This window comes from Leopardus geoffroyi, chromosome C2, assembly GCF_018350155.1.
Source record: "Leopardus geoffroyi isolate Oge1 chromosome C2, O.geoffroyi_Oge1_pat1.0, whole genome shotgun sequence".
Taxonomy (NCBI): domain Eukaryota; kingdom Metazoa; phylum Chordata; class Mammalia; order Carnivora; family Felidae; genus Leopardus; species Leopardus geoffroyi.
The window spans coordinates 80,266,014-80,337,416 of NC_059333.1; the positions used below are offsets into that span (position 1 = coordinate 80,266,014).

At 45.0% G+C, this 71,403-nt stretch overlaps 2 protein-coding genes across 2 annotated transcripts; both read left to right on the forward strand.

The window, feature by feature from the left end:
• Positions 1–3,739: 3,739 nt before the first annotated feature.
• On the forward strand, positions 3,740–7,589 carry RTP2 (receptor transporter protein 2). Its single transcript, XM_045437109.1, has 2 exons — positions 3,740–3,906; positions 6,530–7,589. Exons 1-2 carry the CDS (start codon positions 3,740–3,742, stop codon positions 7,044–7,046), a joined length of 684 nt encoding a protein of 227 aa, XP_045293065.1. The 3' UTR covers positions 7,047–7,589.
• A 19,876-nt stretch (positions 7,590–27,465) lies between these two features.
• On the forward strand, positions 27,466–28,967 carry SST (somatostatin). The gene is made up of 2 exons (XM_045437110.1): positions 27,466–27,723; positions 28,602–28,967. The coding sequence occupies exons 1-2, from the start codon at positions 27,586–27,588 to the stop codon at positions 28,812–28,814; spliced, it is 351 nt and encodes a 116-aa protein (XP_045293066.1). The 5' UTR covers positions 27,466–27,585; the 3' UTR covers positions 28,815–28,967.
• Positions 28,968–71,403: the final 42,436 nt, after the last annotated feature.

Genomic DNA, 71,403 nt, shown 5'->3' on the forward strand with positions numbered 1-71,403 from the left:
ACGAACCGTGTGATCATGACCTGAGCCGAAGTCAGATGCTCAACCAACTGAGCCACCCAGGCACCTTGCAAAAAGTATTTGTTAATATGTATTGACTCACATTCCAAGTTGAAGAGGATACTGGTTCTTTTATCCCTCTCCCCTTGGCCAATTTTGTTTGCAGAATACAGGTGCATAGTAATTTATTTTATAAAGGAATAAAAATTCCTTTATAAAAATTATTCTCTAAATTAAAAATACAGCAGTAACGTATAATGAAACTGCCAGTGCGTGATGTGGCCACAGCTGTACACATTTTTACATTAGTGAGCTCTTAATTTGTGGCTTCTGGAGCAAACCAGAGCCATTTGCAGAAAATTGAGGTAATATCTGTGTTCATTGGTTGTATCTCAAGCACGGTTTTTTTTCTTGAGAGAAAACAGGGCTGTGTATAGAAAGATGAATTATATTGGTCTCTGCCTAGAGGGCTCCCATTCTAAATTAAACCTGATGCTAGGCCTAAGGGGATTGCATCATTTGGGTAAAAACATACAGATGAACCTGGACAAGTCTCACCCTCTATCTTTTTGGTTTTCCTTCTTTGTCATTTGTTCTGGCAACAATGGCACAATATTTTTCAGATTCATTCCTGGCAGGTGGCTCCAGGCTGGGCCATAAGCTCCTCAGTTCATTCAATTCCTGGGAACTCACCGGTCCTCTGACCTGTCTCACCTCCACTGGCAGCTGGCCCTGAGGAGGTGTGAGCGGCCCTACTAAAGCTTCGGCCAGGTCATTTCCCATTTCTGAGCTTCAGATATCTTACTTCAATGTCAAGAGATAAAGAGCTCAATGAAGAAATCAGATTTTTAAGAATAGTCCCTTCGAGGGGTATGTGGGTGGCTCAGTTGGTTAAGCATCTGACTTCAGCTCAGGTCATGATATCCCAGTTCATGGGTTCGAGCCCCACCTCGGGTTCTGTGCTGACAGCTCAGAGCTTGGAGCCTGCTTTGGATTCTGTGTGTGTCTCTCTCTCTCTCTGCCCCTCCCCCACTCATGCTCGCTCTCTCTCTCTCTCTCTCAAAAATAAATAAACATTAAAAAAAAAGAATAGTCTCTTCTAGAGCTCCTGGTCAAGTAATTTTGCCCTTTCTGAGATCTCTAGCACAAAGCTGGTAGAGGGACACTTTCCCATTCCAAGATATGACCCAAGGGTGTTGTCCCAGACCTCATCCAACGCAAAAACCACTTGGAGACAAGTGTCAAGACTGGAACTCAGCACTGAAAAGTCTCTTCCAGTTCCCAGAAATGTTTCCAATGCTGTATTCCCTGTCTGTGCCTCTAATGAGGTTTTGGGGTGATGGCGGGGTCCAGAGCCGGTGGCCAAGAAAGAGTTCTTGAAGACCTCTTTGGTGCAAAATAGGTGCTTTAATAAAAGCACCCGGGAACAGGACCCTGAGGCAGAAAGAGCTGCACTGGGGTTGTGAAGACTGACAGGTTATATACTTTGGAGCTGGGGAGGTAAAGTCAAAAGGGAGGCTTCCAGAAGGACTTTGATATGCAAAAGATACTTGAGGCCTTGCTATTGTCAAGCTAAGGTTGTTTTCCCTCTAGTAAGGCGTTGATAGTAGGACAGTAGGAGGTTCCTAGAGAAATGTTCTACTCTGTATTTGCCTCAAGTGTTTGTCAGCAGGCTGCAGGTTATAAGGAAATTTAATTTTACTTGCCATTGCCTTCTTGCCTTTGTTCCCCGTATCACGATAAAGGCATGATGTTGGGGTTCCAGGAAACTGAGTCTATGGGTTTCTGGAGATTAGGCTATTGATAAGTTTGTCTTTTTCTTGTGATTTACTAAGACATTTGTAAATTGATGGAGACTCTATGATCTCTATGAGTTAAACATTTGTTTTCTTTCCTTTCTTTGCTCTTGGGCAGCCAGGAGTGCCTGAGGAATATCACACACATCTCACCTGCGGCGGAGGGTGTGTGCTAACTTGCACTTTGTCCTCAGCCTGCCTTCTGCTCTCTCATCACCTCCACATTCCCAGGGATCCGATTTCCAGGTTAAAGAATCATGATGGGGCGCCTGGGTGGCTCAGTAGTCGGTTGAGCGTCCGATTTCAGCTTAGGTCATGATCTCACAGTCTGTGAGTTTGAGCCCTGCATCGGGCTCTGTGCTGACAGCTCAGAGCCCAGACCCTACTTCGGAATCTGTGTCTCCCTGTCTCTCTGCACCACCCCCCCACTCATGCTCTCTCTCTCTCTCTGTCAAAAATAAATAAACATTAAAAAAAAAATCATGAGCTGGGGCACCTGGGTGGCTCAGTTCGTTGAGCATCCGACCCTTAATTTCAGCTCAGGTCATGATCTCACAGTTGGTGAGTTCAAGCCCCACATCGGGCTCTGTCTGTGCTGATGGCACAGAGCCTGCTTGGGATTCTCCGTCTCCCTTTCTCTCTGCCTCTACCCTGCTCGCTCTTGCTCCCTCTCTCTCTCTCCCCTCCAAATAAATAAACAAACTTAAAAAAATTAAAAATAAAAAGAATGAGCTGATTACTTCTGGAAGAGGCCCTAGATGCTATCTAGCCGGCCTCTCCTGTGCAGGTGGGTAGACAGAAGTCCATTGAGGGAAACTCTTGGATTCTGAGGCCGAGCAGACACAAGGCAGAGCCAGGACAAGCTGCCCAACCACCTGGTCTTTTCCCTGCCAGGGCTGCTTCCCCCAGGTGTCTGTGTCTTCATCTGGATTATGCAAATTTGGAGTCAAGTTCCCTCCTAATCTCTGAAGTACTTAAATTGGGCCTGAGGGAGCTGTGGGTACCCTATTGCCTGGCCTCTTTCAGTAGCAGCTGATGCAGCAGCAGCTTGCAGCACAGAACAACCTTTTTCCTCCAGAAGCTTCTTAGTGCAGCTTGGGACCAGGAGCCAAATATGTGCTTTAACAATTCTATGACTCTATGCATCTGGACTGTTATTCTTGTGCTTTTTTACAGCCTGCTAAACTGCATTCTATCTCACAACTGGCTTGAGATCTTTCTGAGCAAAGGGCATCCTACTTCTGTCCCCACCCCTATGTGTCAGGAGCTCAAGAGTACTGCATTGAGCAGTATGCATTTGAGCAAATGAGCTTGGCATTGGAAAGGCTGGATGTGAATGTAGAATGAGGCCGCTGGGAGCTGTGTAAACCTCGGTTTCCTGATCTGGCTGAAGGGGGAACGAATTCCCACCTTGGCCAGCACACAGGTCAAGCAGTTGGTGCTTGGCGCACGGTGAATGATGGTTCCCACACATCAGGGGTGTACGACCTGCAGGCTTTGCACCCCCCCATCCCTTGTTTCTCTTTGGCTCCCTAGGGGGTCACAGTTACCATAGCACATGCTGTGCAGAATGCCTGGGAGAGCAGTAGGTGAAGCAGGAGGGTGGAGATCCTGGAAGGCCTGGATAGGTCTGACCCGGGCCTGAGCCTCCCAGCCTGCTCCTTCCACTCGGTGTCACTACCCAGCCCTGCCTCCCAAGCCCAGCTCAGGGCCCTGGAACTCTCTTGTGGGACTTCCCTCCTCCCCAGCCCTGGCTCTTGGCTCCCTGCTCAGCTGCCATGGTAACCACTTCCAGGGTGACAAAGGAGGTTGCTGGGTCCTGTTCCCTCTGGTCCGGTTGATGAGGATTTTCAGACGGCAGAGACGGAACTGCTCTGCACCTACCTGGGCTCCTTCTGTGTTCTCGCGCAGGCTGAACGGAAACTTCCATCCCTGCCGACAGGACCATGTGTACCACCAGCCTGACCACTTGCGAGTGGAAGAAAGTCTTCTATGAGAAGATGGAGGTGGCCAAGCCGGCCGACAGCTGGGAACTCATCATGGATCCCAACCTCAAGCTCAACGAGCTGGCCCCTGGCTGGAAGCAGTACCTGGAACAGCATGCCTCGGGCAGGTGAGCAGCCCAGGGAGGAGGGGCCTGTAGGCAGCCCTGGGGGCACCTTCCAAGTGGAGATGCAGAGATCAAATGGAGCCTGGTCCTGGGGTCAGCTCAGGTGAGGGGGCAGAGAAGGACTTCCAGGTGGGTCAGAGAGGCCTGGGTTCTAATCCCAGCTGTACCATTCCCTCCCTGGGTGACCTTAACAAGTTGTGTTCTGTCTTTGGGTCTTGGTTTTCTATAATAAACGAAGAGCTACAATGGCCCTGCAATCTTTGACATTTTAGATGTTTGCACATTTCGTAGTCTCTTACAGAATGGTGGGGACTGAGAGAGGAGGCCATGAGGTCCGCTGAGAAAACTTTAGCTTAGGATTGGGGCTTGTGCTCCGGTCCTAAGTCTAGTTAGTCAACTCAGTCCAATTTGATCTGAATACCGGAAGTTGGCCAATCAAGACCCTTCCAGCTCTATTGTCTATGGGCCAGCGGCCAAAGGACTTAGCTTTGGGCATGATTTCCCTTAAGACCTTAGAGCCCAGTGTCCTATGCTTTATAGGACCCTCATAACTTCCACAGTGCAAGGAGTTCCATAGGCTCAGGGGACATGTCCATCTGAAACGCACATGCCTCTCCTTCTAGGGTGTGATTTGGAATCAAGACCACAGAATGCCCTGCCCAAGCTGCCTCAAGCTCATCTTCAGGGTCTGTGCAGGCCTCTTCCCTGGGTCCACTGATTCAAGGACAGATAATGCCCCTAGACCCCCAGGGAGGCCGACAAGTGGCTGTATTTTGGGGGTGTGGACACACACACCGGGTTGTTCATGCATGTTTGTATGTGTAACGCCTCAGGTGCAGCATGCCGGTGAAGGTGGAATCAGGAGGCAGGCTGTGGGTAGGGAGCTGTCCGTGGGGAGCTAAGACCTGTAAATATGAGACCAGGTCCTGACTCTGTCTCTGACTAGCTGTGTGCACATGGATGGCTCTCTTTCTCTCTGCTTCTGTTTTCATCTCAATAAAATGAAAGGTTGACTAGATGATCCTTATGGTCCCCTTGCGCTAGGTCTGATATTTTGAAATTTAAGGTCTGAGGTGTAGCTTGAGGGAGAGGAAACAGCTCTGGATTGGTTTGATTAAAAAGGTAGAGAAGGAGATGGAAAACATGAAGCTCCTGAGGTGGCCGTTGGGAGGAGTGCAAAGGCCTGGAAACTTGGGTCACGGGCCCAGGGGATTAGGGGCTGAGCTGTATGGGCCTGTGGCTCCTCCTTGCCTCAGGTCTCAACTGGTCCTATCCTGGCTGGTGACCTGTGGCTCCCAGGTGGCCTCAGGCAGGCCTTCAGAACTGCCACTCCTGTGCTTATTATGTGCACAGGCTCACTCTCCCTGTAAGCCTTGAGATGCATTAATCCTGGTGCCCCACAACTCTGGCCCAGCAGGGTGGGGCCCCCGTTCTGGGGGTCAGGCTGCTCTGTGGGCCAATCCTGCCTTGAGCTATGCCGGGTACTATTCTGGGCTTGTGTTGTCAGTGGGCTCCAGGCCTCGGGGGCAAGCTTGGCCTCATCTCTACCCCCCAGCCTGGACTATGTGATGCTTGGCATAAAGTAGGGGCTAGGTGGTATCTATTGGACTGAATTTGAGTTCCTTGTCAGAGGTCCTTCAGAGCCATTATACAGGGGACCCAGAAAGGGTCAGCAGTAAGGACAGTCAGGGGTCCACGGGGCCCCTGACTACAAAGCTGATGTAACAGGGTCCTCCTGGAAGAGGTTCATCTCAAGGTTGAAAGAAACTGTCCTGGAGGTAATGATGTTCCATTACTGAAGGTGTGCAAGCACTGGGTGGGGGCTGAGGGAGTGGGGCTTGGCTAGATGAGTCCCAGACCACTTCCTTCCACAATCTCTGAGGCTGGGACTCTAGGGGGTCCAAGTTTGATGGAGTGGCCTGAATGTAAATGTGCATATGTGTAGAGGGGGATGCCGACTACGGCCTGCTTTTCCAGTGTCTGTTGCAGGGCTGTTACTCGTCAAGGCGTAAGAGAATGTTCTTTGTGACGGTACAGGGACCAAAGTCTCTGAGTCCTCCCCTGCTGCCCCATCACCCATCCAGCAGTCCATCTGCTGGATTCTTGGTGGTTTTTCTCCCAAGTATTCTTGGTGGTCTATGGTTGGTAGTTAGAAGCATCTCCTTTTCTCTCCACCGCAGGCGAGAGGCATGAGCGAGCCATCTCCGAGTCAGGGGACGTCTGAATGAAAAGAGCCTTATTGGACACCATTACTCTGCAATGCACGCTTGAAAAATAAGGCCCAGATTGGGGGGGGGGGTGAGCCCTGTGCAGCGCACAGGTGCATGTCCAGAGTGCAATGGGTTACGTGGAGCTGAGGCCACAGAAGGGCGTGCAGGAGGCAGGCAGGAGAGCCCGCTGGAAGCCAGATAGCTCCAGTGCCAGATTTCTGAAGACACTGCTCCAGGCCCAGCGGGGTTCAGTGGGAGGAGGCAGAGCCTGCCGAGAGCTAAGGAGCCCAGGGGGCAGTGAACAAGCCACCTCTATCTCTAGGCACAGGCACACAGGGCCCTTCCATTCCGGGCTCCTCCAGGCTGTCACCGGGAGGGAGGCCCACCTTCTGCATCCTTCCCTCCCCTCCCCGCAGGTTCCACTGCTCCTGGTGCTGGCACACCTGGCAGTCGACCCACGTGGTCATCCTCTTCCACATGTACCTGGACCGCGAGCAGCGGACGGGCTCGGTGCGCATGCGCGTCTTCAAGCAGCTGTGCCACGAATGCGGCACGGCGCGGCTGGACGAGTCGAGCATGCTGGAGGAGAACATCGAGAGCCTGGTGGACAACCTCATCACCAGCCTGCGCGAGCAGTGCTACGAGGAAGACGGCGGCCAGTACCGCATCCACGTGGCCAGCCGCCCGGACGCGGGCCCGCACCGCAGCGAGTTCTGCGAGGCCTGCCAGGAGGGCGTCGTGCACTGGAAGCCCAGCGAGAAGCTGCTGGAGGAGGAGGCCACCACCTGCACCTTCTCAGGGCCCTCCAAGCCAAGCGCCCAGGAGGGTTCCGGCTACAGCTTCTTCCTGCTTCGCTGGTGCCTCTTCGGGGCCGCCCTCTGCCTGCTCATTGTCTACCTGCAGTTCTCCTTCCGCAGCTCTGCCTTCCTTTAGTGGAGCTACGCCCGTGGGGTAGGAAGGTTCTGGCTGCAGTTCTTCTGCAGAGTCAACAGGACTCTGGACAGCTAGCTCTGGCCCTCAGTTTATTCCTCCATGGAATGGGAGGTTTGCTCTGGGAGATACTTAATGGTCTTGCCATTAAAATGTATAGCGATGGGGCAGGGGGAGAGGGTCTGGGGAGGATTTAGGCCTGGTGGTAGTAAATAAACCCACAGGGAGGTATCTTCTCCCTCCACTTCCTCCACATCCATCCCGACCCCTCCTTTTGCTTCATTTCCATATCCCACATCCCATTAGGACCCCATTAGGTCCTGTCTTGCCCTGGCTTCATCTCAAGGCCGTCTTCAGCTGCCTCTGACCATCCTGCCATGGTTCTCCTTGGAGAGGGCAGTGACCCCACCCTATGCGAGAATATTCAGTGCATTTTCATTCAGTCCCTCTCCTGGAGAGTCTGCTCCCACTCTTCTGAAAGTTTCAGATTGTTACTTTGGTGCTCAAGCCTGCTTGGCTGGAATCATTTAGAGCTGCACTGTCCAATATGGTGGCCAATATGTGGCTATTTGAATTTAAAATAATTAAAATGAAATGAAATTCAGAATTCAGTTCCTCAGTTGCACCAGCCACATAGCAAGTGCCCAATAGCCATATGTGGCTAGTGGCTACCATACTGTGCCGTGCAGATGTAGCACATCATCATAAAAATTTCTAGACTAGAGCTTGAAGTTACTAGTTAAACGTATGTGGACTCCTAAAAATAAGAGAGGGACACAGGTTTAAAGGTGCAGCAGGAAGCCTTCGGGGGGCAGGGACAGGTAGGCGTGTGGTGTGTTAGAGATACACAAATAAATCTGTAAGCTCTGTGTTGCTGTCAGTTGATTGGAATTTGTGGGTCCCGGTGTTGTCTAAGCTTATTTCCTGGGAGGGAGGACCTGTTGAAATTCACTGCAAGGTGATGGGACGCTCTCTTGGTCTTCTTGCTCTTGCTGTGTGTGTGTGTGTGTGTGTGTGTGTGTGTGTGTGTGTGTGTGTCAGTTTGGGGCTTCCAGAATACATTTCTGTGTTTTGAAGGAACGTATGAGCTATGGCACCAGTAATTACCCATAATGGAGGGAGATGTTCCTCTGTCATCCTGAATGAAAATACCTTTGTAGGCAATTCTATGGTTCTCCCAGTTACTGTGGATGGGGAGAGAAGGGGTGTATTAGGCAGATCTGTGGATGTAGATCATTCAGGTGTTGGTGGGGCTGTGTGTCTCCATTCAGGGGAGGTGACAAGCAAGGGGAAGCATGAGCAGTGGAGGCAGACAGTAACTGCACGGTTATTGGTTGGCAGCCTGTGGACTCCCTGATGAAGAATACAGTCAGATGTGCAAAGGAATGCTATGCCAAGACTTAAGATCTGGATACCAGTTCGAAGATACAGTGGAATGAGTCAGTAAAAACCCATTACCACCCCTGGGGGAAACAATGGCATGAAGTATATTCTGTGGTTAAAAGCTGTATTCTGTCCATTTGCATCCATAAGTCAACATTCATTTACTCTAGCCTATTTGATTAGCCTGTCCTAAGTTCCAGGATCACAAAGGTAATCAGGCACAATGCCTGACCTGCAGGGCCCGTGTTGCGTGCTAGTCAATGCTGTGCTAGAAAGGGGACAACCTAATCATACCTCAGGAGTGGTTTCTTGGAAAAGGAGTCGTTCACCCATGATGTCTTGAAGGATATATGGAAGTGGTCGGGAGGTCAAGGTTAGGGCTGGCAGGCAGCTCAGTTCATCCCAGTTGGAGTGAAAATGGAAGTCCCCAGATGCAAAGCTCATTTCATGTTCACGAAGCAGGAAGCGACCAAGTACCAGAAGAAGCCAGGAGGATAGAGCACGAGAGGAACCTGGGAGCAGGGGCCAGGAATAGGCGGAAAAGCAAAGTAGGCTGGACTTGGGTGAAGGTGGTTTTCTCGGCTCAGGTAAGGAGTGAGGCAGGAGCATTTTGATTTATGGTGAATATTTTATTGTCAGTTTCAAAACTTGTCTTTGAAAGAGAGCAAAAAGGTAATGGTGAACAGCAATCCTACTCCTAGTGCCTTCTAGAAACCTTTGAATGCCTGCAGATGTTGTAGCTCGCAACACCTGTGTATGAGAGGAAGCGTTCAGTCTTCCCTCACTCTAGTGTTCATCCAGCCTTCTCTCTTGCCTCAGCAGCTGAGAATAGTCTCAGCTTTCACTTCAGGGATCAGAATGGATGATCTCTTCAAGTGTTCTGCGGGCAATGAGAATCTGGGCTGCAAATCACAAAACTATTAACTTCAGTCAAGGAACACAGAAAGCTTTGTTTATTCAATACCGAAATAAGGTCAACTAACTATTTTAATAATCCCTGAAAGTAGGCAACCTGTTTCTGGTCCCAATTGTTCACGTACGTTGAATTCAACTGAGGGCAGTTACAGTGCAAATGATTTTCCTTTTTTGCTTTTTTGTTCCTTTTTATTTCTGCAATCAAATACATCACTTCTTTAAAGATTTAAATATACATCTGTCCATATCCATTACATATCGTAGATGCATGATGTAAGAATAAATGCGTCAAATAGAATAAAATACGTAAAACTTTTCATGGTGCGTGTGTGTTCATATATCAAAGTGCTTATATAAAGGATGAGAAAGAGAAGAGCAGTCACGGACATCTGAGGGCTGGTCTGGCTGCCACAGTTACATTGTGGTGGTCAATTCACATACCAACCTCAGACCAGACCCCTCTGGGACGATGCTGGATCCAGGCAAGCACAGGACCACTCCATAATCGTCTCCGACTACAAATGGAAGCATGAACATTGTCCAAACCACACAACATCACCAAAATGGCCCCTATTGTGACCAATATGAGTGGTTGCTACTTCTTTGCCAGTCATACCTTCTGTCCTTCCAGATAAGACTAAAGGCACTCCATCATAGAATTATCCCCACTTTCTGATAATATCCACTCCAGAGCACAGCCCATTTACATGAACCTTCCCCTCCCCGCCCTCCCCCGCCCACCCCCCTCGCCGAACATGTCCCAATGCTATAGTGTGTCTTTTCTAATACCCTCTTCCTGAGATTCCTCAGGGTTCCTAAGTGCATCCTCCTTCTTTGCAATGAGTCTAAACACCTAACTTTGTTCAGTAACACGAGTGTTCCTCGTGGTCTTTGGCTGAAGGAAACTGACAAGGAGGTTATATAGCCCTTCTTCCAGTGTCCATGAGGCTACCAGATGTCTCAGTGAACTACAAATAAATAAATAAATAAATGCAGAAAGATTTTCTCTGACTGTGAGATATTTAACTGAGAAAACCAAACAGTTGACCAAGTAAAATAAAAGTCAAGAATTATGAAATTTTAAAAGGGTGTTTCTAAATCTGAGGATAGAAATGAAATAAACATATTTGCAAAAATATGCAAAACGTAAAAATTATTTCTGTTTTAATGCTTTTTAATCCTTTAACGATTTATTTGATAGTATTGCTAGGTTTTTAAAAATCACTTTCCCATGAAAAGTTAAACAACAAATGTCTATCCTAGTACTCATTATCTTTGCGGTTTTAGAAAATGTATTTTTGCCCATATTCTTACATCTATTTCAGGGAAGTTACATAAGCCATTAATTCCTTTGGTAGAATGGGGAGAAATTTCACATACCCTCTTCCCTGCCAGCTTGGATTTTCAGTTTTGTTAGAATGAGCTAGTATTTTATAACTAAATTAAGAAAATGCTTTATGGCTTACATGGTTTCTTTAGAGAATTATATTAGACACATGCATTATGTTTCATAATATTAATTTAGGAATTGACTTTTACATTTTACAAATTTATTTCTCCCACCATCCTTATACCAGCCCACTCCACTTTAGAGGTCTTTATTTTGGTTTATTTTCTTCCTTTCATTTGAAGTGCTTTTGTGAGTAATATTTTCAGAGAAGGTCTGTGCTTGGTTTGGCTGTCTGAGATTTCTGTTGTTCTTATTTCCCCAAAATAGCTTGGCCAAATACTGTATTCTGTGATCACAATCCTTTTATTTTATTTTATTTTATTTTCCCCTCTCAAAACTTGGCAGGCATTACTGCAATGTCTTCTGGAATTTATTGGGACAAAAAAAAATTGTTATCAGCCTAATATTTCTTTTCTTTTAAATTGCCTGATATGATGTAAATGTGTATGTGTGTATATATGTACAATAGTTTCACAATTCTGGTAAAAATACAATCTAGAGAGTTTCTAAGGTTTTGCTTGTTTCATTTTGTCTACTTTTTTAAAAAAAAATTAAACATTTTTATTTATTTTTGAAAGACAGAGACAGAGCACAAGTGGGGGAGGGGCAGAGAGAGAGGGAGACACAGAATCCGAAGCAGGCTCCAGGCTCCGAGCTGTCAGCACAGAGCCCGACGTGGGGCTCGAACCCAGAAACTGTGAGATCATGACCTGAGCTGAAGTCAGACGCTCAACCGACTGAGCCGCCCAGGTACCCCCATTTTGTTTACTTTTTTTTACAAAAATGTTTTTAATGCTTATTTATTTTTGAGAGACGCAGGGTGCAAGCAGGCAAAGGGCAGAGAGAGGGAGACACAGAATCTGAGGTGCACTCCAGGCTGTGAGCTGTCAGCACAGAGCCTGACTCGGGGCTTGAACCCATGAACTGCGAGATATTACCTGAGCCAAAGTCAGACACATAACTGACTGAGCCACCCAGGCGCCCCTCTTTTGTTTTATTTCTTGCAGTAACGTTGTCCACAGAGGAGAGGGAGGCATTTATTCTAATTCTTTAGGTCGTCTTCATGTGTTTGAACTACAATTTTTCATACCCGTAATGACTTCTCTGCTGACGTTTACAGCGGGGGGATGGGGAGTGTTCTGTTAGAGATCGTGCCATGTCTCTTTGAATTATTTGGTCTCAGACAAAGGGAGAAGAAAAATACCTTATTTCACGCAAGTTTTGTTTACTAGAAGAGAGGTCTTGTTGCCAATCGGGTGGTGGGAGGGAGCCTCCCTCAGATGCAGCCTCCCCGCATGGCCCTAGGAGCATAGCAAAACAATTCTCTGCATTTTGTCGTAGATCAAGTCACAGGATCATTCTCTCTCTGGCTGGCATGAATACCTTATTAGCAGTTGACTTTATTAGGCAGTGTCCCCTTGCTTTACATTTCTGCAAATTCAGTACAAAATGAGTGCAGTGACCAGATGTTCCTGCGAAGGGAGCTGGTGTGTTTCCAGAGGTCAGGTGGAGATTTGCCCCCATCGACTGTCATCGCACGCCTTCATCTCTAGCCTTGCCTTCTCCAAGCCTGGCGGGATGAGTTCATGCTCTTCTCCTAAGGGAGGTGGTCTTTTCCTCTCATTCCTGAGGTGAACTTTGTTTGCATATGGAGATCCAGACTGGTCCACCTTCAATCTCATTGGGCTTGCCACCATATCATACATATATCTCTCAGCATGCTGGGAATGCAACATTTGTGGTTCCCAATAAACGCAGCTCTCTCCCTCCTTTGCATTAGATCATGCCAACAAGGAATTTGGAAAGTTAGGAAGGTTTGGAAAATAGGTGCGTTGGCTAAAGCACACCACTTTGAACCTGAAGCTACTACTTCTACCTTGCGTGTTAAAATCTACCCCTGTAAATTAACTTGAATCTTCACTAGATCACGATAGTTGTAAATAAAGAACCTATATAGATTTGGATATATATTAGGTGATATTTCAGGAATTATCATTTTTTTAATCAGTACATTGTATTCGTGTGTCTCCAGTCCTTCAAAGAGTTCCTTTCTTAGCTGTGGCTGTAGTTCTGTCCTAAAATCCTCTGTCCCCTTTTCCGCAGTAATAGGATCTTAGCGGGGCACACGTCTCACAGAGTACAGAGTGCTCACCAGAGACGCCTTTGCAGGTAAGTATGACTATGTCACTGAGTCCTGGCCAATTGGCTATAAGTTACACGGAAGTTACAGGCAAAAAGCTTTGTGGAAACTTCCTTAAAAGACAGTGTTTAGGTTCCTTCTGGCTACTTAACAGAACTTTGTGGCATAAAACCACAGTAACCATTTTGTTATCTTTCACTGGCTGCTGAGGGTTGGAAAGGACTCAACTGAGGACTTCGGATTCCTTGTGCTTTGTGTCTCCTGCGGTTGCAGTCGGTTGCTGGAGCTGAAGCATGTAGGTCTGGCTGGGTAACTTTTTTTTATATAGTCCTGGGTCTCCTCCATGCGGGCTATTGGGCTTTCTTGCAGCAGGGTCACCTCAGGAAGGGCCAGAGCAGACTGCCCTGATAGCTGAAGGCATCGAGAATGAGTATCCCAGGGGCGCCTGGGTGGTTCAGTCTATTAATCATGTGACTCTTGATTTCAGCTCAGGTCATGGTCTCACGGTTTGCGAGATCGAGCCCTACGTCTGGCTCAGAGCCTGCTTAGTATTCTCTCGCTCTCTCTCTCTCTCTCTCTGTCTGTCTCTCTCTGCCCCTCCCCGCCCCCACTTGCACTCACTCTTTCTCCTGAAATAAATAAATAAACTTAAAAACAAAAAGAACGGGTATCCCAGTGAAGAAAGCAAAAGTTAGAACTTCTTTTATGACTTCGCTCGGCAATCACACAGTATCAGTGCACCATATTCAAATGAGAACATTCACAAAATCTGCCCAGTTACAAAGAGATGGGGCAGGGACCTCACCTTTCAACAGGAGTTTGTCAAAGGCACATCTTAAAACATACAGAGAGGGAGCTATTGTTGGAGCCATCTTTGAGAACTGCAGTCTTTCACAGGCAATAACCGTGTGTCTCCTTTGCTCTCCTCATTTTATCCTTGTTTCAATCCTGCCGCCTCGACTCAGGTGCTGCCATCTTTGGTCGTGAGGCCCAAACCACACATGGCAGAGGGACAGATAGAAGTTACCCACTAGCTAATATCACCAAGTGCCTTATCAGCCATGGATCATCAACCTGGAATTTTATGCAAGAGAAAAAATAGATGTCTTAGTTCTGAAAGCCACCGGCTGCCATTTTGAGTGTTTGGTCACTGGAGCTGAGCCTGTCCACCATGAACACATCAGGCTGGCCTCCTGATTCATTGGTCGGTACATTGGAGCCTCAGTCACGTAGCACTAGGGGCTGTTCCCCAAACACACCGTGTATTTCTGCTGTCCCTGGTCTCCAGCACACTGATCTCCAAGACTTCAATTCTCTGGTGCTTATTTGTCCCCAATGGCTGGCTTATTCCCTTCAAGTCCAACAATAAGTGCCATCTCTGAAGACGCTGTCTCAGATGCCTAGAGACAAAATTAAGGACACCATCCAGCACATTCCCACAACGTGTTTCTTTTTTTTTTTTTTCTTTTAGAGAGAGAGAGAGAGAGTGAGAGAAAACAGGGGCAAGGGGCAGAGAGAGAAAGAGAACGAATCCCAAGCAGGCTCGATGTGAGCCTGGAGTCCGGCAACACAGGGCTCGATCCCACAACCCTGGGATCATGACCTGAGCCAAAATCAAGAGCAGGATACTGAACTGGCTGAGCCACCCAGGCACCCCCACAACCTGTTTCTTGAACCTATGCATAACAAATCCATACTATCTTGGATGACGGCTATTAGCATATCTCTGAATCGTCTGCTTCACTGTGAATTTCTTGAGCTTGAGAAGCGTTTTACCTTTATCTTTCTTGGTCCTCCTGTTTGGCCATTTTCCAGGGCACCAACCTCAGTGTCTCATTAAGTTTCGATAGTTTTGTTCTATGAATCCTTATTTACTATCTCCATGATGATAGGAAAGAATTTTGCATTCATAATTTTGTGTTTATTTTTTAAAGAGGCCTCTCCCTCTGGATTCACTTCTTTCTGTGAAATAAGAAGTTGGAAATGTTCCCTGAGGAGTGAGTAGACGGATAGAAGGAGATGTGCCCACATGTACTACAGACACATGGGACAGGATCAGCAGTCTGAGAGACACTAAAGAGTGTGGCCATCTTAGGGACTGGTAGGCACATGCATTTTCTGGAGGGTGAAGCATTCATGGAAACCAGACCTGAAGAAGTTGAAACCACATTCCTGAGAACCTCAAAAACATGCATAAGGAGTGTGGACTTTTTTCAGAAGGCAGTGATTTGCATTTGGAGTTTTGAAGGGAGAAAGTTAGATCATCAGATGTGTCTTTAGAAGTTGAATCAGGTGAAGTGTGTAGAATATATGTGAAGGAACTGGGTCGGGTTTTGGGAGAGAGAGTCAACAATGGAAGACCAGTCAGGAAGTTGTTAAAATAGTTCACAAGAGGCGTAATATGGTCTTGAATTAGAGTGATGACCCATTATGACAGCAGTGGTGAGAAACAGCAAAGAAAAACATATTAAAGATTTCACAAGATGTGATTAGTTAAATATATGCCATCAAAAAAGAAAAGGAGATGGGGCACCTGTGTGGCTCAGTCAGTTGAGAGTCTGACTCTTGGTCTTGGCTCAGGTGGTGATCTCACAGTTTGTGGGTTCAAGTCCTGTGTCGGGCTTTGCGATGACAGCACGGGGCCTGCTTGGGATTTTCTCTCCCTCTCTCTCTGGACGCCCCCCCCCCCTCAACTCATCCTCTCTCTCTCTTTCTCTTTCTCTCCCAATAAATAAATAAACTCTAAAAAAATCAATCAATTAGTCAATAAAGGAAAAGGAGAGAAACATGGTAAGAGAAGAAGTAAATTTAGACGTCATTAGTGTAAATATGATCATTGAAGACATTGATTGACACTCGGGTCAGCATCCATTCAATATCAGCTTTCCATGAGCATTGCATGTGTTCCAGACAATCTTCTAGGCAGACCAAGATGGGAGGGCATTGACTCTGCTGTTGAGGAAAACCCTTTTGCAAGGAGCCAGACATGCAAACAAAGCATTGCTAGACAATGAGGTAATTGCTACAGTGAAACAAAACAAAACAACACACAGATAGTTGTCTTGCCTCAGAATTATTTAGATGTAGGGGTCTGCCCCTTTGGGTTATGGGTTCTAGAAGGACCAGGGCATATGTGGTTTGCATCGGTCCCCTGGAACTGCCAAGAGTAAATCTGTGCAGAAATGCCCAATCTCTTTTAAAGAAGAAAACGGGACTTTGGAAGGATCTGGAAGACACAGTTTTAGATGGGCATGGAATCTGAAGACTAAAGGGGACGAGAAGGTTATAGTGTGCGCTCGTTGCTGGCTGCAGGAAGCTATCCCTACCAGAACTCATCCCATCTCTCCTTGGATCTAAGAACACAGCTTTCCTGCTACGCTAGTCCTCTTGTTAGGAACCCAAAGCTGACTGTGTTCCTCTGTGACCCCTGCTGTCACATGTTGCTCAGCCAAAGGGTTTATTTTTTGCCAAGGCATGGCCTTGGCTCATCAGTGTACCAGGAAGTTTTTATGACTAGGAAGTGCCGAGCCAGGGTAAGAGGGAGACAGCAAATGAAACAGATGGTGGTATAAACAGGTTGCAAGCTAAGTGGATTTCCCATAATGCTGTTGGAAGAAGGAAACCCTAAGACTCTTCACATTTACGTTTCAGCGTTCCGATAAATACCCACCTGCCACCAGTTCACTGTGTGGTTTGGCCAGATCGTTGCACTCCTCTGGGCTCCCATCAACACACTCACCTACCATGCCTACCGCCTTCCTAGGCCTGGTTTCCAGTCTCACCAACTGATACATGTGTGGGCATTGAGGAACTTACCAGCGAAAAAATTCCACTGTGTACGTAAGTGGGATTTAGTTGATCAAGATATGTCTGTCTGAAGGGGTCTTGCGGTAGCAACCAAATTGTAAGAGGGGATGCTGCAGCCCCTTGTAGAATCCACCCTTTGGAAGAAAACGTCTGGAAGGACAAGGCTGACTCTGTAATGCAGCCTGCGGTTTGGAGGGGGAGGGGCGGTCCAGGTCCAGAGAGTGGCTGTGAGTTGAATCCTGTTCTGTCTGGTTCCCTCAGAGCTGTGGGAAAGGAGAGCCTTGGTTAGTCTCTTAGTTCCCTGTGGCTGCTGGATCAAATTGCCCCAAGCTGGTGGCCTCAAACAGCAGAAATACCGTTCTGGAGGGCAGAGGTCTGGAAGCAAAGGGTCAGGCCACGATTCCTCCATAAGCTTGAGGGTCCCATTCTTTCTTGCCTCTTCCAGCTTCTGGTAGCTGAAGGTGCTCCTGACCTCGTGGCCCCATCCCTCCAGGCCCCATCCAGGGGCCCCTCCAGGCCCCATCTCTTTCACATGGCCTTCTTCCCTGTGTCTCCTCCTTTGTCTCTCACTGGCTTTGGATCTAGGGCCAGCCAGATAATCCAGGATGATCTTACATCGACATCCTTAATTACATCTGCAGAGATCCCTCCCCCCCCCCTTTTTTTTTCAAATAAGGTCACATTCACAGGTTTGGGGGCTTAGGATGTGGACATATTCTTGTAAGGGCTACCATTCAATCCCCTATGAACACTGCTGTTTCTACAGTCGGGGGCCAAGTTGTTTAATAGTGTAGACTCCTGGCTGCTAAAACAGCAGCGAGACCCTCTGAGAGGACGGAATACAGAGGAGAGAAAGGAGATGGGAGGGGAGCATTGGCTCCCTGGGGCAGCAAGGCCTCCTGTTTGGTGCTCCATGAGGCTGCGTGGCAGTGGGGAGAGCAGCAACCTGGAATTCCCAGGGGTCCAGGTGGAGTGCAACGCACGTGGGCCATGGTCCAAGGTAGCGCGTCTCAGACTGAGGTTTATGACTCAGAGTGAGTCACACAGTTTTAATGGGTCGTGACGAGCATCAAAGACAAAAGAGATAGAAAAGAAGGGAAAATGCCCGAGTTTATTACAAGTATTGAAGGGAAGTATTGTTTGGAGAAATGTGTTCGGGGGTATATGTATGCACTGGATTATGATGTAAAATGTTTTCCTTATGTTGGTTGCAGTCAAAAGTTTGAACGCCACTGGTGTAAGAGCCCTGGGCATGGCAGTTTGGGGCATCATGGAGGGAGCAGTGGTCCAGGGAAGTGTCCTTGGCTCTGGGCGTAACATTGGGAATGACGGGCACCGCAGTGAGTGATGGTGTGGATAGCCGCAAGAGGGAGCATTCAACACGTGTGAGATATCCCTGGGGGCCTCCCCCTTCTGGAGGGATCTTGCAAAGGAACTCACAAGTGGGTGAAAAGGCGATTATGAGACGGGCTATAACTGGGACATTAACTGCGAGGACAGTTCATGCGGCTGGAGGGCATTCAGATGACATATGGGAGGACGGTTGGTATTAGATCTGTGGTTTCCAAACTTCGTTTTCCCTTCAAGCCTTGTGTTGCTATAAAACTTTGTGGCCGAATCGTGTGCAATGGCACAGAATCCCCGCGACACGCCTTTCCCCTGTCCCGGCAGTCCCCAAGGCCCATGGACAGCCAGCCCTTGGCCTAATTTGGAAAGCTTGTAATGACTAACACTGGCTTGGAAGGCGCTTCTGGCCCCTTCTAGTGCAAATTCTTTTATTCTATGGCTCGGACAAAATTCTGTATCATTTACCAGATCGTGACTTCTTTTTGAAGCCAAGGATTGAATGTTGGTCATCTCTGAATCCCCCCCACAGTGCCTGGCACAAAGTGTTCAATTATAGAGTGTTTGAAGAAAGTGGTTCTTTTTTTCCTCCTACTTTGCAATTCTGGGACCCACACACAGTGCTCTCCGCAAAGTGGGTGCTCTTAAAACATTGGAGGACTAAATAAATAAAGGAATGAATAAAATCCTGTCCTGAAACTGTAGAGAAAGCTGTCGTGTACCAGTGGAGCCAGCAGAGAGCAGAAGAGCTCAGTTTAACGACAGCTTCCTCCCCCAGAGAGCTGAAGCAGCCAGGCGCAGCCAGGGCAGGGAGAAGCAGATCGGTTTGTTTTATGGGGATTAGGAAATGCACAACCAGAAAAGGATGGAGACCCAAAGCGTGAAGGCCTGATACATTAATCTCCAAAGCTTTCTCTATAGGGTAACAGTCTTATCAGGAAATGGGGTTTTGCTTCAGGCTAACTGCAGGTACGTGGAGAACAGGGCAGGAGTTGCCAATGCTTATAATATGACTTCAACCACGTAGGTGGAAGAGATTCAAGGAACTTCACAGTGCACTTGTATCATGGCAAGGAGACAGAACTAAGAATCAGGGGTTGTGACTCTGATACCACTTATGTGACCTTGAGAGAGACCCTTCTCCTGACTTCAGTTTTTCCATATGTCAGTGGAGGGGTAGGAGTGGATGATTTTGAGGACCCTGGTCTGTGGATGGGTCCAGTTCTGGCTCCAGTTCTGCTCCTGCCCTCAACTCTCGGGGTGATGTCGGGGGAAGCCAATGAAGCAGGTGCTTTAGCCCTGGGCAAGGCAAAGCCACACCCCCATGCCCAATGTGCTCAGGAGCTGCCCAGTCAAAGTGGGGTGGGGGGCAGTTGAAAAGGAGAGGTGGAGTTGACTGAGTAGAGAGGGTGCAAGCCAGAGAATAAATGAGAAGATGCGAGAGAAGGTACACAGGGGCGAGAGCAAGGAGAGGAGAAGAGAAAGTGAAGAAAACAGAGAAGGGACAGAGTGGAGTGAGATAAGGGAGGGACAAGTGGTGGGCAGTGGTTTACGATTCCATCATTTAATGGAATGAAGCTCTTAAAAGATGTAAGCCTATGCATCAGAACCTTTGCAATTGGGACCCCCGCACCTGTGCTTTTAAAATATGTCCTAGGCAGTCATGATGTGAATCCAGGGTTAAGAATCATCAGTCTCTACGAATACTTGTAATTTTGAATGTGAGAAAGCGGGAGCAGCTGTCCGCAGGGCATCTCTGTGTTTCTAGAGCCCCTACCACTCCGTTTCAAAGGTCTTAGGATCAACCTGCAGAGGAGCTTCTGTCTGTTCCGCTCTATTCCAGGGGACAGGGCTCTTGACTTCTCGCCTCACTCCTCAGACCAGGTCCTCTGCTGCTGATGGCACTGGGAAGGCTCACGGAAGATCCCAGACTTAACATCTTGCTTTTAGGAGGCAAGTAGGTAAAGAGAACTGAGACATGTCCCCTGGGTGGCACAGTGAGGCAGAGCTCAGTTCCATTTCATTTCAGTGGGGAGCCCAGAGCAGAAGTCATAGATCAACAAGTGGGATGCTTCTGGAGAGACTGATGGACCCACAAAGAGAAAGGGAAATTGAGAGGAGAATTAGGGGCCACGTTTCCTTATTTATCTCTAGTGGGAGAGGCAATGCTGGAGTGGCAGAAAGAGTTCTGACATCAGCCCAGCTCCACACTCCATAACCTGGGCCCTCCGTTCCCTTGTCCAGTTGATACTAATGCACTCAATCAAAAGTGGAACGCCACACAGACAGGAGCTGGCATTGTTATTTGCTTCTATTGTTGTACCACGGACATATGCCCACTTCAGTGGTTATGGATGTGTCCTCCCTAGGCCTTCCAAAAGAGGTAAAAGCTCTTAAATTCTCAGTGACCATATTAGCACTTTCACGTTATGACTTGAGTTAGTTCTTAGCATGTAGGAACAATTACACTGAGTGGTGTTTAAAGGTTTTCCTTTCTGAAGCTCCGAGATGACTAAGGGATCAATGGATGTGTGTCCTTGAGAGTACCCACAGTCTAGGGTTGGGGGGGGGGGTCATATGATACTGTCATCAGTTACGGGAGGTTCATGATGTTTGTCCTACCTGCAGGATCCACAGAGACCTCACACGGAAGGAGAGAGAAATTTGTCTTCAACCCAGCCATTATTTTTTATGGATTTCTCTGTGCTTCGCATTTTTATGGTCTCTGAGGAGGATACAAACGCAGCTGAGACAAAGTTTCTGCTCTTCTTAGGGACTTCCAAGGAAGAGAAACATAAAGTGACCTGTGAAGATCTCTTCTAGGAGCACAAAAGACACAGTTTGGGGCACAGGAGAAGGTGATATTGATTCTAAAAGACTCTTTTAAAAAATTTTTTTAAGTTTATTCATTTTTGAGCGAGAGACAGAGCGTGAGCAGGGGGAGGGGCAGAGACACACACACACGCACACACACACACTCACACACACACACACACACACAGAATGCAAAGCAGGCTCCAGGCTCTGAGCTGTCAGCACAGAGCCCGACGTGGGTCTCCAACTCACGAGCCGTGAGATCATGACCTGAACTGAAGTTGAACGCTTAACCGACTGAGCCACCCAGGTGCCCCTAAAAGACTCTTTTAACCATCTTAGAATAAGCTGTCTGATCTTAACCATCAGAGATGAATCAAAGGCGTTCCAGGTGGAGGGAGGGTCATGCACATAAAAATGGGTGCAGGAAGGAGCGCCTGGATGGCTCGGTCGGTTAAGTGTCTGACTTCGGCTCAGGTCATGATCTCTGATTCACGAGTTTGAAGCCCACATCAGGCTTTCTGCGGTCAGCACAAAGCCTACTTCGGATCCCCTGTCTCCCTCTCTCTCTGCCCATCCCCAACTCACTCATGTGTGCTCGCTCTCTCTCTCAAAAATAAACATTTTTTAAAAATGGGTACAGGAGACTGCAGGGTGTGTAAAATGACCCAGAGTGAGACTGACCAGGAAAGTCTCAGGAAAGCCCCTCAAGGGGCTGAGGAAACATGACTGTCAGGCTGATAGGCCATGCACATAAAAATGGGTGCAGGAAGGAGCACCTGGGTGGCTTAAGTGTCTGACTTCGGCTCAGGTCATGATCTCCGTTTCATGAGTTTGAAGCCCGCATCAGGCTTTCTGCAGTCATTTGGCAAGGAGTCTACATACTTACCATAGCCTCAAAACCATCCCCAAAATCACACACCAAGTCTGCTCTCTATTGGGTGCATCACTTACTCCAAATTGATCTCCTCCCAACTTAAGTCAAACCTTTAGCCTAAAAGACAATTTGATAAACGAATTCACACTAAAGTGTTAATAGCTACTGAGTTTTAATGTCTGTGTCCCCAAGGAAAAGTACACAAAAGAAAAGAGACTACTTTCTTTCTTTTTTTTTTTTAATATATATATATATTTTTTTAACATTGGTTCATTTTTGAAAGAGAGAGAGTGCGAATGGGGAAGGGGCAGAGAGAGAGAGGGAGACACAGAATTCGAAGCAGGCTCCAGGCTCCGAGCTGTCAGCACGGAGCCCCATGCAGGGCTCAAACTCACAAATTGCAAGATTGTGATCTGAGCCCAAGTCGGCCGCCCAACCGACTGAGCCACCCAGGCGCCCCAAAAACGAGACTACTTTCTAACAGATGGATTTCAGCACCCACCTACCGCATTTTTGTGGAAGAGATCTTCCGGGACCTTCAAATCACGCATCCTCAGTGTGAGGAAGGCCTCTCTCCTTTGTCAGATCAGAGGATCAGCAGGGATACTCGGGTCCCAAAGCCTGACTCCTTAATATCACCTCTTGGCGTAGGACTGGCTGTGTTCATCTGAGCAACAATAGCAAAAACAGGTCTTTATTTTTTATCATGTTTTATGGGTCACCAAGCACCTTCACTTACATTGTGTGAGCCGGTTCTCAGATCATATTTTAGCAAAAGCATGGATTATCAGGCCCATTTGAAGCAGGAGAAAACTGGGCACTTAAGTCTAGGGCCTCAGACATCTAAGCCAGCACTCTTTCTGCTATTCCATGTTGCTTCCTCCACTGCCTGAAATTCTCACTGTCTTCCGACTGGTAAATCAAATGGCTTCCATTTGCAAAACGTCCCAGAAGTCTTTGTCAGAAATCCACTTCCTGTAGTCTCAGGAATTTTGGGATTTTAAGGCATTTTAGGGAATGTCTGCATCAGTCTTTTGGAGTTACCAATTGTTCTTCCCATTTCCTTAACTCGATATCCAAACAAACCATCAGCTCTACTTCAGGATGGACTTCACACCTAATCAGTTCCCACTTCATGGCTACTCCCAGCCCAGCCCCAAACCCCGTCTTCTCTGGCCTGACTTAGTCTAGGGAATAAGGTCCCCAATAACAAACGCAAACCACCTTCTCTTCCATGGAGTAGTGGCTGGGTGCTGGCTGTAGGAGGCCTGGGAGGAATGAAATGCCTTTATACTAAGCCAGCCAGTTGGGCCGCTGGTGTTTAAGGGACAATGTGTCTCTTTCCTTCTGGCTCCTCTTTTTCTCTTAACTGGTTCTTAGACTCCTCACTTGCCTCTCTGCTTTCACTCTTGTCCTCCTACTGTTAATTTGCCACTTAGCAGAAGGCATTACTTTTAAAGTACCAAATCAGGCCAATCCCTTAGTCAGCCGTCCCCTTCCTAATCCCAGTGGTTTCTTTAATAGAGCCTTTAAGGCTGTAAGTGATCTGGGTCCTGCATGCCTTGCTGGCCTCATCTAGTCCTCTCTGGTTCACCTGCTCTGTTCTCGTTCGCTTGCCTTGTTGCTCACGTTTGAATGTACTAAGCATGCTTCTACCCCAGGGCCTTTCCACTGACTGTCCTTCCACCCGACAAGGAAATGTCTTTATGCAAATATTTGCATGGTTAGTTCCCTCACTTCCTTCCCATAGCTGCTTAAACAGTTCCTCCTCAGAAGGGTGGTCCCTAGCCATCATACTTTGCTTGAATCCTTATCAATTTGAACACACAATTAATTAATTAATTAATTAATTAATGTGGTTATGTTTTGTCTCCTGCAGTAGGACTTAGTCTATCTAGTTCACTGCTGAATCATTGGCCTCTCAAGCGGTGCAGATTCTCAGTACTTACTCGTAAAAAGAATCTGAGTGAATCAATTGTACAGGTGGAGAAACTGAGGTCCGGCGTGGGAAGGGCTGGTCAGTAGCAGAAGCACGACTGAAGAGCAATTTTTCTCTAACAGGCCTGTGAAATATCCATTGCACTGGCCTCCTTCTTCATATTACAAAAAAGCCCGATTCTTTTCCCCTATAAAGTCCTCATTTTCAGAAGGAAATAGCATTTTCATATTGCAAGTATAGTCTAGTTTGCCCCTCTACTTCCTCAAACTTAAACTCTTTGATTATCAGGGCTGGGTGGGAACCACAAAAGTTACCTATCAAGCCTTTTATCTTGCAGAAGAGAAAAGCCAAGACCAGAGAGGAAGCTGGATTGTGGTCGAAGGGGAATTAGAACCTAGGTCTCTCAACTGCCAGTACAGACGCTTTCTAATTCCCTCCAGTGCTCGGTGTTGAACATCTGTATCTGCTCACAATTTTACTTGTTCTCGTTAAGATGAGTCTCTACGCCTCATTTTGGCAGGTAATCACCCTCAAATGTACATTTCACAGGGTGGTGGGAATCCGTGTACCTAGCGCGTGAACGAGGCCCGGATGCCTTCTACAGACACCTGTATCCTGGCTGCAGGCTGCTCAACCAGATATCTCTGGCATCATAAGGATAGGGGGCGGGAGAGTGAAAATTTCTAACATGGAGTAGCACCGTCCCTCTGACCTTGCCACTTCCTGGCTGTGTGCCTTTGTGCAAGGCGCTTATGCTCTCAGGACTTCAGTATTCTTCCTTGGGAGATGAGGCTAGCCGGCCCTCAAGTGCAGATGAGGAAGTACTTTGTAAACCACAGAAGGCTGCATAAGGATGAGGGAGAGGTGATTCCTGGCGACCAAGGTCTGAAATAGCTCCCCACTGTAACCACAAACCTCTCCCGCTCCCAGCCTTTGGAACTTGGGAGAGAAGCCCTGGGGGGTTAGCTGCAGAGAGCTTAGGTTGGGGAGGTGTGAGGTACCTTTGTGCTAAATCAACCTTTATGCTAAACTTAGCCATGGGGGGTTTAAGGAAGAATTCCTCTGCCCTTTGGTCCTGCCTCGGCTTCTCCTATGGTTCTTAGATGCCTAACAATGCAAGGATTATAAAAACAAACCAAAACAAAAACAAACCCCAGAAGTCACCTCATTCACAGCCCCAGTACTTCAGGAGAGGTGTGAAGGAAGCAACCGAGACCTCACTATTCCCAAGTAAAGTACTTAAATAGCTAGAGATCTTGATTATTTGTCCTGAGAAGAAGCTAAGAAGGAGGGAGCCGCACAGGGAAGGAAAGACTAGAGCAGAGGCTGGGATGGAAGTTCCGCCAGGCCAGGTGGGGTAGGAAGGGAGGAAGTGCCACAAAAGAGAGAAGGAGCCAGATCAAACCAGGCTGAAGTCAGAAAACAACTGAGGAGAGGGAGGACCAACAAAGAGGAATGAAGAGAGGGGGTGCAGAGAGAAGGCAAAAAGATAGAATGAGAAAGATCCTGGAGGGAAATTCAGAGAAAAGTCAGGCAAAAGGAGAAGGAAGAGAGAGGAGTGTGGGTAAAGGAAGAGAATAAGGATAGGGGAGGGGAAGGGAGGAGCAGGGGTCTGGGGAGGGGAGGTCCAAGAGGCCCCAGAGCACAGAGCCAGGGAGTGGGACTGCTATTTGTTCTTGGGCTGGCTGTTCTTACAGGACAACTCTCCTTCTCTACTCAGTGGGGCCGCCAAGGGCCAAGTCTTGGCTGGAGGAGATGCGAGGTTCTTTCCTGAGAATGCCTGTGGATAGTTGGGCGGGTATAATTAGATTCTGAGTCTCCTGTCAGGGGCCAAGGAGGTTCCAGGATATATAGAGAAAATAACATGTAGTACTTAGGTTGGGTTCCTCTGGCCCAGATTCATTGTTCTCCCAGACTATTCCAACAAATGTGAGTGACTTTGTAATGCCCCATTTATGGTTAGCCTTGCCTGGACATGCCAAACCCGGAAGCTCTAACACTCCTTGCTGTGCATTCTCTCATAGCCTTGGTTAACAGACACAAAAGGAAATGGTGACAGTTCTCCAAGCCATTCAGGATACCTCTCGACCCCTCCTGCCTCTCAACATTGTAGTTATCGCCTAAGCATTGAGAATATATTCAAGATGCATGGCTGGTGACAGGATTGGCCAAGTTCTCTGCTTCACTTGGTTTCTGGAGACATGCAATATCTTTTAAGCTTTTTGTGAGCTTGAAGGCCATAAAATGCCAGTCCTTAAGGAGCCTGCAGAGATCATCTGGTCCATGCCAAGGCTTTAGCTTATCCTTCCTTGATAACACGTTATTTTATTTTATTTTATTTTATTTTATTTTATTTTATTTTATTTTTTAAAATATTTATGTATTTTTGAAAGAGAGAGAGAGACAGAGTTTGAGTGTAGGAGGAGCAGAGAGAGAGGGAGACACAGAATCTGAAGCGGGCTCCAGGCTCTAAGCTGGCGGCACAGAGCCGGACGCAGGGCTAACTCACGAACTAAAAGATCATGACCTGAGCAGAAGTAGGACGCTTGACCGACAGAACCACATAGGCACCCTGATAACACATTATTTTAGAAAAAAAAAAGAAACTGTTGCGACTCTGATTTGGACACCAAACATCTAACCAGACAACAGAATTCTAGGACAGCATTTCTTAACCTTCCTTTTTGTGTGTGGGGAGCAAGGGAGTACTGGATCTAACCAAGGGTCTGTTGATTCTTTGCTCAGATAGACAAACAATAATGGTAACATTTGTTCAGGTGGTTCTTGGACTTTTGCATGTCCAGACTGGGGGGTTCCTGACCTAAAACTGCTCCTACTGGCCAGGAATCTGACAGATGATTTAGAATTGAGTGAAAAGAACCCCAGTCTTGAGATGTGGAGGTCTTGCCCTGATCCAGTTGTGTAGTATATGGGCCAGTGCACTTTACTACCCATTATTAGGCTCAGTGGCTCAAGCTCTGAGCTTTAGTAAATGGTTTCTGAAATCACTTTCCAGCTCCAAGTTTCTAGGCACCAAAATGAAATCAGTTTCAGTTTTTTTTTTAATTTTTGGTACTTTTTGTCACAGTAGAAAGGCAAGTAGACCGGAAATCTCTCAGCTACTGAGAAAGAGGGACATGGAGGGTGAGGCTAAGGTATTTATCCTCCTCTAGTACAGGGATAAGTGAAGTGCTATTAGAACCCATCTCACCTTGACTGACAAGACTTTTTACAGAGATAATGGAGAAAGAAATGATTCACTCCTAATATCCACATTCCATTCGCAAATCTGCTTTTGGAAGAATGATTCTGAATCCCCACTTCTCACACACACATACTTTTGCATTTGTCTGGCCCTCTTAGAATGTTTGAGTATGGTGAGAGAGCTGTCTGGGTACACTCTGCAGCTGTGCATGATGGAGCATTTGTCTCCTCCAAGGCTGAGTGTTTGAGTGTGTGTGTGATTTAGTGTATACATGGGCATGTGTATGAGTGAAATCATGGAATGTGTATGTGAGCAGCAGTGACTGAATATAAAAGGTGGTATAGATAGTGTGGCAAGTGTAAAATCATGTGGGCCTGTGGGTGTGCAGGATTATTATTATTATTTTTGTAAGTAAGCCACTTTGGATTGTGTAGCCTCCTCTTACTTCTGTGATTGATTTCACGAGGGTAATGGTGCGTAAAAGCGCTGGTGAGATCTGGGGGCGCCTCCTAGTCTGACGTCAGAGAGAGAGTTTAAAAGGGGGGGAGCCGGTGGAGAGAACACAAGCCGCTTTAGGAGTCGCGGGTTTCAGAGCCATCGCTGCTGCCTGCGGATCCGCTCCTAGAGTTTGACCAACCGTCTGGCTCGGCTTCCCCAGCGCCGCTGAGATGCTGTCCTGCCGCCTCCAGTGCGCGCTGGCCGCGCTGTCCATCGTCCTGGCTCTGGGCGGTGTCACCGGCGCGCCCTCCGATCCTCGACTCCGTCAGTTTCTGCAGAAGTCCCTGGCTGCTGCCGCGGGGAAGCAGGTAAGGAGACTTCCTCGACGTCTTTTTTTCCCCCTCTTCTGAATCCCCCAGTCTTCTCTCAGGCTTTGCCTTTCCCCCCCTGGGGTGGATTTAAGAGGTGGCCCTGCCGAGTGTCGGTGCTTTTCTGGGTCCCTCCGCTCCCAAATCTCTCAGGAAAACTTTCAAAGTCCAGAATCTCCTCTTACCTCTTTTTTCCCCTCTGATCAGCGCAGTTGGCCACAGTTCAGGTAAGTTCTTTGGCATTAAAGAAAATTTCAAGACCTGGGTAGCTGAGCACTAAAGGAAGAGGCATCCCCCAGTGTTAAACGCGGAGGTGCTGGCCCAAGTGCTGAAAGCGCGGACCTCTGAAGCTACTACCTTCCTCAGCAGTGCCTCCTTCCCATGCTCCTAAAGGGCAGTCTACAGACAGAACACAGTATGTTTAAGATTCTGAAGGGTCTCCTTCCCCACAGTTAACTTAACAAAAACGGTAAGAACAAGTCCAGTTTGTAGCTCCTGAGCTGGAAATTGAAATTGAATGAAACAAACTGTTGGCACATGTTTTATCTTTGCAAAACTGTATTAACAATCTACCATTTCTGCGTGTGTGTGTGTGTGTGTGTGTGTGTTAAGCCTATAAAGGCAGAAAACTTGCAGAAACATTTGAGCTTTTCAAGCCTGTCTACTTGATGATTATAACATCTACCCTTATTTTTATATCCTTAGCTGATTTTAAGTGTGACAAAAGTGCACAGCTGTGAACAGTGGGTTTTGGGTGTAGCTGAATCTGCTTTCCAAATTAGGTTTTTTTCCATTTCTTTTTCTCCATCACCATCATCTTAATCCCTTATCTCTCCCTCTCTCTCTCTCTTTCTCTCTCTGTCTCTTACCCTATACAGGAACTGGCCAAGTACTTCTTGGCGGAGCTGCTGTCTGAACCCAACCAGACAGAGAACGATGCCCTGGAACCCGAAGACTTGTCCCAGGCGGCTGAGCAGGATGAAATGAGGCTGGAACTGCAGAGATCCACTAACTCAAACCCTGCCATGGCACCCCGAGAACGCAAAGCTGGCTGCAAGAATTTCTTCTGGAAGACTTTCACTTCCTGTTAGCTTTATTAATTATTGTTGTCCATATAAGACCTGGTTCCTTTCCTCCAAACCTCATCCCTCTTCCCTAACTCCCCAATCCTCAGCAAGACCCTTACATTAGAAATTGGAGACTGTAAATACAAAATAAAATTATGATGACATTATGAAACACAAGAATTTGTTTCTCATTGTGTATCTTTCTGCTCAATAATATGTGATTAGCAGTTGTGATTTCAGTCAAGTTACTTGAGGTATGCATGCCAAATCTCACAGACATATGATTTAAAATTTCCTGTGGTAATAAAGATTCTGTCCTAAATGGAAACTCTCATAGTTTGGGTTATTTCAAACAGAAATAATTTCAGATAACTCTATGAATTCTAACTTTAATCCAGTGGACGTTACTGGGAAAGGCTGCCACAAATATCAGTTACACATTACATACACTTAAAATTATATATTGATATGAGTATTTATGGGTAAGCAGACTGGAGTGTCCAACTATCCACCAGGCTAATCTGTAAAATATATGAAAAGTGGAAAGGAAAAATCATTTGGGAGTTGAAGGAAAGAAGCTGGCTTAAAAGCTAAAATGAAATTCTGAGCCTTTAAAATGTGTTTCTTGTTTGTGGACATTTATCTACAGAAATACTTTTGCTTTTATATCTTCTTTGACAACCCTCTCTGTAACTGAATGTGGCCAAAAGAGTGCCTATGTTTTAAAAGCAAGCTCCTAATTTTTTGTTTCTCAGGGGAAAAATATTACTTGTACCATAAGTTTCCAGGTGAGAGTAGTATGGGTTGCAAATAACATATGTTGGTTCGCCTCAGTGAATACTATCCAAATGAAGGTATCAGAGCACGATTTCGTAATTGCAGAATAAATGAAGGAGAGATCTCAAGCCTTCTTTTGATTTGATTAAAGCAAGCACCAGATAAAAATTCAAACTATAATAAAAACACTCAATACATGTTACTATTATTATTAGTATTATAATACATACTAAATAGTACCATTCAAGATAGAGATAAGAACGTTGCTGATGTAACTCAGAGACTCTAAATATATGCCCCGCTGGGGATGTATGTTCTAACTATCACTGGTATTTTTGAAGAGCTGCTAGAACAATAAACCCAATATAAGTACAAAAACTCAGTGCAAATCCCCACAGTGTGAGCTTACTGATAGCAGTATATAAAACATCTAACAGGAACTTCATCTTTTATAGAAAATATTTGCGTTAGATAATATACCTTTTAATCTGAACGTGGCTGAGTAGAATTTAATTCCTGAACAGCTGATCAAACAAGAGAAAATCCAAGCCACTTTACCAATCTCTGTGAAAACAGAAGATCCTTCGAGGTTCTGGTGCACCTTTTATTTATAAGACATTTATGAGGGAATTAATGTGTGTCCACTTAGGGGACCTGTCAGTGTTAAATGCCTTGTGGACATCTGGTAACCAATCAACTCAGTGAAGTAATAGAATCACATTATTATGATTAAAGTACAGAAGAGAACATAACTTAATTGTTTTCTGTGCGGTGCATAGATTGTATGAGTGCCTGGGGATCTTACCTTTTTAGTACCATCTTTAGTTGTCAGTCCCCAATAGCAGGATGAAAATAATTGGCAAGAATTATGTAGTCATGACTCCACATATATATTTATTCTTTACTTAAAGCCTAAATTGAATGGAGCATTTGGTCAAGGTTAATTATCCTTCAGCCTCAGTTTGCCCACCTTCATCAGTAGGGGGTTGTACTGGGAGGGAGAGTGATATCCCTTTCAGATCTGACTGACAATTTGCACTTCAACACTGACAAAGGTGACAGAGGAATGTTGATTTTTCACATTTTAATAAACGTATGGAGCATAGCTCTTTTCTAATGTATGGAAGGTATTATTTTTTACTTCCTGGTTAGTTCATCTGCGTTCTTCCTAAGTTTGATTCACGGAGTGTAGCATTCTAGCCTGTTTATCATCTAGCCAAAATTAACCGTGTAGATTATGTTTTCCTTCCTCCTTGCCACAACCACAGATGTCAGCAATCCTGAACAACCTGCTACTTCTTTTAATGGGAAGGCTTGAACAAGGAACTCCTCTTTTCTAGGCCTTAGTTTCCCCATCTAAAAATAGGCATACTAGGGCGCCTGGGTGGCTCAGCCGGTTAAGTGTCTGACTTCTGTTCAGGTCCTGATTTCACGGTTCTTGGGTTTGAGCCCCGCGTCGGGCTCTGAGCTGACAGCTCAGAGCTTGAAGCCTTCTTTGGATTCTGTCTGTCTCTCTGTGTCTCTGCCCCTTCCCTACTCATGCTCAGTCTCTCTCTCTCTCTCTCAAACATAAATAAACATTAAAAAATAAAATAAAATAAAATAAAATAAAATAAAATAAAATAAAATAAATAAAAATAGGCACACTAATGGAACCAAGCCCTTAATATTACGAGGCTTCAATAGACCATGTTTTGCAAGTTTTTAGTACGTGGTAAGTAGTTGGTAAGCTTTGAATGTTAGTGGTACTAATTTTCTTGTCACATATGCTGTGCTTTCTAGCCTCTCTTTCTTTTTTAAAAATGTATATTTATTTATTTTTCAGAGGGAGAGAGAGAGAGAGAGAGAAAGAGAGAGATAGCATGAGCAGGGGAGGGGCAGAGAGAGAGGGAGAGAAATAATCCCAAGCAGGCTCTGCCCTGCCAACACAGAGCCCGACATGGGGCTCGATCTCACAAACCATGATATCATGACCTAAGCTGAAATCAAGAGTTGGATGTTTAACCGACTGAGCCACTCAGGTGCCCCTCTAGCCTCTCTTTCTTTGCCTTTGCTATGTCTTGTCACTTCCACAGGTCCAAATCTAAACCAGCCTTCAAGAATTATTTTACATTCTCCTTGCTTCATAAAATTCTTTCTTTACACCCTCAATGGGAAGAGCTGTCTTCTCTGAGTACCTACTCTGCATTTTCTCCACGGTGCTTATTTACCACTCCCTAACATTTATTATAGCTATATAAATGTACGTAAGAGAGTATTTGCGTGTAAACTTCCAATGAGTAGATGTACGTCCGATTCATAGGTATAGTTCACTCAGCATGTCATGCAGCAGAGTAGGTTCTCAGTGCTCACTGAAGAATAAACGAATGGTCTGTGAGTAGTCTCAAATGGCACAAATCTCGATTTACTTGGTGACCACATTCTTTCTTAATGCCGCAGTTGACAGGGGAAAATGACATCAGTGGCCATTCTATGTTAGGTGTAGGTGACACCAGAAAGATACAGCACATGGTTTGGATTTTAATTGCCACGACAGCATGTGATGATCAGACTCACTTATACTGGAAGCTTCGATCATTTCAGTTTTCTTTATCCATCTTATGAAGTAAGCCCCAGTAGGGCTTGCTTTGCTATCCACCAACCACGGGGCTCACACTTACAGAGAAAAAGATTCACTAAGACTTCTTTCACATTTGTTTATTTCAAGATCATGCAAATTCACTCTTGATCCTAGTGCAGGACCATTGTTCTTGGCCTTGGCTCACGCTATTCTCAATGCACAGACAATTCTGTTTTACGGTGACGTAAAATATACTTTTAATTCCAAATATCAGACATGGAAGAGGGCTCAAAGATCATCTGGTCCTCATTATTCATTTTATTGAAGGCTGACATATGGAGAGGTGAAGCCATCTGCCCAAGACACCCAGTGAGTAGCAAAGACGCAGAGATGGGGCAGAGATGGGGCAAAGCCTAACTCCCCTCTCTTACCTCTTATTCTACGACACTGCCACAAGGAATCTGCTCTTCTAGATAACTGGTGTGTTTCATTAACCTGATGTGAATGTTAATTTTGTCCCTGAAATTTCTTCATGTTCCACTACACAACAGGTCTGCATCCGAGAGAGAACAAGACAATTGATACAACATAGCTTCCCATAATTATAGAAAGACAGGAAGAAGCAGTTAACGGTATTGATTATGAGGAAGAAAAAAAAACTCAGTGGAGATAGTCTTTCACTTAATTAGACCCAAGAAACAAAGAATGATTCAGTCTTGGAATGGAGGTGCTGGGGCTGTCCCCGCAAGCAGAGGGAATTTCACGCCAAGGAGATGGAACAGTAGTACCTGGAGAGATCGTTTTCAGAGAAATCAGGATACATACCCACAGGACGAGGCAGCAAATACATCAATGACCACCTGGAATTCTTTAGAAGTGAAAATGAGTGCTTTCATTTGAGAGTTCAGTTTTTTATTACCTAGAATGTGTTTCAGTGTCAAGGACTTGCTGGAGACTGGGAGAGAATTTGTATGACGAGGTTCCTGCTTTCAGGGAACTGAGTCTAGTAGATAAGACATATTCATTAAAAATCATCAAATGCTCTAACGGAGGTTTTTATAGACTACTAGGAAAGAAGAGAGGTGTCAGTAATTCCCTCTTTTTTTCTTTTCTTCTTTTCATTAGTATTTAAATTTGGCTTGTAAGCCTAAATTATTTTATTCTGGGTAGAACAAATAAATTATAGGTATAATGACATAGGATACATTTTTACAACATAATCTCAGTTAGCTTTGAAAGTGTTAATATCCTTTTACATATGAAGAGGCTGAGAATCAGAGAGATTAAATAACTTGCCCAAAGATGTCACCAGCCGGTGTGGTATTGGAAACAGGTCGTCTGATTTCCAATCTAGTTTTCTCCCCACTGTATCTTAGGGGAAAGAAGTGAATTAGAGGGAAATTGTGACTTGCTGGAAAATTAAGAGCAGATCAGCTCCAGACCATCTTAATTTAGCTCTTCTGTATATAACACACATGGGAATTACTTCTCTGTTATTGTCAGAGGAGAATTGGATTTAGGCTCTGGGGTTGAGATTTGGTTTTGTGACCTGATTAGGGGTACTATTTCCAAAGAACTGTTTGTAATCTTTCCTTTCACATACTTAATATAATCGTTTCAGTTTTTCTAAGTAAATGAATAAACAAATAAAATTCATAACCTCCGCTTTAAGCACCCCTTTCCCTACTTAATCTCTCATATCCAGGTTTCAGTACGACTCAGGCTTGGGCATTTTTAGCCTGAAGCAAATACAAGCTATTAGTCTCAGTCTTTATTCTACAGGCCATGGAATCTGCCTCACTTATGACTGGATAGTGGCCATATCTTCCTCCTCTCTGCTCTTATATGTATATCCTATGAAAAGTGGTCTTGAGGCTGGGATTTTCAGAACTGAGAAATTTCATTGAAAAGTATAAATGAGGTCAATTTTTGCTAAGTAGGCTTTTATGCCACTGAAGCTGATAGAGCTCTCAAGGTCTCAGGTAAATATTCTAGGTCACATAAGTAGTTCTCTTCTTCCCATGTTTCAGATGTCTCTGGAATAGGATCCATTAAGATGGTAAAATTGTTCTCCAGATATGAAACAGTTCTATTAAAATAAGAAATATTTCAAAGAAATTCAAGCTTTCAAAGTAGAGTTCAAATAGTTAAGAAAGATAATGCATTCTCAGTTAATTGCTGGTTAATTATATCTTTCTTGTATAAAAAATATAAAAGTACATTTTCAGCTCTAATGCTACATTAAGGTCAAATGGCACACTTTAGGAAGGAATACATTAAGCTACTCTAGAATTGCTATCCCTGGTAACAATTTATTTGACTATAAAATACACATTATGAAAGTCAAGATTTACTAATTTAACTAGAACATAGCTCTTTATTCCTTATTTTCCATCAAAATTCTCCCACTTACTCCCCAAACATAAAGACAAAAGGCAATGATTTTACCAGACTTCTCCCCAACCCATTTGTTTGTTATTATACACAGATTAACATGATGTACTCATAAGACCACTCAAGTCAACACCACCACAGTGTTTTCTGGAACCTCCTGGCTTTCATGCTTTTCTTCTCAGGTGATTTACTTATTTGTGATTGCAGTGGACAGATTTCTAATATTTTTCTGTGTCCTTCTCCTCCTTTCTCCTTTCTGCTCCCAGTCCTTCTCTGATACCTGTTACCTCCCTGACTGTGGCATTCTAAACTGTTTTGGTAAATTGCCCCCCCCCCCCGCCCCCCGTTCATTTTTAGCCGTGTTGTTGGACAAGATCAACTCACTTCCAGTCTGGTATTGATGCTAGAATGGATTAAGTCATTTGGAATGTACCATCCCTTGGTCCTAGGCATTGGTCTGTGGCTGGGCACAACCAATCACAGTAAACCCTAAGACTTTTTGGGGGCACTGCTGGGACATCTCTTTCTTGCTGATTATGGATAAAGAAGCATGAAAGCTTTTGTCAATCATATTGAGACTGGCAATGCAGTCTGAAGTCCTGTGCTGCAGAAGGCACAGTGGAGACACGTGACGACACTGGGTTATTAGTGGCTTTGTTGAACTGTAGTATTTAAACTTATCCCCAACAGCAATAAAAAACAACAACATTTTTACTTTGCTTTTCATATGTATGACCTAACACATTCTCTTAATTTTTAAAAAGTAGTTTCGGGCACCTGGGTGGCTTAGTTGGTTAAGGGTCTCACTTTGGCTCAGGTCATGATCTCGCGGTTGGTGAATTCGAGCCCTGCGCTGGGCTCTGTGCTGACAGCTGGGAGTCTAGAGCCTGCTTCTGTGTCTCCTTCTCTCGCTGCCCCTCCCTCGCTCGTACTCTGTCTCTCTCTCTGTCTCAAAAATAAATAAAACACTAAAAAAATTGTAAAACACTAATTTGGTTCTCCTGTACTTTAGCTAAAAGCTTTCTTATACACACATTAGGGCTACCTCGTACGTATTTATGTTTATCTTAACTTTCCAATTGAGATAAAAGTTCTGAGAAGAAAAAAAGTTAGACTTTACTGGACTGTGTCTTCTTGACACGTCATTATGTCACAGACTTATACCAGCTTCTTTATAAATACTGCTGATAATAAAGATGACAATTGCTTACATTTGTTTAATACTTTCTAATTTATTAAAAATACTCTATAAATGTTATCTTATTAAATATTCACTCATTTTATAATTCATAAACTTGGCATTAGGATGAAAATTTATACCTCTGCTTTTTTACAAATATAAAAACCGATGTTCAAAGTATTTGAGTAACTTGCCCAAAGCCACAGAGAGCTCACATGACAGAGCTTAAAATTAAGCCTCGCTCCTCGGAAGAATCAAGTAAAGCTGCCCGTCCATTTCAGTTTTAGGGACACTCTGATCAATTAAACAATGCTGAAAGTCTCTGTAGGTCAAACCCTCTTGATTTCTGCTTTCACTCTGCTGCTTGTTATGGTAAACACATCCAACTCATCTCTGGTGATTAAGTCCCACTGCTTGGCCTCTGATATCCCAGGATCCCATCCTACCCACTGGATCCAAGGAGTCCATTTTTATGGTAAGAGTCCTCACTGTCGTTCCTGGCCTACAGAGAAGAGCCCTCATAAGCTTCCCAGAGCTCTTTGTGAAGCTTCCCAGATCTTTGTGGATCTTCTCGGGGTGGGGCGGGGGGTGGGGGGAGGGAGTGAATGAGTAGGTATTCCATGATGAAATCAATCTAGTGTAGTATTCCAATCTAGTGTCTCTGTTTTTGTCCACTCTCTTGACTCTGGGCTTCCCTAGGAGCTCCTCAAGTCCTCTGACTTGAGAGGTACATCTTGATGGGGATGAGAATACTGTTGACCATATCTTGAAGCCATCCCCAAGGAGGATCTACCATCCTAGGTAACATTTTATTTGCTTTTCTAAAATTGCCGAGTTATTAACCATTAATGTATTATTTATTTTGCATACTCTTTTTTTTTTCAACTTCTTTTTTCTTCTTTTTTTTTTTATTTATTTTTGGGACAGAGAGAGACAGAGCATGAACGGGGGAGGGGCAGAGAGAGAGGGAGACACAGAATCGGAAACAGGCTCCAGGCTCTGAGCCATCAGCCCAGAGCCCGACGCGGGGCTCGAACTCGCGCACCGCGAGATCGTGACCTGGCTGAAGTCGGACGCTTAACAGACTGCGCCACCCAGGCCCCCCTATTTTGCATACTCTTGAGTGGCTATCATACTGCAGAATGTGTGTGTGTGTGTGTGTGTGTGTAGTTTTTGAAATGATGAGTTCTTTCAATTTACAAATAGGAATTGATGGTCTATTTGTTAGATGGAAGCTATAAAGATTCAGCTAAAATCTCCATCCTTAGGCAGTTCAAAGTTTGAATGCATAGTCACTAGTGAGTAACTATATTGCAAGACATTGGTTCTCAACATGTGACCCAACAACATTAAAACTACTTGGTAACTTGTTAGAAACACAAACTCTTGGGCTCAACCCTAGAATGACTGAGTCAGAAATTTTGGGAGTGGGTCCAAAAATCTGTGTTTAAGCAAGCCCTTCAAGTGATTCTGAAGCACACTAAATTTTGAGAACCAATAAAGCAAAAGGGACTTGACTGTATCAGGGAAGTCACCATGCTGAAGATATTTAATTTTTTAAAAAATATCATTCCAAAATTTTTATCAAATAAATTCATAAACAAAGTTGAATCTCCCCAGTTATGTTCCCTTTCCCCTCTCTCCTTGTGGAATTAAATACTATCATCAATTCAGTGTTTACTCTTCTTGTCCAAGGTTTTATGTTTTTACTATATATGTAGGCAATTATAAATTATATGTTATATTGCTTTGTGCTTTAGAAATCTTTATGAATAGTAGCTTACACATTTTTAAAGTATCGCCACTTACATTTTTCAATCATTTTAGTTTCTGCATAGAATTTCATTATACAAATACATAAGAATTATACATTTCTCTATTGCTAAAGATTTAGGTGTTTTACAACATTTACAGGAGAGGGAAGCTGTCTTTAGATCTTCCTCAGTGCTATGATACTCAATGATTTCTCTTTACCAAAGACAAAAGTCAGAAGCAAAATAATTCTGCCGGTCTCCTAGTCCCTTTCATTTAGCTATAGGAATTCCATGCTTCCAGGCAACTTTTACATTATAAATTGCTACATTTAAAAATTTGTATTATAATGAAGTCCATCAACTTATTGCCTCTCTGTTCTTACGCATCCCATCAAGATTTGGCCTCACTGAAATTGCTTCTTCAGAAATTGTCTATAAAGAGAATACGCTGCTGCATCTCAGCAGGTGTTTTAAACTCCCTTGATTCCTATCAGTGTAAGTTCCCATCAGGTAGTCTTAGGGAGATGGACAACTGAAAAATCAGACACTAGTTTTAAAAAACTGAAATATGCTATTTAATATTCCACCTGGAAGGAGCTGAATCAAGAGATTGACCTAGGGGATTAAATAGCAAAGGCTTTACCTGCCTGAGTATATCCAGTCACAAAGAAAATCCATTGCCCACTGGGGCTAGGCCATGGCCATTACAGCCCAAGGCTGTTTTATCTGCTCTCCCTCCTTAAGAGTGGGTAAACTCACATCTGGTGTATTTCATAACTGACACAATCCTGACTGCCTCCCAGTGGTTCAGCAATGCCCTCTGATCCCAGCTTGAGGGCTGCCCCAGAGCCACATGTGGTTAGGTCCTAGGGGAGAGAATCTTAGCATTCCCTGGCTGTGTGCTAATCCATTATTCAGAACTCGAACCTGTGCTAGAGGCTGTGTTTTAACCCATCATTCTATACTTGAACTTGTTCTACCATACCTCTCCAAGAGTCATCCATACTCTGCTTAAGTTCTTCTAGCGATGAAGGACTTATTGCCTCCCAAGGAACTTTGGGGCTAGAACAGAGCAAGTCTAATCACTGCTTCAAAGAAAGCCCTCTACAGTTTTGCAGAGAAACCCATGCTTTGGCTCCCTCATAGCACCCACATACTCTCTTTTCCCTCTAGCTATCTCATTTCTTCCTCCCACTTTTTTCTTTTTCACATGACACATATTCTAATTTTTTTACCCAGCTGTGCTTCTCTGCACAAACTTGAATGTGGTCTATTTTTTGTTTTTGTTTTCTGAAAGTAAGAAATTATTCTAACTTTCTTAGGATTTTAACTACAGGGATAAATGTATCAATTTATTTTGCTTTTTGAATGGACTCTGCCTCATGGCACATTGCCTACATTGATTAGCTGTTGGTTGAAATAAAGGGTAATCTACACTGGGTTTTTGGTTCTGTTTTTGTCACCAAGCCATGGAAGACAATTCCTCAAATACTGAGGACTCTTTTTTTTTTTTTTTTTCATAAGTGACAAAAGTGAGGTTTAGGAAGGAAAGGTGTCATATCCAATGTTACATTCAGTATTAAAGCTTAGTTCTCCTGATTTTCTTACCTATTCTGATCTAGAATTTTCCTTGGGCCTCAAAGTACAGTTCAGGCTGCTGCTTGTTCATACTTTTTTGGGGTGGTATCTGTAGGGAGACAAGTCTTTCTCTTAGATGGATGGAGGGTGAATGAGTTCTGTTTTGAGATGGCACATGAGAATTTTCCAATTTCTTTCTGAAACTAAGAAGCATTTTTAGGGGTGGAAACAAAGTTTTTTTTTGTTTTTGTTTTTGTTTTTTTGCCATACCTGATAACTCTAAAGTGAAAATAAAATGTTGAAGTAAGCTGTCAAAATATTTTGTGACAATTCAACCTTAAAGTGACCTCAAATAAAAGGCAGAGTGCTGTTTGGAAGGCTGATCTATTAGCATGTAGCCTTTTATTTCTCTAAATTGCTAGGTATATCAGTCTCCTTCCTCTCGCATTTGTCTTAATTTGTATGGAATGTTGATCATTTAATAATATATGAATATAAAATTCAGGACAAAGCATTAATCAGAATGTTAGGACTGAAGGCATGACCTCTGGGATCATCTAGTGATTAGATCAGAAGGAAGACCTTGGTTTTATTCAAGAAGAAAATAGCTGTCTTTTGAAATTTCCATCTAATAGTTGCAGAGACCTTAATCATTTTTTTTAACGTTTATTTATTTTTGAGACAGGGAGAGACAGCATGAACGGGGGAGGGTCAGAGAGAGAGGGAGACACAGAATCCGAAACAGGCTCCAGGCTCTGAGCTGTCAGCACAGAGCCTGATGCGGGGCTTGAACTCACGGACCGCGAGATCATGACCTGAGCCGGAGTCGGATGCCTAACCGACTGAGCCACCCAGGCGCCCCGAGACCTTAATCGTTTACAGGTACTTTTCATAAGTATCAGTTCACTCATTTAAGATAAATGTAGGAGTGTCTTCCATGTGTGAAGGCTCTCGCCTAGTGCCAGAGATATAAATATGAATATGACATAGTCCCTACCATCAGAAACTCGTGATCGTATGCGCAAAACTGTCTTAAAAACTTAGAAATGACTAGGTGTGATAGCCAATACAGGGACAGTTCACAGGCAGGAGTACATAAATTTGTCTGTAAGAGAGGGAGTATCGAAGACTTTGCAAAGGAGGCAATAGTTGAGCTAGGTCTTGAGGATGAGTGAAAACTCATAAGATGAAAAGTGTTGGAGAATGATTCAGTCAGAGGAAAAGTAGACGTTCCACACATTGATGAACGACCTACTCATTTGGTAACAAGTAAAAGAAACCCATTTCATCTTGCTAAGACAAAAGTGGAAATGGCTGATGGGCATCCCTCTTTGCCAAGGCAAGTTACTGCCAAGGCAAGTTACTGCCATGCCACATGAGGGAGTTGAATAAGAACAGAAAAGAAACCTGCTAAACCACAGGTATCTAATTTATAGCTCTGAGTCTAGATTTTAAATTCTTGGTGGGGAATACAAACCCAGCCAAGCTTCAGAATCGATGCCAGCCCTACCAACATGATCAGAGGGGAAAGATCAAGTGGCACACTAATGGCTTCCAAGGATCTCCACTATGGGTGAAAGCATCAAAGAAACGGGCTTGAAGAGTACAAAGATAATGCAGAAGGGGTCCGCTATATGCAGATGTGAGACCTCTAATGAGAATTAAGAACTTTGGTATAGTGCCAAAGAGTGGTATAAGGTGGTGGTGAGTGTGTGTGTGTGTGTGTGTGTGTGTGTGTGCGTGTGTGTGTATGTATTAATGGGGAGATAAAGGAGCTTGGAGAGTTGGCATGAGGAACATTGTGAAAGAGCTTTTACCCTTTTTTTAATTTTTTTTTTTAGATGATAAAGGACTTTTAAGCATTCTGAGAGTATGGTCAGATTTGTGTTTGGGGTAGTTAAGCGTAGAGCAGGCGCAGAAGATGAACTGGAAAGGGATAAACCGAGAGAAGAAAAGACAAGTTAAAGGTAGTGGAAATCGTCTGGGTCTGAGACAATCAGACCCTTGACTAGGCAATGACGATGGATAAAATGGTATGAAATGGAAAGAAATTCAGGAGAAGGAAATCAGAGAGTATCGCAGCCCATTCAAGGTGGCTGGGGATTTGGGGGGAAATTAACAGGATTTTCACTTTTTTGATGGGAGCAAGAGTAGCAGAGGGTGCCATTCACCAAGACAAGCAATAGAGGAAGAGAGATTTAGGGGACGCATAATAGGTTGTGGTTGGCATATTGAGTTAAGGCACTGGGGACCATGCAAGGGGGTATAGTGAATAAGAAGATAGACATTCCCCTCAGGAGTGAGCTCTGGGTTGGAGATAAGATCTGGGAATCATAACTCATGGATGATAATTGACTTAGAGCAAGGGGTGAAATTTCCAGGAAAAGTGTGCAGAACCAGCAGAGAAGTAGGGCCAGCCTAGCCAGGCTTCTGAGGGGAGCCCATATGAGGTGGTGTGTGAAAGGAAATAGCCTCAGAGGGGAGGTTGAAAGGAATGACCATGGAGGTGAAGGAAACCAGAAACGATGAGCGTCTGGGAAGCAAGAATAAAGAATTTCAAGAGAGGGAATTTATCACCATCCTGTGCTACAGACCAGATAGGTTTGTTTGTTCGTTTAGTATAGTTGACACAATGCTGCATTAATTTCAGGCGTGCAACTTAGTGATTTGACAAGTTCCTACATGATGCTACGTTCACCCCAAGTGTAGCTACGAGCCATCCTGTTATGTTGCCATCACAATGTCATTGACTCTATTCCTTATGCTGTTGGGCCAGGTAGATTTCATTTCCATTTCACAAAGAGTAAACAGAAATTTGGAGACTGAAATGACTCATCAAAATTTATGCGGCTGATCAGTGTCAAAGATCGGACTAGAACCCGATAACTTCTTTTTCATTTTCATTCTGTCCTTTTTCAGCTGCAGAACCCCGCAGCTGTGCTCTGGCAGAGAAATTCCAGAGCAGCCACTAAGCTTCCAGGGAGGAGAGGTGGGAGCCCAGGGGATGACCCACACTGCAGAACAGGTGTGGGACTGCAGTCAGAGGTAGCCTCAGAGCCCTGGGTGGCTGGGTGGCCACAGTGCTGGCCTCTCAGGGCAACCCCCCCCCCCCCCCCCGCCTCCCAGAGACCAGCTCGGACTTCAAGTGTGCCTGTGGCATCAGCCAGGCTGAGCCTCAGTTTCCTCCCCTGTAAAATTGCAGAGAGGTTAAAATGTTTAGTCTTCCACCTCTAATTTCATAATTGTCTTTTATAATATAGCATAATGGGGTTCTCCCCATTGCAGGAAAGGCATCCTCGTAAACTTTCGATTCTGTTCCTAAGCATGAGGAGGAGAGGTGATGAGAGGCACTGAAGAAAAACCGGAGACCTTATCTTTATAGACACAGATAATGCAGCGTTTTACTAGCTTCTATAAAACCATGGATATGACAGAGAGATAGATGAATTACGTGGGGGGGGGGGGGAGGTGTGCTGTGGAGCATGAATATGGAAAACAAATCAACTAGAGTGATAACAGAAGAAAAGAAAGAAAGAAAGAAAGAAAGAAAGAAAGAAAGAAAGAAAGAAAGAAAGAAAATAGAAAGAGACAAAAGACAAAAGACAAGGAAGCCTCACTAATTAAAAATAGCTGAAGCCCTGGAGATGTGTTTAAAAGCAATCACGTTGGAATGTTCAAATTAAGAACAACAAAGAAATGGCAATGCAGCCTCACTCCATATTCTGAGTGCCTTTTATAAAAGAAAAATAAACTGATATTAGGAAAAAGCTTTTCTGTTTGCAAATTCTCCCCTTGTTGCAGAAAAAGAGAAACAGACAACTTTCATACCATTTTCCTCTAGTCTTTGGGTGCTAGAATAAAAGGAGAATGAAATTAAATTCACTTTAAATGTTTTCCTTCCGGGCTGTAAAGCTGCTGACATCATTTATCCCAGCCCTGGCACTTACATAATCTGGGTGCCACGGGAGCCCTTGGAAGTCATTAAATAAAAAGAAGGCATCAAATAATAGAAAAGGAAGGCAATGAAAATGCTAGACCCAATAAGGTAGTCAGAAGTCGTGATTTAAATGTAACCCCAGGACTCCGAACATTAGACATTCAGGAATGAGAAGATTCAACTGGGAAGGATAAAGGGAGTTTAAAAAAAATGCCTTTATGATTGGGGAGGGGACCACGGTTCCCCAGGGGCAAGGTTGTCCTTCTTTGTAGAGAGGAGGAATGCCACCGTCAACCAAGGACTCTGGGAATTCTCGGGCTCCCTGAGCTCTGGAGGGAACATGGGTATTGGGTAGGGTGAATCCAGAGGGTACAGATCTCAAATGCAGACAGCCTGCAGAAATGGGAACTGCTAATGCAAGAAGACATCTTAGCCTGGGGGATGAGACTTCAGGGCATGCCTTCTTTTGCCTTTCCTTTGCTTCTGGTGTGTCTGATTCTGGGAGCGAGCTCAGGAGGTCTTGTGGCTCTGTGTCCATTGGAAATGGCACCAGCTCAGACAGGTGACTCTTGTATGTACCGCAGGTTCCAACATCCCAAATGCAGGCCCTTCTCAGTCCAGACAGGGTCTGAAGTTACCCTGGGAAACACAGGACACTTCAATCACGTTCCATAAGGTCATCTTCGTGGTTCCAGCACTGAGACACTGTCCACCTGCGTCAGGATCTCATGGAGTTCCTCGAACTCCTCACCACCCCTTGCATCTGCCTTTGGTTGTCCTTGGGACACTGGCCCAAAACCAGGGACAGGAGCAGAGGGTCTAGCATGTTGTAGAACTACACATGCTATTTTCCACTCTTTCCAGGGTAGGTTCAGAAGCAGGAAAGCCCAGAAAGAGTCACTGGGTTTAACAGGGGACTCTAATGGGCTTTCCTGAAAGGGCACAAACTCTCAAATATGGGAGTGAGAGGTCCCACTGCACAGACATTCAGGGTGCTGCCACTTGCTCATTGCCATGGTCCGAGGAACGTGTCTGTTTACAACTGGCTGTGCCCGATCTCTGTAAGAGTCTTACCGCCTACTGGAATAACCTTTGGGGATGCTCCAGGAAAGAGGGCCTGCCAGCTTTCTGACCTTCCATCACATTGGTGAGCCCTCAAATTTATTTTACTTTGGAAGGAGTCAGATTCACCACCCTCTCCTACTTCCTAGGATATCCCCCAAAGAAATCTAGGTCCTAATCCTTGGAATCTGTGAATGTTTCCTTGCATAGCAAAAAGGACTTTACAGATATAATTAAGTGACTCAGTTGGTTAAGTCCAACATTGTCTGGGTGGGCCCTAAATGTAATCATAAGTGTCTTTATGGCAGAGGGATGCCTGAGTGACTCAGTTGGTTAAGCATCTGACTTCAGCCCAGGTCATAGTCTCATGTTCTGTGAGTTTGAGCCCTGAGTTGGGCTCTATGCTGACAGTGCAGAACCTAGGTGGGATTCTCTCTCTCTCTCCCTCGCTTGCGCTGTCTCTCTCAAAATAAATAAATAAACTTTTTTTTTTTTTTTTTTTTTTTTTTTTTTTTTTAAAGAAGAGGGAGGCAGAGAGAGATTTGACACAGAGGAAGGCAAGGTGATGCTGAAGCAAGATTCCATCGAAGCTGCTGGCTTTGCAGAGGAAGGAAGGAGCCATGAGCCAAGGAATGCAGGCTAAGACACAGATTATAGCTTCTGGAAGCAACTCTGTCTGAGTGACTGACCTAGTGAAACTGATTTTGGACTTCTCACTTCCAGAACTATGAGAGAACAAACGTGTATTTTCCTAAACCTCCAAGTTCACAGTAATTTGTTTAGCAGGCACAGGAAACTAATACAGAACACTCTGTCACAGCTGGTACTTTTTTAGGCTGAAAGAGGAAAAGAAAAAAAGTATTTTCAACCCTGGGTGATAGGCACTCAAGTTCAAATTCACAATTTCCTTTTGCTTAAATACAAGTAGGGCTGCCATTCTTTCTGGATGAATGGCAGAAAAGACTGGAAAAGAGGCAACTTGCCGGGGGATTGGGAACTCTGCTGAGCTCCTCTTTTGTGGAACATAAATACCCAGGTTGATCACAAGGTGTCTTAAATCCTTAGGCTTCACTGGAGAAGGACTTGACACACTGGAGAAGGACTTCACTGGAGATGCTTGACACAAATTTGCTCTTCTGCTTGTCTCTTGCTCCCGTTCTCCAGGCTGCCCACATGGGGCTTAGTCTCCTTGGCTGACCATGCCTGATGCTGGAGAGGAATTTGGTTCTGGAGGCCCAGTACCAAGAACTAAGGGTTAGTTTCTAGCTTAGACTTTAAGGGATGGATTTCAAAGGTTCTCATGTCATTAGGCACATCTTGCCATCACGGAAAGAAGGTGGATATTGAAGGGAAGAACAAGGTCTGGACAAGAAGCAAGTCTTCAGTCTGTGTGTTCCCTGTGCCTTGGATAGGAAATGGTTCCAGCAAAACTAGGCTAAAAATCTGGCAACCTCAGGCTATTTCTTCGAGTAGAGACCTTGGCCTCCCTCAGGTGTTTTGACGCAGGGGAGCACAAGGCTCCTTCTTCTAGCTTCTAGCAATTGTGGAGGCTATGGGTTCAGCTTTGGCTTCTACCCTTTTGATTCAGGCAGGCAGACTGGCTCAAGGTTGGAACCAGGGACCCTGCCTGGAGTGTCATATTTTGACATAAGGAAGATATCCTAGAGCTTGGCATTTTCCAGAGTTAGTACCTCTCTCGTGAGGCATCCCCAAAGTGCGTGATGACTGAATGTTATGAGGTTAGTGAGCACGAGAGACAGAAGTCATGGTTGAAAGTCTTGACGTAAAACAACTCTAAGATGACCAGGAAGATTGTTTTACACGTGTCATTGCTATTCTCACCTAATGAAATAAGCTTTAGCCTTCAATTCAATTTTGTACATAGTTTTTATCTCTAAGCCAATCTATCTCTCTCTTCCCTTCTCTCCCTCTCCCTCTCTCTTGTTCCTTCTTTTTCTCTCTCATAGTTCTTGCAGCATTGGAAGCCTGAAGAAGCTCAAATAGAAGAATCCATTGGACAGAGGGCCTTGTCTTCTATCCTTCAGATCTTGAAACTAAGGCCAAAGATTAGTTTGTGACAGAGTTAATTACTTGGATTTTAGTATAAGATAATCTTTCTTTTGCATTAGGTGATAACATACTGCAGAGACTATCATTAAAGTGACTTTCATTTTAATATCAAAATGACCTTTTTATGCTCCAAGAATTTGTTGGTATAAAAATCTCTGACTGCCCTTTTTTGCTGTCATTAAACTCACAGGATAGCCTCCTATCCTTGGGTTGTATTTATTCTAGCACCGTATGGGCTGCAGATGGGATATCTTCTCATCGACTCTGCAGAGTCAATAGGGAACCAATAAGGGATTGAGGGAAAGGAACCAATAAGAAATTAACATTTTCCGAATCTAAGAGGTTCTTCAGTCTCAGCAGCTTGGGTAAGTTTCAGAATCATGAGAGTTTTTGTTGCTGTTGTTTGTTTGTTTTTCTTTTTCTATTTAAGAATCCACAGGATGTGGGGCGCCTGGGTGGCTCAGTCGATTAAGCGTCCTACTTCGCCTCAGGTCGTGATCTCGCAGTCTGTGGGTTCGAGCCCCGCGTCGGGTTCTGTGCTGACAGCTCAGAGCCTGGAGCCTGTTTCAGATTCTGTGTCTCCCTCTTTCTCTGACCCTCCCCTGTTCATGCTCGCTCTCTCTCTCTTTCTCTCTCTCTTCCTCTCTGTCTCAAAAATAAATAAGCGTTAAAAAAACATTAAAAAAAAAAAAAGAATCCACAGGATGTAGTTTAAAAAGCACTGGACTTTAAACAATAGCATAGATTCTCTCACTTAATCCTTTCAACCTTATGAAATAAGTATTATTATCATCCCTAGTTTACACTGAAGCTCAGGGTGGTGACGACAGAGCTGGGGCTAGAATCCAGCTGTGTTTGACCTCAGAGCAATACTTTGCCATCAACTCTATATTCGATAAGAGTTATTACCCCCAGGCATCTCCTCCTGTGAAATTGACAGAGGTAAAGGAGTGACTTCCAGCACAGGCAAATTTCTAGGGGGTCTTGTTGGATAGGATGTATAGGAAAGCAATCTGATTGGCCTAAGTGTTAAGTAAATAATGGGAGATACAGTTTGAGAGGTAGAGAACCAATTGAAAACCAGTTGGATAAGTTAGATTTGGTGTGAAATCGGTGTCAACCCTGAAAGGATTGTGCGAGTGAGTGCGCAAGCCTGGGACCAGGCAAAGGTCAGAGTAGATGGAAAGGCCACTTCCAAAGCCCATCCCAGCATTCACTGGTCGAATCCAGGATGACCTGGTGGAAGGGAGATCCAAAATGATTGTTGGATTGGGTAAGAGGTGCAGGCCTGAGAATAAATCATGAGACATTTTGGAGGAAAAAAAAAAAAAAAAGACAAAATTCGATGACAACTGAAACATAAGACCTTAAGGAGAGGAATTAGTCAAAGGTAATTCTGAGATTCCTTACGGAAGAAAGTGTGTGCACACAGATTTCTTTTTTATCTCAAAACTGTACAAGGGCTCCACAGGGACCAAGTAGGGCATAACCCAAGGATTTGGGGAGAACGTCAGAAAACATTGCTTTCTGGAATAGAATTTAGAAGAAATGTATGACATTCGCTGTACATGGAATATTTCCAGGACATAATCAAGTGGAATGACTTATGAGTGTTGCTAGTGAAACTAGAGCTTTTTTTCTATACTTCTCTAAGATATTTCAAAGATCCCAACTTGAAACAAAATTAGTGTAAGATGTACGGTAGCCCTGAAGCTTCTAATTGGCCCTGTCTATCAAGACGTGTTTAGGTGTGACCCTGACTGACGCAAGGTGAGAGGTGTTTTTGTGACTAATTAGGCTGAATAATAAAGGAAAAGTGGAGAAGGAAAATTGGCTGCTGATTATAGTACTTTCTAAGCAAGAAAGAATCAGTACTACAGACCTGAACAGTAAGAGTATTAAAACAAGACACAAAGGGGCACCTGGGTGGCTCAGTAGGTTAAGCGTCTGACTTCGGCTCAGGTCATGATCTTACAGTGTGTGAGTTCAAGCCCCACGTCGGGCTCTGTGCTGGCAGCTCAGAGCCTGGAGCCTGCTTCAGAGTCTGTGTTTCCCTCTCTCTCTGCTCCTCCCCCACTCGCACTCTCTCTCTCTCTCTCTCTGAAAACTAAATAAACATTAAGAAAAATTAAAAAAAAAAAAGGCCAGAGAGAATTTATTAGATTTTGCCATACTAGAAAAAATACTTGAAAAGATAATCTAATTTCCTCTGTTCTGATTCTTCCATCACTAGACAATCTTCTGATAAACAGTTCCATTTTCAATATCCTGATCCTAGAAATGGGGTGTTTTGGGTGAAATAATGTCAATACATCACAATTAATAAAATTAGTTTCAGGTTGTATTCTCAGACTCTTGTGAATTTGGATAGCTCGAGTCAGTTCCCCAGAACATGATCCACCCCTAGATGAACTCATCCAATTAAGGCATAAGTTGATTTCATCATTATTAGTGTGTTAGTTTCCTATTGCTGCTATAACAAATTACCACAATTTATCAGTTAAAAATAACACAAATTTATTATCTTACAGTTTTGGAGGTCAGAAGTCCAAAATCAGTCCACAGTGTCAATAGGGCCACGTTCCTTCTAGAAGTTCTAGGAGAGAATCCATTTCTTTGACTTTTTCCAGCTTGTAGAGACTTCTCCTACTCATTGATTCATAGCCCCACATCACTCTAATTTTCCCTTGCTTTGTCATATCTTCTTCTATGACCCTGACCTTCCTGTCTCCTTCTTATAAGAACTTTGTCCTTTGGATCTGTCTAAGTAATCCAAGATAATTTCCTTATCTCAAGATTCTTAACACAATCATAGCTGCAAAATCCCTTTTGCCATGTAAGATAACATATTCACAACTTCCAGGAATTAGGACATAAATATCTTTGAAGAGAGCAGTTATTCTGCCTACCAAAACCAATATTGCTACATTTTGCCAAACAGGCTAAGGACCACTCCTCAGTTTTTTAATGCTCATAACTAAGGCACAGGTGCATTCTCGAGGTCCTCCTCTCTGAGACTGGGCTTGACCCAAGCAGGTCAATGGCAGCCTTAAGATGGGTCATAGGAAAAACATCGTTCGTAGCTAACTGGGAACCGTGAAGACAAATAGGACTGTTCCCAAATGAGGGGAAGCAGAATGGGGACATCTCGGATATTTGTCACATGATGAACACTTGAAAGAAGTTGGCTCCCAGCCTTTGGATCTGTTCAAGCAGAGGCGAGACTACAACTTGGTAGGAATGTTAAAAGGACATTCAGATGATGGCAGGACTCAATGACCTTTGTGATCCTTCTATTCATGAACATCTATTAGTTTCTTAAATGAATTGGATGGAGAAGTTCCATTTTGTTCGGGAGCTGCTGTCCCTTAGTGGTCATTACCCAACGTATACTTATAATGATGAGCCCGATAAGGCTCCAAAACTTACCATCAAGAAGCAAAAGTCCCAGACAACTAAATGGACTTCACCCTTTACAGCTTCCATTAAACTTAATGAGAAGTTAATCATGTCAATAGAAGTGACATAGTCACATCTTGAGAAACTTGGGGGAACGCAAGGACTCTAAATGGTTTTGGTGGAATACTGATTCAAATAGCTCAACTTCACATGGAGGGGGCAGGATAAGAGACAGTGAGAGGTTGTGTGAATGCTTCGCAGAACACTCTAATTCTAGCTGCAGCCACATTACCTCTTAGCCTAAAGTGTTTGTCCAAAGAACCACTTCATTAAAAAAGAGTGGTTTGAGCTACTTAATAGCTTTACTATCAAGTCATGAAGGCCCTGAAAAGATGGCCTTGCCATAAAATTGTTCCCATCCTGTGTGCAGAAACGCCTGGTCTTCGACCTCAATTCCACCTCCGCTTTTCATATTTTTAACTCTTTGCTGATAGTTTCACTTTGGGACTCCTTATTGCCATGTTATTATTTTAATCCTATCTGCCTGTGTATAAATGAAGGAATTGAAGGGTCAGGAAAGATAGGTGAAGGGGCAACAAGGCAGGGAAGGGAGGCAAACACTCAGCTCTTGGAAAAATTGCAGAGTCCTAGAATACCAAAGCTGGAAAGGTTTTTGGAGATTATCCAACCCCGTATATTTTATTATAGTTGTGGTGATTGGGGTCCAGAGGAGCATAGGGAATTGCCCAAGGTCTCACCAGGACTAGTAAGAGGAAGAGAAGGGAATAGATTTCATTTCCTTTAGCCATCAGGTAATGTGTGCTTTGTGCTGTCTTCTGGTGGCCCTCTATGGCTTTCCTACCCACTTTGGTCTTATAGACCAAAGGTCTACATTAGTGTCTATTTATCTCTATACCTACCTATATATCTATAACTAAAAAAGCTCTAGTGAGTCGTATTCACTCAGATGACCTCTCAACCTAATTAATTACAGCTTGCATTTTTATTATGAACCAAAGTAGTGAGAGTGTAGGTTATCGAAGCATCAAAGCAAGTTGAGTGAGAACAGTCCAGGAGCAAAAGTAGAATCCCTCTCTCTAAATTGTCTCAACTAAGAAATGTCCTGGATTTTCTAGGAAGTGAAAACGAGGAGCGTATTTTGTTCTTAATTATCTTTAAATGCTCTCGGTTATCCTATTTACCTGGGGAGAATCAAGACAAACACCCAAAGGTGTAGGTACATGGAAGCGATAACCAGGCTGTGTTTTCACAAGAGTAAATAGTAACGTTATTTGGTTTTCTTGTTGCCCCATCAAGATAGGTTCCAGAAGCTTTAATAATTAATCAAATTAAGACTTAAAAATCAGTCCACTTTGAGGAAGTTTGTATCAGTTAGCTATCAATTAACACTGATGACTTCAGTTCCCTTCTCAGCGTGCTCAGAAAAATGCGGGATGGAAAAGTGCCACAGTGTGTTAATGGAGCCATAATACACATTGCCTAATGAAGCATGAAGGCCTTGTTTACTCTGAATGCTGTAATTATTTAAGAGCTTTTAAAACCCAATGTCAAACCTTGACTCTCACCTACCTCTTTCTCACAACTGGAATGATGCACTTAATGTTTTATCTCAACTCATGGAGGTGAACTGAAAATAAATAGCTAATTATACAATTCCATTTGCCAGATTCTTTCATTGCCATGAAAAGCTTTTGCCAGCCTGGGCTCTGTCACTGAGAGATGCTTCGCAGCAACGTTCAGAGCTACCGTTTACTGAAGGAGAGCAGGGCCTCGCATGGGGTGTCCTACGTCATTTACCCCACAAATCCTCACCACCACCCCATGACCCGCAGGTGAGGTATGTGGGACCCAGGTGTGGTGGAGGAAACACAGGAAGCAGAAACCAGGATCCTCGTCTTTCGAGCAGAGTACGGTCTGTGCATTCATGGGTCTTTGAGTCTGACTCTCTGTGTTTAAACCCTGATTCCGCCACTTTGTGACTGTGTGACCTCAGACAAGTTATTGAACCTCTCCGTGACTCGTCTCCGAGGTATAAAACAGGGGTGATGATAAAAATGGACCTCACTTCAAAAAGCTGTTGCTTGGACTCAATGATAAGCTGGTGGAGTGTTCATAACAATACCTGTCACGCTGCAAGAGCCCAGCAATGGCAGTTCCTGCCATTATTTAACTCCTTGCGCCTGATTGCGTGGCCTCTGAAGAATGTCACCACGTACTCACTGCATGCCCGGAAGAGGCCAGGGGCCAAACACTGGTGGAGAAGAAAGATCAGGAGACAAGAGAGCCAGAGGGGCTGGGATCAGCAGGAGAGGCTTCTTGAAGGAGGTCACGCTAGGGTTAGACCTCAAAGGGTGGAAGACATCTAGACATGTATAGAGTAAGGACAGGGCATGCCAGGGGAAGGCAAAAGCACCAATAAAGGCATAGAAAAGGTGACCAACTAAGCATGCCCGTTCGAAGGTTCAAAGCCAGGGACTAACTCGAAGGGAAAGTAGTCACCTAATGCAAAAGATTTGGCTTTGGTTTGAATCTCAGCTCTACTTTAATAACTGTGAGATTCACAGACAAGTCATTGGCCTTTCTCAAACTCATTCTCCACGCCCATGAACTGGAAGTCATAGTCACACACAAATCACGTTTACAAGGCTTCGTGAAGTGATGTATGGAAAGCATTAAGAGAGAGGGGAGCCAAATGTCAAGAGAGAAGAGTGATGTGATGTGATCATTCGTTGTTCATGTGCTGTATTTCTCCTGAGTAGATTACATATTGTGGGAGGCAGAGTGGCCCCTGGTGGTGGGTCAACGGATACTACCTGGTGTTGCTTATCACTACGACACAGGAAGTAAAAGTAAATTGGGGTCAATTTGAGAAGGACTCGGTCTTTTCAAATGAGAAGTGTGGACTTCGTCCTATAAGTGACAGGGAGCCCCAGAAAATTCATAAGCAGGTCAATGAGATGATGTCCACTCTGAGGCAGGGAAGCTATCCTCAAAAGCGGCCTACAAGATGACCAGGTATAGGAGCTCAAAGGCTGAGTGAGCCTGGCTTTAATAGGTGAGGTTATCTGCTGGTAGAATCTCAGGTGGCATCTCACATTGTGAGATGAAGAAGAGAGGCATCATTTCCACTGCACATATGAGGAAACAACGTCCTAGAGAATCCAATTTGCCTAAATTTGTATGGTCCATTCACGGCAGACGTGGGATTCGAATCCAAGTGTTTGGACTTCTGATCTAGTACTTTATCCTACAGATAAATCCATGAGCGTGGGACAATTCAGGGGAGGAGGGCTCACAGAGAAGGTCTCTGGGACCTGTCATTAATACCAAAATGAGCTATGACTCCCAGGCATTGGGTCCTTGTCCACATGCAAATGCCAGTGTATGTAGCGGGGGGAGGGGATCGGGGGGCATAGTAAGGGACCACTCATTTTAGCCATTTATTTATTTATTTATTTATTTATTTTTTTTATTAATTTTTTTTAATGTTTTATTTATTTTTGAGATAGGGAGAGACAGAGCATGAACGGGGGAGGGTCAGAGAGAGGGAGACACAGAATCCGAAACTGGTTCCAGGCTCCGAGCTGTCAGCACAGAGCCCGACGTGGGGCTCGAACTCACGGACTGCGAGATCGTGACCTGAGCCGAAGTCGGCTGCTTAACCGACTGAGCCACCCAGGCCCCCCTCATTTTAGCCCTTTAGACCCCAGTGTCGGCAGAATCCTTGGGTGAGGAAATAGCTTGAGGTTTCTAGCACTCCACAGGGTATACGCTTAGAAAGAAAGCCAACTGTGTCAGATTTGCTCAGTGTCACCTGCCCTTTGCAGGCCTTGGCCGGTGTCATGTCTCACCTTCCTGTTGTCATCGGGACAACATATTTCTGGGCAGGATCTCTGACTTAGTGTTCTTTCTGTCCTCCTCCACCGCAGGTCACAGGCAGACGACATCGTCGTGGGTTTTAAAAGTCTGGCGTGGCCAGTGCCCGCTGCCCAAGGCGAGGGCTGAGGTGTGAGGGAGAATCTGATACCGGACGTTCCCTACAGACAGATGCCTTTTGCTGCCTTACCATTTTCCACCCCCAAGGGTGCTCAGGGAGCGGAGGGTCATGGCAGTGCTCCGGGCGTGCTGACAGTCACAGGCTCACACAGTGTCTGTATAGTGAGTACTGGAAGTTATGTTGATGCAGGGCCCCTCGAGGCCTGTTGGGACAACAAAATGCCACCAGGCCATGTTCCTGTCTTGGAAACAGCTGCTCGAGAATCTATCACAGAGATGAGGAGGTTTACACGAGTCCTTCCTGACAAGGCTCCCAGGACTCTTCAGCGCTAGAGGTTCACAGGGCTCCCTTCGGGAGAGAGCAACGTGATAGCTTTTTGGAAAATGTTTTCTTTCACCCTGCGTTGTATCATTCTTGTCGTTTCCTTCAGCTGAAACTAGAGGCTGATGGTGAGAATTTCTGGCTAGACGCCAGCGTCCAGAGTGAATTCTGCGATCTATTTGTGACGATCTGGAGTTACTGCCTCCCTCTCTGCCCAGCCCAGGTTAAATTTCACCCTCTCAAGCATGACTTCTGATTTCTCTTGCTCCCAAGGAGGAGTCCCAACATCTACCCTCTTCCATCAAAGGCCTCAGTCTTCCTGCTACTGCATTTCCTATTGATTTCCCCATATGCCTTAAGCTTCATACACTTCCTCAGTCTCATTTCCCCAAAGCCCCCAGCTCTGTCCACCTCCTTGTCTTTCTCACGCACTTCTCTACTGGAAAGCTGTTTGCCAACATTGACTACGTATGAAAACCCCCCCTTACCAAAAGTTTTTTTCTCTTTGAAATCTTCTCATGTCACTTTCTTAATTACAATGCTACCTTCAGTGCTCCCAGAGCCCACTGCTTGCACTAGGTTATTGCCTTCTTTTTATTCATTTATTTTATATTTTTTTAATGTTTGTTTTTTATGTTTGAGAGAAAGAGAGATAGAGCATGAGTGGGGGAGGGACAGAGAGAGGGAGGGAGACACAGAATCCGAAGCAGGCTGTAGGCTCTGAGCTGTCAGCACAGAGCCCCGACGCAGGGCTCGAACTCACCAACCGTGAGATTGTGATCGGAGCCGAAGTCAGACGCTTAACCGACTGAGCCACCCAGGTCCCTCTTTATTCATTTATTTATTCAACCATTCAATATCTATTTTCTCAAAAGCTACTCTATTTATGGTCCATTGTTGCAACTTGTGCAGAGGTATGGAGGTGAGTAACAAGAGAGAGGGAAGACAGATGTCAAGAAAGAAGAGTGATGGGATGGGATGGGATGTGATAATTAATTGCGCACATGCCATATTTTCCCTGAGTAGACCATATATTTGTGGGAGACGGGCAGGGTTGTATAAAGAAAAAGTGCTTGGTTATTGTAGTCAAATCAGCCTGGGTACCATTCACATTAACTAGCTATGAAACTGGACTTCAAGTTCCTATTCTGTAATGGAGATAGTAATATCTCCTTGGGGATATGCTGTGAGATTCAATTGAACAATAAATATAACGTGCCTAGCTCATGACACGAGCAAAACGAATACAACTTCATGCCCAATTTTACTACACAGTAGATGTTTGAGTAATTGAAATTTAGTCTACAGGAAAAAAAAAAAAAAAAAATCAGATGTCTGTGTACCTGAAATGAAGACGCTAAGAACTCTACCCATAATAAGGAGTCCCAGGGTGGTTCAGTCAGTTAAGCATCCAACTTCAGCTCAGGTCATGATATCACGGTTTGTGAGTTCGAGCCTTGCGTCGGGCTCTGTGCTGACAGCTCAGAGCCTGGAGCCTGCCTCAGATTTTGTGTCTCCCTCTCTGCCTGCTCCTCCCCCACTCACACTCTGTCTTTCTCTGTCTTAAAAATAAATAGATATTAAAGAAAACCCCAACTATCCATAATAAGAATAAATGAAGGCAAGAAAAGTGTGTTGAAGGTGAATTTTCAGGGCGTATTATTGATTATTCCCGTTTACTACAATCTAAAATACCTTAACCCACCAGTATTTACTAACCTATCATGTACCTAAACTGGGCAAGAATAAAAAACAAATAAAATTGATATCACCTGGAAGGAAGAATCATTGACCCAAAAAGAAGATTCCGAGAATAGAAGAACACTGGATTTCTAAGAAGAAAGAAGCAAGTGTTTATGGATTGGGTAGGAAAACGATTAAAGAAAAGAGTAGATGAATTTTTATGATTAAAAATACAACAGGGGTGCCTGGGTGGCTCATTTGGTTGAGGGTCTGACTCTTGATTTCAGCTCAGGTCATCATTCCAGGGTTGTGGGATGGGGCCCTGTGTCAGACTCCATTCTGAGCGTGGAGCCTGCTTAAGATTCTCTTCCCCCCTTACTCTGCCCTTCTCCCCTGCTCATGCGTGCTCTCTCTCTCTCTCAAATAAAAAAAAAAAAAAGATACAAAACTTAAGCCCAACAGAGGAAGACAAATACTGTATCACTCGCATGTAGAATCTAAAATAAATAAATAAAAGGTCAAATTCAGAGAAACAGAGTGTGGGGTGCCTGGGCAGCTCAGTCAGTTAAGTGTCCAACTCTTGATCTCACAGTTCGTGAGTTCAAGCCCTGTGCTGGGGCTGTCGGCACAGAGCTTACTTGGGATTCTCTCTCTTACCCTCTCTCTCTGCCCCTCCACTACTCGTGCACAAGTGCTCTCTCTCTCTCTCTCTCTCAAAATAAATAAATAAACATCTTTTTTTTTTTTAAGAGAGAAAGAGAAACAGAGAATAGAAAAGTAGTTGCCAGAGATTGGGGCGGGGTAGGGGCGGGGAGTTAGGGAGAAGTTGGTAAAGGGTACTAACTTTCCGCTGTAAGATGACTAAGGTCTGAAGGTCTAATGGATAACAAGGTGACTATAGTTGATAACACTGGATCGTGTAATTGAAATTTGCTAAGAAAGTAGAACTTAAATGTTCTCACACACCCCAAAAGATAAATATAGGAAGTGATGGTTGGGCTAATTAACTAGATGGTGAAAATCCTTTCACAGTGTATGCGTATATCAAATTAGCACAAGGTACACTTCAAACACCTTACGATTTTATTTGTCAATCGTACCTCAGTAAAGCTGAAAAGAATATAAAAAAACTCTTCACCTCAGTTCCTTTGATCTTGAACATTTCTAGGATAGTGTACGAGGGCCAGAAACCCAACGCCAAGTGGTAACCACTTGGTAAGCTGGGGAAGTAACATCCTAGCTTATATCAGCTCTAGAGTTTATTACAGTCAAACGTAAATTATGCTTTCCTCTCTCCTGTTGGACTGTGAGATGCTTGGGGCAGAGGACAGGATCTCATTTATGTCTGCTCTCCCAGGCCCTGCCTTGAACCAGTAACTCTAAATCACAGTGGCAGGAGGATAAGGGGGAGAGGAGGCAAGGAGCAGTGAGAGGTGATTAAAGGGAAAGTGGAGACAAAGGAGTATTTCCTCTCTATTCTTCTTTTTATGAAATCATAAAAAACCACCTAACCAGAAGTTAATTTAATTAAATTGTTACCTTTGAGCTGGGTTTACAGATACTTGCATAGTGTGGTCTCAGCAGTTCGCAAACAATAAGTCACTCCGAGTTCGCATTAAACAAGCTCTACAGATAATCCTGTAGCAGGTAGTCTCTGAGCCGCTCTTTCAGAGACACTGGGTTACCTCGTTGGCCCATTCTACCATCCATGCAGTTGTTGAGCATTTCTCAAGGCCCATCGTGCTCCTGGTGCTGTGTTAGAATCTGCAGACCCAGGGATGAACAGGTTGGATACAACCTCACTTCTGAGGTGCTTGTAACTGAGTGGGGAACCCATGTGAATGTGTTCTGAAATAAACATAACAGATGAAAGCCCATTTTCCTTGGGAGGAAATGGAGACCACGCGGAGAAGTGCTTTTCCAATTCAGAGCCGTTGGGAAAAAAAAAAGTAAAATAACAAAGCCAAACAGCAGCTATAAATATGTAAACATAAAGCATATTGCACCAACTTGAGTCTTTTGTGCTCATTCCTGCCATTTCCCTTTGAGAAAAAAAAAAGGGGGGGTGGATGGGCAGAGGGCTCTGTTGTGTGGCTTGTGTATGTGGTTTGCACCACATTGCCTGCCCTTCGGTGGCTAGCTCCAAATAGGAGGTGGTTAGTGATCTTCCCCTTACTGATTGCTGATAGTGGTTAACAGCATGGAGTGGAGCCCCAGATTCTATCACGGACACCCTGGAACAGGTGTTCCACGTCTGGAACAGCTCACATAACCTTCGTGCAATGTTCTCCGCTCCATCAACTGGTGATAAAATAGCACTTGCCCACTAAGGTTAAGTTGGTGAAATTATGCGGATGCTGATGTAACAAGTGTTTAACATTTATTGTTGTTGTTACGATGTCAACTTCCAAGCCCTTTCAAATACTAAGAGTTCCCCGTGGAACGCCTCTCCCAGGAGCCCATTCTTCAGAGGAACATTCTTTTCTTCCGGTCCACATTCCACCCTAGAGTGAGCTTGGTATACACAGCAAGGTGCTGGGGGCTGTGGAGGACACGGCCTTTAGGAAGCTCACAACCTGATGGTTGTAGGCACCTACACAGCACACTATTTTCTTCTGCTTTTTTAAATGTTTATCTCAAAATGATTTTTGAGAAAGAGAGAGAGTGTGTATGTATGAGTGGAGGAGGGGCAGAGAGAGAGGGAACAGAGGATCTAAAGTGTGGGTCTCGAACTCATGAACTATGAAATCATGACCTGAGCCAAAGTCAGACGCTCAACCGATGGAACCATCCAGGCACACCAACACATTGTTTTCTGTAGCAAAATAGAGCCAGTGCTGAGAAAAGGCATCAACACATTGCTGTGGGGTGATAGGAAGATCTGGGTTGGCCAGGGACGTCTTCATGGGGACCTGGGGCTAGATAGTGGAATGGGAGAACAACAGAAAAGCAGAAAAACATACAGTCCATGCTAGAGATTTAGGACTTGGTTCTCCAGGCCAGAGATCAGGGAAAGTCTTTTTAAGCCATTTTAAGAATGGCTCCAAATGATTAACACGGTGTTTTCAGACAATGCCAATGACGTTGAGGGATGCACTGGAATTGGTTTCAGTTTTCTATACTATTCCATCCTTATTGATCATAAGTGTCATGAAGGCAGGGAGAGGTGAAGAACATAGCATCTTCGGGAAACGACTAATTTTTGTAATTATGATGACTAAATGTGAAAAGAGGTAATAGGAGGTAAGGCTGAAGGACTAGACAGAAGGAAAAGAACTTCCTTCTGAAGCCAGGGGGAGCTGTTGGCAGCTTGTGTGTGTGTGTGTGCGTGTGTGTGTGTGTGTGTGTGTGTGTGGTGGGTCCTATGACCCACTGAGGCTGCGTTCAACATACAGATGCATACTTGAATGCATCTATCCATAGGCTGAGATTTTTAGAAAATCTATTTCCGAACCATGAGGTTGACATCAGAACACAAAAAGGTTTCCAATCCTGTGTTGAAAAGTTTGGACTTCATTCTGCAGGATGACAGAAAAGCTTGATAAAAAGGGAAGTAACAAGCACAGCAGTGGAGGCCTTGGTGTCCCATCCAGCTTTGCTACCCGAACACACATCGCCAGGTGGGGTGTGTTGGCCCCAACGTTCACAGCCATGTCGCTTCTCTGAAGAACGGGAGCCTTCCCAGACCAGAGCTCTGCCAGTGGCTAGTGGACGTGGGGTGCAAAGGGCTGCTTCCCTGGCCTCAGGCTGGGTGATTTGCACTACAGTGGGATTGGATCCTACTGAAATTACCCAGTGCCTTGCCCTGCTTTTCTTACTCTCTCTACCAGGAGAGCCGCAGGAAAAATCACTGGAATAAGAATCCCAGCCTTAGGCTCAGCCTCTAAGGAACTTGACCTCAGACATGCGCTACCCCGCTTTAGGAGATGTTAACTCCAGCACCAGTGTGTAGGGCAGATTGAAGAGAGATTGAAAGCCTCATTTTCTTCCAACTCAGGTAGGAGTTTACAGCAATGATTTAACCACCAGCATGTGCTACCCTGAACCGTTATTTATGTTTTTATGTTTAGTTTTGTCCCTTCTACCAAGCTTACCATTCATTTATTCATAGGCAATACCCTTTATGATGCCTGCAAAGGGCTAAGAAACAGAAATTCCCAGGGCGCCTGGGTGGCTCAGTCGGGTGAACGTCTAACTCTTGGTCTCGGCTCAGGTCATGATCTCACAGTTTTGTGAGTTCAAGCCCTGCATCTGGCTCTGCACTGGCAGCACAGAGTCTGCTTGGGATTCTCTCTCTCTCCTTCTCTCTGCCCCTCTCCTGCTCGCTCTGTCTCTGTCAGTCTCAAAATAAATAAATAAACTTAAAAACATTGTTTGAAGTTTTTTTAATGTTTATTTATTTTTGAGAGAGAGACAGAGTGCAAGCGGGCGGGGGGTGGGGTGGGGGTGGGCAGTGCAGAGAGAGGGGGAGACGCAGAATCCGAAGCAGGCTCCAGGCTCTGAGCTGTCAGCACAGAGCCCGACGTGGGGCTCAAACCCACGAACCGGGAGATCACGACCAGAGCCGAAGTCAGATGCTTAACCGACCGAGCCACCCAGGTGGCCCCCCCCTCCAAAATGTTTTTAATTAAAAAAAATACAACAGAGAGAGAGAAATTCCCTGGCTATCTTTGGGTAATACTGCTAAGTTCTGAACATTTTTTGGGGGAAATAAACAAGCATAAAACCTTTGCCTGTAGGTGGGTATCTAAAGGCCACAGGGTCAGTAAGTTCCCTTGTACTCCTTGAAAACCTGAATCTTATGCGCAAACATACACACCCACAATCACCCAACCTTCACCAGCCTAACGTTCTAGCACAGCGTTGATAAATATTTGTGTTTAATGGCACTTAAGGGGAACATTGTGATTTCTAAACATTGGCTGGTGAGTAATGATTTTGCCAAAAGCGCAGCAAGAATTTTGCAATCGTGACTATTCCTAGGCTTTTGATGGCATACAATTACTCTGCACTGCAGAAAGGGGGGGGGGAGTTCTTTAAAGAGCTTGTCACCAGGGAATCATTTCATGGGGAATAAGGGTGGGAGCGGCAAATGACTCTAAAAGACGTTCAATTTTGCATTTTAAACACCATTCTCGCTTTTATCTAAACATTTGAGCCTTATGCAGGGCTTGCTTTCTGCACTGGGGCAAAAGGAGCAATGGTGGGTCTTGTTCTTGTTCTGCCGGGTCTCAGAAGAGCACCTCCTTGGCGCTCACAGAGATCGAGAAATGAATCCCTACTTGCGGGGGGACGGGAATTGAGCAAGTTGCCAGGTGCCTCCAAGAGGCAGGTGTGTGAACTGGGAAGAGCACAGGAGGCCGCCCAGGTGGGAGGGCCAGACTCCACTGGCTGTGTTCCGTTGTTCCCATCCCAGGGTCTCAATTTTTATAGATCTAAAATGAGAATTATGATATTTCTGCAGCAAGATGCCGCGAGGATGACTGAGACGGCATACAGTGCCCTTCACGGACAGGGCGTGTGGTCAGTGTGAACCCTCCTCCAGGTGTCACGTTCAGAGTCAAAGTCTCCAACTCTGGCTCTCTGAGTCGCAGAGGCACTGAGGACACCCTGCAATGCAGCCGAAGGGCCCTGGCTGGGGACACTGAGAGGGTGCAGTCCCCTCCCCCTGCTGCTTGTGTGCTGTGGATAGTTGACAGGTATGGCCTTTCTGTAAACTTTTCTTCCTATCTTCTTTCCTCCCCCTGTGCGGTTTCAATGCCTCTACTTTCTGAACCCTTCTGTGCCCTTGAGCACTAGCTACATTGTTTCAGTTATATTTTCAGATGCACCTGTCTTAACTCCCCAATTGGGGTATAAACTTCTTCCTGTTAGAGGCTACTTGTATGTATCTCTGTAGCCACACCCTTCTGTCGAGTTTACAAAATGGGCCCAGCACCCATCAAAGGCCAGCTGGATATGGATTGATGGGTTTGGGCCGGTTTCCGTGAATTAGACTCAATTTATAATATAAGGTACTCCTATTATACTCATTGATCTTATTTAAATTCATTTGGCGCGTATTTCTTGGGTACATATTGTGTGGTAGGCCCCCTTCTGGCCTCGAGAAAACACTGGTGAACACAATAGAGAAGGCTTGTTCATTGTTCACTGAGCTCGTATCTTTGCGAGGAAGGGGCAGTTGATAAATAATTAACTCTGGAAGAAAACAGGTAGTGACATGTGTAATGATGGAAACAGCACAAGGTGATTGGCTGGAGGCGTAGGAGGGAGTTCGTGGGGTGGCCAGGGAAAGTTGAGGTGGAATCTAAGCTGAGCTGTGAATGACCAGTGAGAACCAGCCAGAAGGAGTATTTTGGGCTGACAGAACAGCAAGGCCTAAGGTCTTTGGACAAGTGCTCATGTGAAGGTCCTAGCTCGTTAAGTTAGAAGTTCAGAAAGAATGTGAATGTGCGGAAAACCGAGTAAGGACAATGGTTGGGGACCTGTTTGTTTATTTATTTATTTATTTATTTATTTATTTATTTATTTATTTATATTTTTATTTTTTTAATGTTTGTTTGTTTTTGAAAGACAAACAGAGCACGAGCAGGGGAGAGACAGAGAGAAAAAGAGAGAGAGAGAGATACAGAATCTGAAGCAGGCTCTAGGCTCCCAGCTGGGACCCCGACCCGGGGCTTGAACTCACAAACTGTGAGATCATGATCTGAGCCGAAGTCGGTCGCCCAACCACCTGAGTCACCCAGGCCCCCCTGGATCGTGCATTTTCTTCATGTTTATTTATTTTTGAAAGAGCGGCAGAGAGAGACAGAGAGAGACAGGGTGTGAGCAGGGGAGGGGCAGAGAGAGGGAGACAGAGAATCCAAGCAGGCTCCAGGCTCTGAGCTGTCAACCCAGAGCCCGACGCGAGGCTCGAACCCACGAACCGTGAGATCGTGACCTGAACTGAAGCCGGACGCTTAACCGACTGGGCCACCCAGGTGCCCCAGGGACCTGGGTTTTAAATACTTACGTAGATGAAGTGACCTGTTCTCAAGGCACTGCCATCCTCATTCAGCGGCTCAGTGCTTGTGCTTTTCCTATTCAGCAGGCAGCACTATTTTGAGACATTCCCTTGTCTACATGGAGGAGTAATAGCCCCAAGTTTCTCCTTATTCTTTCCTCCCTTTGAAACAGCAATCTCAGAGCCTTAATCACTGCTAGATTTGCCTCTCTCCCTCGCACGTACATTCTTCAGAATTCGTAAGAAGAAAAGCAAATGTCAGTGGAAAGAGTTCTAAAACGTGTAGCTACCTACTTACTTAGGCACTTATTTATTCTTTATATTCCACCTGCCTCCCCAGAGGGGTTGTAGTTGCCTATGTTAGAAAGCATAGCTACCAGTTTAAAAAGCACAAATATCAGACAAGACAGGTCAGACCAGGGCCTGCACTGGTGGGATGGTGAGGAGACAGTCACTATGTCAGAGAAGTAATTGAGGGGCACAGCTTTGCTGAAGCTTTGCTCCAGCCAAGGCATGAAGGGTGCCTTAAGAGGTTCCACGGACCTGGGCTTGAGCCTCACGTCAAGGACCGACTGTGAGGCCTTAGATAGTTCGCCCCCACTCTGGGGTCCATCTGAAAAGTGAGCGAGTTATTAGGTGAGAGGAATTCTCTGGTTTGTCCAATGGCACCATTGTGTGATCCCGGGTGGGGTTGGTGTCACAGAAGGCCAGGGTGGAGTTTGCAGGTGAGAGAGGGCACCTGGGAAGGGTCAAGCCCTGCTTTGGGAGGCAGCAGGGGTTCCTGAGGAGACCTTTGTGCTGTTTAGGCAGCGTAGCATGGTGGCTGGGTGTCCGCACTCTGCCAGGTGACCTCCCTGGGTTTGCATCCTTGGTTGTGTTACTGAGTCTCTCTTTACCCCAGCGTTCTCATCTCATCTGTAAAAGGGTATAATGGTAGGCCTTCAACAATAGGGGTGTTGATAGAATCAATGACATTCATCCATCAGGAACAATTCTGGGCACTGAGCAAATGTTCAGGAAATGAGAATGACCGCTGATGCGGTTGCGGCTACTGTTCAGCCACCAGAACTCATTGGAGGAGGGGTCGTCATTGTTCCCTTGGGTCGTCTTGCCCAAAGAATGACCGGGTGAGGCCCCCGGATAATTATGCTAGGCAGATAACTCAGCCTGATACCAACTTCATGGGTATGACGTGGGCACAAACAGGGCACTCACAATAACTGCTCACATGAAGTGAACACTGCCTGTGTGCCATGCCCTGTGATTGAAACCATACTTGCTTTTCCCTATAATTTTGGCAATGACCCTATGGGCAGGGAAGGACCTTGAGGTTCAGAGTAATCCATTCTTGCTGGAACCCACGTCTGTGATTCCAAAGCCCATGCTTTTGAGACGAGTCAAATTCTTGCCACAAGTGTGGAATGAAGCCTTACCTCCGAGCACACACATACACACACAAACACACACATACACACACATACATACACTCACCACACCAGGGGCAGAAGCATTTCATTTAGAGCCATAAAACATGGGTTTAGTGTTTGCCTTTTCACTTAGCGGGGTGTAGCCTTGGGCAAGTCGTGAGTCTTTTAATTCTGTCTTAAAATGGAGAGTCAGATCCTTCCCAGCTTCCTCAGCAGAGTGTGAACCTCAAATCCTCTAGATGATATACGTGAATGTTCTTTAGGAGCCCAGAACAATACAAATGGCATTTAAAAAAAATCATTTATAACCAAGATTACTACAATTTTGGATTGCCTTCCTCCCGCAAGACTTCCTTCCCTTCTCTGAAAAATAGAATTATCCTCCTGCCAATGCTTCCGTCTCTTGGGATGCTGGCGCGGAGCGTGGAAGGACAAATTGCCTTAATTTAGCTCTAAAAATATTGGAGCGGGTCAATTTTCAGAGTGTTGTCAAGTGCAGAGTGTGTGGACAATGAATTTTAGCGAGGAGTAATGGCCCACGTCTGTCAATAAAGGCAACAAGGCAGGGAGGTGGGGGTGCGAAAGCCATCAACCAAGGTATCTGCTCTGCAGCGAACTGGAGAATTTCCATTAGGCAGGGAGAAGAGCGAGGTGGCAATACCTCGTCCCTATGTGTTCCTTTCTTTGAAGAAGGGTAATTACTGTGTTGATCTTATTCTGGCCAGTCATTCAGGTTTGTTGACTTGGCTATTATTTCATTCTTCCCTGTGTGTGCTCTACCTTAATGGGGTGATTAGGCCTGCAGGCCATCATCAAATAAATACACTGGGTGCCTGGGAACTTGGCCACCCTTGGGGGCAGGTGAGGTGGGATGCCAAGAAAGGCCTAGTACAGGGGCGAAGCCTCAGGGCTGAGCATTAAGGCTCTCAGTGTTTCTTCCTGAATGGCAGTGTTCACTCATTACTGTGTCTATTTTGGAAACGTTATCTCTGGAGAGGAGAGTGAGGCAGAGAGGGGAGAGGTGGGTCTGTCCCTCTCAGCCACTTGACCCAGCCACTTGACCTCTCTGAACTTGAGCCACCTCATATCCAAATAGTGATAATGGTGAGTTGGGCTCCTCAAGGCTGTTGAGAGGCTCAAATACACTGATTTATCCTTTTTTCCCTCCAACATGTGTTAACTAAGCAACTACTGTATCTCTGACACTGTGCTAAGACTTGGGAATATGGCAGTGAAAATAACAAAGATCCTGGCACCCAGAGAGCTTAAAGTGTATAGTGAGGCAGCTGGTGATGACTGGAATGCCATGGAGGGAAAACATGACAAGGGAGGGAGTGCCAGGTGGAGTGAGTACGATTTCTAGGAAAGGAGACATTTGATCAAGGGCCCAAAGGAGGAGAGGAAGCACGTCAAATAAATATCTGAGGGAAGAGTGTTCCATATAGAGGGAACAGCAAATGCAAAGCAAGATAATATGCGTGGAGATACTTTACAAACAGTGAAGGACTGCCTAAACATATGTTATCATTGATTATATTTCTTATTTTAACGTTTATTTATTTTTGAGAGAGCGAGCACGAGTGGGGGAGGTGCAGAGAGAGGCGGGGACAGAAGACCCAAAGCGGCTCCATGCCTACGGCAGAAAGCCCAGAAAGCCCGACGTGGGGCTCCACCTCCTGAGCCATGAGATCGCGATCTGAGCCGAAGTCAGATGCTCAACCGATTGAGCCACCCAGATGCCGCTCATTTTTATATTTCTTAAATCCAGCTAGCCTAATAGCAGAGACTAATTTCATCACAAGATGTATGCCTGCCTCTCAGTGCTGCAGAAACCTCTCTATAGGTTCATATCAAGTCTTAGCACCTCAGCAGCTCATAAAGAAAAGTAGAAGGGGTCTCCGTATGATTTTTATCTCCATGTCATTGCTGCTGTAATTAACCATTTTTGAGGCCATGTCTAAAAGGAATACAAGCAAATGACAAGTCAATTAAGTTAAAAAAATAAAAAAAGAAAGAAAAGAAAGAAAAAGAAAAAAAAAGCCAGACTGCTTTTGCATTCTGTGAATGACAAAGAAAAAAGGGAAAAGACAAAGCTAGCTGCTGAGTATTTTTTCCTTCGCCCCTTTTTGCTTGGTTGTGTTAGGATGGCAAAGTCTGCTTTCCTAGTATAAAATGTACATTTCTACTGACATTTAGAAAATGACTCTGAGAGCTTTGGACAAAAGGTTCTCTAGATGTGCAAGAAGTTTCAATTATTCTGCTTGGGAGAATCAGTTGTTAGAGATGCTTTTTGGTATTGGGAGGCCTCAGCTGAGGCAGGTAGGAGAGTTAATGAGTGGAATTTCTAATGACAGGTAGGAAAATTGGTTGTCAGTCAAGAAATGGCAGGAGCACTGGCAAAGAGACCTGTAGGGGGGAGATGGAGGGCGAGCTGTTGGAGATGGATGGGCTGTGGTCGGAGAACAACGCTGTAACTACTCACATAAGAGACTGCCTGCCGGAGATGGGGCGGGAGGGCGGGGGGACCGAACTCAAAAATGCATCATCATTTGGGACTTGAGAGACCAGGAGGCTTTGTGATTTCATTATTTCTAGGCTGCTTCTTACTTCCCAATCTCAAATGGATTCAAGGATGGTAAATAGTGTCAGCCAACATTGCTAAGCCTGGCATTCTCTGCTTAGCCCTCGGATGAGCTGGCTGTTCACAGCTTCTTCTCTCCCAGCCTTGCTATGGCAGGTAGCAGAGATAAACTTGACCTATGGCCTTATGATATTACGTTATGAGCTTGAAAGGACCTCTGACCCACCAGTCATTTTATACAAGGAAGATGCTCCGTGCCAAAGAGGGAAAGTGACTTTGCCCAGGTCTCACAGGGATTTGGTGGAAAAATCAGAACTAGGGAGCCCAGGTATGATATTGTTGTCTGAGGAATGCCCAAAAAACGACCCCATGTTCAATACTCAGCCTTGTTGAATGGCATCTCATCAATGTTTACCCAGGAAACATACAGAGGGATCTTCTCCCTCCAACTGATGTTCAAATGATAGCTATACTGGTCCCTAGGACAAATGGATTTTGAAACCTTTGGAAAAGCAGGTCAGAAGTTGATGGGATGGATGAAAGAGGCACAGGACCAAGTAGGAGTTGGAGGACTAGGGTTCAGGTCCTGACTGATCACATCCTGGCTGTGAGATTGGGCTAAGGCATAGAATCATGGGACCAGGAAGGACCTTCATGGTCATCTAGGCCAATTCCTTTTTCTTTCATAGTCCCCTGTACCATATCTCTGAGAGGTCCTCTGGTCCTGTGATAGGACAGGGGAGTCATTTCCACTGAGGGCAACTCGAATTGTTGGAAAGGTCATTCTTATGCCAACCCCAACTCCTAAATCCCTCTTGAGTCAATTCCTCCAATGTTACTTCTCTGGAACTCAGTTATCTTATTAGAAAATTAGGGATTGCAATACCAGCCTGTTCTGCCTCTCTGATAGGGTAGTAGGAAGGTTATGTAACAATATACAGTCAAGAAAAGAAAAAGCAGTAGTGGTAATGTAGGGTCCTGGAAATCGTTGCAACTTACTGGAAATGGGAAGTCCCTCTGAGCAGAAAATTCCAGCTTTATGAAATAGAAATGGAAACACCTGCCCTTTCCTTCCATCAGAATTTCCATTAGGATCTGCCAGAGAAGCTAAGAAAAAGAGGCAACATGATGTAGCTAACGGAGCATTGCATTTGAAAATTTAACTGCAGGCCGCTGCCATTTAATCACCACACATCTTATACAGAAATCCGTCACACTCTTGGAACCTCAGTTTTCCCACTTTGTAAGGTACAGATGGACGTACTTGTCTGTTTGTTTGTTTCCGTCTGTAAATTTGCAAAAATCAGTTGAGATCATTGATCTGTGACTTGTGCACCATCACTTCGGGTGCATGTGTGAGGTGGCTGCCCTTCCTGGGTCAGTAACAGGGAGCCCATGATATCCTGCTGTATCCCCCAGCATGCCGTGCTCCTCCAAGGTCTCAGCTCTTCCTAAGCTGCATGTGATCAGGAGAGGGAAATCTTTGCTGGAGTCTGAATGCCAAGATGATCATCTCAGGCAAGCCCTGGGGATGCTTAGGGCTGAATACTCACTTGTCTCTCACAGAACGAAAGTCAGTGCTCTACTCAGGCCACGTTCAAAATAGATTAAAAAGTGTAATAGAGTCGAGTCACTTTTCCCTCTAGGCCTCAGCCACCCATCTTGCTTACTCATACTGAAGGCCTTTCATCCAGCACCAGGCTGAGATGCAGACTCTAGCTCTTCTGCATTCATTGGATTAAAAATGTCAGAGCTGGAGGCAATTTTTGATCAGTTGGTCTACCTCTTTGATGGTGTAGTTGGGGAATCTAAGGTCCAAGAATTCTATTGTCCTAGAAGGAATAGCAGTTAATGCCATGGCCAGGCCTGGAACTCAAGGCTTATAACTCTGAGTGTATTGCTCTTTGATTCACGCTCTTTGATTCAACAACTAGTGAGGTCTAACCATGTATTAGACGTGGGGTTCCATCAACAAGCCAGACCTTGGCTTGCCAAGCCAGGCCTGCTACAGCTGATCACTAATTGAGGTGATCGACATGAAAACAAATAATTCCAGTCCAAGAAAAGCTCTCTCCTGTATCCCCTTGTGTCACTATCTTCCCAACAGCCTTTTGTGCAATTTGGGCCAGATTTCCAACTCTTGCAAGCTTGTTTCAACGTCTCTAACGTGGAGACATCCGTGTGTTCGTTCATTCTCTCGACGTTAAACATTGATTAGCACTTGTTTCTACCACATTAGTGTCAGCAGGTTTGTGCATAAGGAGTGGCCCTTTAACGCCCTAACCTGGGCTCCACGCCTGACGGGCACAGTGATTTCACAGGTCCAAGGTGAGGCTGGAGAATCCGTACTCTGAATAGACTTACTCAGGTGACTGTGATGGGCAACCAGGTTGAGAGTTCATGGCCTACTATGCCTGAAACGCACATATCAGACAGTGAGAAGGCAGAGACACGCAAAGGCCCCACTTCGCTCTCAAGTAGCTCCCGGTCTAGTGGGAGGTGGGGAGTTGGGACAAGTGAACTGGCTCTGATACTGCTGTCTGAGGAATGTGATATCAGAAGCAAGCCCTAGCACCAGGGGAATACAGCATCGGGGCAGTGATGTCATCTAGAAAGCGTCGGGTATGGCTTCTCGTGGAGGAGACACTTGAGGCGAGTCTTCAAGGATGTATATGAGTCAGCTCCCAGGATGGCCAGTGTGGTATGGGCAGTTTAGGATCAGGGAAGTGCGGAGAGTCAAGAAGTAGCTGAATGTATTCAGGGAATTGCAAGAAGGAACGGGAAAGGAGGAGGCAGGCGAGAGACTGAGGCTGAGGGCATAAGCATCAGTTCTCAGAGGGCTTTATCCTCTGGCCCAGGAGAGTGGGTGGGAGGATGGGGGTGGGCAGAGCTTCCTCTGAAGCAGAGGAGTGACAGATTGGACCTGATCTTCAGGAGGTCACTTTGTCAGTTTTGTGGAGAGCAGAGCGGGCTTCCGGAGGGTTATGGGAGTCTGAGACGTTGAAACACTCTGTGTGCCATCCTCGAGCCGGCTGTTGGGAGATCACTTGGCAATGAGCATCTATCTCTCTGCAGAAGAGACAGGTGCCATTACTCTCAAGGAGTTCCCTACTCTCTGAGCTGAAAGACAATGGCTGGTGGAAGAGTTAGAGAGAAGGGTGGGGGTGGGGGTGGGGGGGAGGACAGGGATGTACTTGGTGTCAAAGGGTGTTTAAAATACCCTCTTTGCATCACACCAGCTCTTAATTGGCACCAACCACTGCGGGGCTGATTGATCCCAGCGAGGGTCCAGCAAAACAGATAATTTCTTACAAGCTCTGAAATTCATGAGCCCTGTGGGGGTCCCACACGCCGGGGCTTTGTGGTGACTGAAGTCTAAGCCTTCCTTGAAGGGGTAAGTATCCAGGGGTGGCAGGTTTTTTTGCTTTTTGTTTTCTTTTCAAAGTGCAGAATATATTCATGTAGTTAATGCCTGTGGCCTTGCTGAGCAGATTAAGGGAGAGTAGAACAAAGAGCTGGGTTACCAGGCTACTTGTGATAAATTAATTCTTAATATAATGGGCTTACAGAAAGAGAAGCTGGGTATGAAGGAAGCCCAGGAAACCTAATTTGAGATTAAGGTCTTGATTCATAAAAGATCTGTCCGCTGCACGCTCACGGGTTGGGTCAGACATAGCCTCTCTCTTAGGCCCAGGGCTGCATGGGATATCCCCAGATTTGCGGGGCATTCACACGAGAGGAAGGAAACCTATGTTTATGGAGAACCTACTCCTTACTAGGTACTTTGTCTCTGAATACTTTCCCCCCGCCAGAAACCCCATCAAGGTAACTAATATTACTCTTCTGAGATGTGAAAACTCAAACCAAAAAGATTATGCTATATGACCCAGGTCTCACAGCTGGTAAGGGCTTTGGAGAGTCAGCTGGGTCCCTGGCTACAGAGTTTCTGATTTAAAGCATGCATTTGGCTACTCATAGGGTCATGTTTACCAACATTGGCACGATACAGCCAAAGCCTTTAATTTATTTGAAGAGTGTTGATATTGTTCACAGCAGTATGTGCTGTAAGACAGGACACAGGACACAATATTTCAATACTGGGATATGCTGTGCTGCTTCTGGAAGCCAGTGTGTGTATAGCTCCAGGACATGGATTTTGTATCTGTGGCTTATGTTACTCTGGCTTTCTTCTCTGCACCTTGAAAACTATGGGACGAAGGCACAGTACCTTGGCAACCTGTGTCGGATCAGATGGGACATGAGGGGATGCTTCGTGGATGCTACTCCTTTTCTGGGTTTCCCCTTATTGTGTCACTCACGTTTTCCCCTTCTTTCTGCATTCCTGATCGATTTACTGTAACCATAGCAACAAAAACCTTATTCTTACTGTGTTGATCTGTTTGCCTCATTTTTCTCTTGGTTTGTTTCACCTTTGTTAAAAAACAAAATTCAACTGAGTACATTTAAAGATCGAACTGGCTTTAGTCAATGATTCGGGAATCAGGTATCATTCCATCTGGCAGGCAGAAAGAAGCTCCACCCACCCATGGAGCTGGACAAAATGGAAGGATTTCAAAGGCAGAAGGAGGGTGGAACAGGAAGTTAGAAGAGTGGATTATTTCAGGCAAGATTATTTTCCTGTAGGGGAAGGCAGAGGGGTCTCTCTCCACTAGAGATTACCTCCCTAGTGGAGATAAGGAAATTCTAGACTGATTGATTGAAAATTCCGCTTCTGGAAAAGGCTGAAATTGCAGTTGGGTTAGGTACTAAGTCTTGCTGGATCAAAGCCACAGGGACACCATTTGGAGCTTCTTGTTTCTTTTTAACACCTTCAACACACGGACAGGCACACACGTGCCCATGAGCTCA

What these genes read in the sequence shown, in the direction of transcription:
- SST (XM_045437110.1), top strand. Translation starts at nt 27,586, where the DNA reads ATGCTGTCCTGCCGCCTCCAGTGCGCGCTGGCCGCGCTGTCCATCGTC. An exon ending in CTGCTGCCGCGGGGAAGCAG is followed by an intron (nt 27,724 to 28,601) that starts GTAAGGAGACTT and finishes TACCCTATACAG; the next exon opens with GAACTGGCCAAGTACTTCTT.
- RTP2 (XM_045437109.1), top strand. Translation starts at nt 3,740, where the DNA reads ATGTGTACCACCAGCCTGACCACTTGCGAGTGGAAGAAAGTCTTCTAT. An exon ending in GAACAGCATGCCTCGGGCAG is followed by an intron (nt 3,907 to 6,529) that starts GTGAGCAGCCCA and finishes CCCTCCCCGCAG; the next exon opens with GTTCCACTGCTCCTGGTGCT.